Below are 72,089 nucleotides of genomic sequence, written 5' to 3'. Positions count from 1 at the left end.
GAATCTATACATTTCTCATACTGTTGGCAGATAGGAAATTGCTGCTTTACTATACGAAATCCTCTTAAGATATTGAAACATTCTTCAACAGAGACAAAAAGCACAGAAGCAAATTAAAGATGAAAAGGCTGAAAATATATATTGGCTGAGGAAGTCAGGAGGAAATATTAAAAAATATCATTCAGTTCCTCTGACCATTACATATTTAAAAAGACGCCTTGACAGAGGATCTTTTCAGAGTTTTATGGGAGATGCACTTTGAATACATTCTCAGCAAACTCGTCCCATGCCTAAACATTCATTCCACTACAGTATACAACATGCCTTGCATTTTCATGCAATGTGTGCATTTCCAAAAATGATTAGTACTGTTGACAGCACAGTTTATTAGAATTAAACCCACACATCGATGAGCCTCAGAAACTGTTAGTAGAAAATAATATCATTCAATAAATGTGCTAATTATCAGTCAGAGTAAGCTCATTATAAAGAAGGCTTTGCCTAAGTTGCCAGGAGCCACACAAGAAGCAGCAATGTGGGTAAACTACAATCAGTTGCATAGCCCAGTGGTGGCATGTGTTTTATGATGGTTGCAACTGATCGAGCTGCCCTGTGGGACATTGTGAGGGTTCGCGGGATCCTCTTAAGGTTGCTGGATATCATGGCCTGCCTGTACACTGGTACTGTGAGTGCTGTGCAGAATGGAGGCAGAACCTCTGTATTTTTCCCAGTTGATTCTGGGGTTCATCAGGGGTGTGTTCTTTCTCCTACTCTGTTCAGTGCTTGTTTGGACTGGGTGTTGGACAAGGTCGTGTGGTCCAGCAGCTGTGGGGCATCTGTTGGTGAAGAAAGATTCTTGACTTTGCTGACGATGCTGTGATCTTCACAGAGTCAATGGAGGCTCTGATCAGGGCGCTAAAGAGACTGAGTGAGGACTCTGAGTGTCTGGGCTTGCGAGTGTCCTGGATAAAAACCAAGATCCAGGCCTTTAATGACTTCTTGGGCAGAGCCATCAGCAGTGTGTCTGTCTGCGGAGAGAGTGTCAACCTTGTTGAGACGTTTACTTACCTTGGCAGACTTATCAGAAAGCATTGATCTCAACTACAGCATGTCCCATTTTTTCATGTCATGAAATGTTTGTTTATCATTGACTGAAAGCCAAATGGTGATTTCTGGTATTCTGTATTGGCAGCATTTCATTTGAAGTGTTTCACATTGAACCATTTTATTAATTGCTGTGTGAATATAATTTTTCAATGGGATGACCTTTACTAGATCAAAATGGACAAGCAGCGCAACAGGAGTAGTGTAAAAGTTGCTTGTTCAGTTCAGGAGACAAAGGATACTTATAAGGATATTCATGCCAGAACTACTGGTGCACATTCTGAAACTTATAAATCTTCTGATATTATTTTACAAAAATAGTACTGGCCTGTGTGACGATGCAGGTTCTACTCCATGCTCCAGTCTTGCATCTGGGAGCCCTTGAACCCGACACTATCGGTAATGTTACCGATGAGCTTGGCAGTGAGGCATAACAAATGGAGCAAGGGGATGGTGTAAAAAGGTGTCAAGTGCTTTTATTATAAAACCAACAAAACATTCAAAAACAAAGCAAGTGTTAAAATAAATAGTGCAGTGTATCACAAAAGTAATTAATTAAAAAATCCAATAAAAAAGATGTGAAGTGGAGGTTAAAAAAATAAATAAATCCTTTAAAACGAGGTTAAAACAATACTGACAGCAATCCTTTAAAATCACAAAGCTTGGTGTCTTCTTTACCTGGTGGCTCCCCTGCTTCTCCCTTCTGGGCCCCACAATACGAGAGTCGTCCTACCAGCAGCTGACCATCTCTCTCCGCTCATCTGGTCTGGAGGCTTCCCGATCCCTGGCTTCGGTTCCGCACTCTCCAGACCGAGACTTGGGTTCCCCAAAGGCCAGGACGCTCACATTGGGGAATCCATCACCCAAGCCTCCCGACTCCAGCTGCCTTCTCGGCCTTACATGGCCAGCCATCCTTCATCACCGGCCACTCCAACCCCTTGTTCACTCAGCTGGAGCGACCGCTTCCTTCTGCCCCACTGAGTGTCGGCCAACCACCCCTGCTAGGGCTCACTGTCCAGCTGCCTGCCTGCCAACACTCGCTCGCTTGCTCACACAGGCTCTCTCTCTCCTTCTTGCTGCTTCCTGCTCTCCTGCAACCTCTGGCTATTTTCTTTTCTTTCTTTCCTTGTTTTTCCTCTAACCGCCTCGCTCTTCTATTTATGAGGAGGATGTGGCAGCTGAGGCATTCAGCAGCCCCCGGAAACAATTATGGATGAGGACGGTTTCTCACCTGTGCACTTAGGTGAGAAACGCCCCCATCACAAATTCCCCAGGAACCGCTTCAGCCACACAACCACACTCCCTCGCTAAGCCGCAAGTGTGGTGATTATTTATTTTAAAAGTGGCCTCTTGACATGAGCTGTGGACCCGCTACATCACAGCCTGGTTTTTATGTTGACATTAAAATGGCTAAGTTTTCTGGCAATTATAATCATAATCTTTAATTAAAAGACTATAATTGTCAAAACAGATTCAATAAAATGTTTAACATCTGGGTTGCTGTTTGTCTATGAACTCTTTAATTGACTTGTTATACAAACGTTCATCAGTAGATATTTGACAAATTAAATTAATATTTCAAAGCCTCAAATATTTCTGATAGATAGATAGATAGATAGATAGATAGATAGATAGATAGATAGATAGATAGATAGATAGATTTTACCTCTCCAGTGTTCATTTTGTAATCAGAGTCAGAGGGCACAAAATTCTACGAAACTGCTCCAGCCATAGAAGGGGGTGCCCCCGCAAGTGGATGAGGCATAAGTTTGATACAACTTAAAGTATTTTATTCAAATGGCTTTATCTATCTATCTATCTATCTATCTATCTATCTATCTATCTATCTATCTATCTATCTATCTATCTATCTATCTATCTATCTATCTATCTATCTATCTATCTATCTATCTATCTATCTAATCACTCATATGGCAGTGATGAAATTTGAGTTCAACAAAAATGCCTTTCATGCCAAAAACGCCTTTGCCATGGAATTTTTTTTCCTTTTTTTTCCCCAAGAATAACTACCTGTGTAAATATTTAAGAGCAAACTATCATATAGTGTGACAATGGATTACTACATTTATTTTAACAATTTGTTTTGTAAATGTCTTTGTATAGAGTTATTGGGTGTCATTTCTTTTTTGATGAACTCCCGTTAAATAATTTATTGTTAACAGAACATATAGTAAGTATGCCAAAACTACTGAAAGTACAACTAACGAGTAGAATTTTTCAATACCATTTTCACAAAGTTTACTGTCTGCCATCTTTCACAGACACCCTGGTAAAGCTGCAATAATGTGTAATACACCTGCAGCCTTAGAACACAGACATCATGACATCGCTGCATGTGAGGAAATGGCAGGGAGTCAGCTGTGTGTGCATGTTTACTGACAGACAGGGCTGCATTTTGCACTGAACATTTATTAAATCAAAAGAGAAATGGGGTGCAAAAATGCGCAAAGACTAGAAGATCGAAGACAATGACACCTTGGTGCATGTTACACCGAATGAGAAGGGACACTGAATTCCATGAGGCACAGATATCTTCATAACACCTGTTCATATATATATTCATTGGTTTGGATACATATAACTCTGTTCGGATAGACTTGTTTAGATATCTATATGCCGGTTCAGATATATATACATTGACGTAGATGTATATATATGCTGGGTCAGATATATATAGTTTTAGGTATATATACACTGGTTCGGATATATATAAATCTGTTCAGATACACCAGTTTAGATCTTCTGTACTTGTATGTCAGTGCATGCATGTATGAATGCTTACGCTTTTGTCCTTTCAAATAAAGAGACTCTTACTCCTTTCTGAGGGTGTAGATTCCCCCTTTAATGAAATGCCAATAAAAATATCAGAAATCACCATACTGCTTTCTATCAATGATGAACTAACATTTTATGTGCTAAAAAATGATCACCCCGACAGATATTCTTAATCAGTAGTGTGTCTGACAGACGGCTTGTGAGTTTGAGTGTATGTATGTGCACATGTTTTTGTCAGTTTTGCTATAAAAAGAGTTAAACATCAGTTATTTGTGAAGCATGGAGATTCTGATCATTCTGATCCCTGATTACTGATTAACATTCCACAACTCCAATGTTTTCCTTCATAAAGATGATCGTCCTTTCAGCAAACAGGACTCTTACCCTTCCTGACGGAGATCACCCCTTAATGAAAAGCTGCCAATTTGGAATACTAGTAATCACCGTGCGGCTTTCGGTCAATGGTAAAAAAGCATTTCATAAGGTGAAAAAATGGGATGCACTGCTTTTTGATAACTCAGCTTTTGAGAAGACTGTCGTGTGAGGCACAAAGAGGGAGCGAGTGAGGTGGGTGCAACGAGCTGGAGAGGGATGGAGTGGGGCGAGGACCCAGGTCCTATCTATTTTTCCTGAACGGCCCTTTGTAGTTTTACCATTTTGTAACAAACAAGTCAAGTCAAGGCAAGTTGGGGAGCATGCACTGGTACAGTGCGCTGCCGCACCCACTACATACTGAAACAACTCAGGATCCCGGTTTGCAGCTCCCCAAGCAGACACACGGTCCAGTCCCACCCTTCCGAAATGACCCTCTATCTGCCACAGCCAGGTGTTACGTGGGAGACCCCTTGGTATGGTCCTGCCCCTCGGGTCCCCAACAATGAGGATCTTACAAGTTGGACCACCCTCTGGGAAACGTGCCACATGGCCATAGTGCTGTAACTGACGCTCCCTCACAATGCAGGTAATGTGTCTCATTCGGGACTCCATGAGCAACCGCTCATTTGACACAAAGTCAAACCAACGGTACCCAAGGATTTTCCGGAAAGACACAGTACCAAAGGAGTCCAGTCTTCATCTCAGGTCACTGGATAGCATCCATGTCTCGCAACCATATAGCAAGACAGGAAGCACCAGGACTCTAAAGACTTGGACCTTTGTCCTTTTGCATAGACATCAGGAGCACCACACACTCCTTTCCAGCGACCTCATGACCCCCCATGCTCTCCCAATCCGTCTACTGATTTCATAGGAAGAATCATCAGAGACATGAATGTCACTGCCAAGGTAAGTAAACCTCTTGACAACATCGACACTCTCTCCGCAGACAGATACACTGCTGATGGCTGTGCCCAAGAGGTCATTAAAGGCCTGGATCTTGGTTTTTATCCAGGACACTCGCAGGCCCAGACACTCAGACTCCTCACTCAGTCTCTCAGAGCCTCCTTTGACTCCGTGAAGATCACAGCATCGTCAGCAAAGTCAAGATCTGTGAAACTTTCTTCACCAACAGATGCCCCACAGCCGCTGGACCACACGACCTTTCCCAACACCCAGTCCATACAAGCACTGAACAGAGTAGGAGCAAAAACACACCTGTAACAAACATAAAAGATAAATTTAAACAACACTGTAAATAAGATTGTGCAGCATTAGATATAGTATAAAATATTCTTATTAACAAAAAATACAGAGATGAGTGACATGATCACAGGTGGTGCAGTGGTAGTGCTGCTGCTTTGCAGTAAGGAGACTGTGGAAGATTGTGGGTTTTCTTCCCGGTTCCTCCCTGTGTGGAGAGCGCTTTGAGTACTGAGAAAAGCGCTATATAAATGTAATGAATTATTATTATTATTATTTGATTTAAATGTGTTAGGATTTCTTGGCATTTTCAATGTATAGTGTAAGTGAAAAATGTATTTGAAACTGTCTGTTTATTTAACTTAGACATTTGTACCAGCATTCAAATTACAAAATGAGATCATATATAACATTTAACTTTATATTTTGTTCACTGATAAGAGTTTATATATAAGAAGTCATATTTCTTTTTAACCAGGTATTAGCCATGACTCTTAATGATTGACTATTTTGGGACTTTACATAATACTTAATAGCAGAGGTGGGTTCCTGGACCGTGCCATTTACCTGTACACTGATTTGTTTGAAATGCTTCATAGTCAGTATATGTAAAAGAACCTAGCGATTGAAGGATGTTTTATGCTAGATATAACAGGTGTTTATGAGGACTCCACCTGCAGGTTAAATAAATAAAGGGCATCCATGTTTGTAGTTTATATATAACAATGACTTAAGACTTTTCTTTTTTTTTTGCTAAGTATTTTCTGCAACAATAGTTTAGCTTTTAATATCTTAATATTTTGTGATAAACATATCAGATTAATTTAAGCAACAGTAAAGCTATCTAATGCATCAACATTCAATATGCTAAAAAAAATAGCACCATCGGACCCTTTCTCCGAGATTTTGTTTCTCATTGATTATGAGTTTCGTACAAATTCTCAATCAAAAACTCTACTCTACTCTAAGCTTTATCGTTAGCCTGGTAAGGAGCAGGCTATGAGATGACATTTAGTTGCCTCAGATACCATGCGCGACTTGCCCTAATCCTCTTTGGTGTAACCAAAACAAGCTGAAATAAACTTGGTTTGACTATTTAGTTGAGGCTTACTTGATAAGTGTGCATCCACCCATAATGGAGAAAAACTCCAAACCCAACCCAACATATAAGGATATTTTTTATATTCTTTGTCCTCTTTTTTGCTCTAGAAATATGGTACCCCTTGGCAGAAAGGACTATACTAACTGTGCATTGGTAAAAAAAAAATTTAAATACAACATTTTTAAAATATGTTGTAACAGAACGGCTTGACTATGCTATAGATAGATAGATAGATAGATAGATAGATAGATAGATAGATAGATAGATAGATAGATAGATAGATAGATAGATAGATAGATAGATAGATACTTTATTAATCCCAATGGGAAATTCACAGAAACCAGGTGCAAAGCAGTGTATTAAAATAGGTCTCAACTCAATATTGAACAACATTTGAATAGAACTTGGTGATCTACAGTGTGTTGACTTTGACTCTTTTGTTATTGATAAATAGACAGGGATTGACTTTCCTTGAATTTAAACTGAAGACATTTAAACATTAATTTTTAAACTCTTTGTTTTTGGAATCTTTCTGGAGATCACTTTAGTTCTATAGTCTGATTGAAGTCCAGTGTGTCCTATTTTTCTTTGCTTCATGTTTTTTATAGATTAGGTTCAAAAATATATTTATTAGTCTGTTGTGGACTCTTATTGAAAGGGCTAAACAATATATTGTCAGAAGCATGCAATGTTTACCAGCATTCCAGCATTTTTCTTGACTGGTTAAAAGCATTCACAATCTGTCAACACTTTGAAAAACAGCTGCATGTAGATGAAAGTCCCTCTAGTTTACATTAATTTCTAAAGAGCATATAATGCAGTAGCCAGGCTCTGTCACTACCGATTTTATTTCTGAGGATGATTAGAAGCCTGCAGTCTGTAATCAGAAGGAAGGAAACATTATAACGAGTTACATTATTGTTACATGTTGTCATATTTCATACAATTTGCCTAAGTATCTGAAATGACGTACATTTTAGAAATACCCTTTCTGTGCTTATGAAAATTAAAGGCAGCTATCATTTAGAGAAACCTTGTTTTACCAACCATTATATTATACTGAATGCTCATTTACATCATCTCTTGACCAAAGTAAGAAAAGTACATAAACTAAATAATAAATTGAAAGCTTCAATTCAAAGTTCATCTCTTCTCTGCTCACCATTTATTGCCTACAATACTGCAACCACTACTCAGGTCTGCAATCACTAATTTGTGAATAAGATAAGCCCCCCACTTTGGTGAAAAGGAGAAAAACAATCTTCCAATGTTTTCAGAAAAGAGGCAAAAGAACCATCAATAATGTGAATTTGCTGACCCCCATAATTACAAACTACTTTCGGTAATCAAAAGCTTTTAGGAGTACTGAAGCCCACAGTAAAAGTAGGCCAAAGAGTCAACATAATCAGTCCATGGCAGATGCTATCCTCAGGTCCCTAAACTGGAAACTGTATGAAGAATGTCAATGCCAAAAATATTAAGTCCAACAAAAATCCAAAACAGAGCATAAGTGAAGTCAATTTGCGTAATGGTGCTCCTTATAACATCCATCCATTTTCCAACCTGCTGAATCCAAACACAGGGTCACGGGGGTCTGCTGGAGCCAATCCCAGCCAACACAGGGCAAAAGGCAGGAAACAATCCCGGGCAGGGCGCCAATCCACCGCAGGACACACACACACTAGGGCCAATTTAGAATCGCCAATCCACCAAACCTGCATGTCTTTGGAAGGAAACCCACACAGACACAGGGAGAACCCAAGAAGCGAACCCAAGTCCCCCAACTGCGCGGCAGCAGCGCTACCCACTGCGCCACCCTCCTTAAAACAAATAAAAGAAAAAACACATTCATATATCTTTACTAAATATCTGTAGATGAGATTGGGCCAAATTTCATTACAATATGAATATAATAAAACGAGTTTTTTCTTTCATGGTTCTCCATTGTCAAATTTGCAGATGACAACAAAATTGAAGGGATGGCAGACACTGAGGAGTCAGCAAAAGGCGTTCAATAAGAACTGGACACCCTTCAGATCTGGGCGAACACATGGAAAATGCAGTTTGACGTAGAAAAGTGCAAAGTGCTACACGTGGGCAAAAGGAACAGCAATTATAAATACAAGATGGGAGACTCTGTCAAACAGGAATCAACCTCTGAAAAGAATTTAGGGGTATATTTTCATCAACTAAGCAATGCACAGAAACAATTAAAAAGGTAAATAAAATATTAGGTTATATCATAAAAACTGTTGAATTTAAGTCAAGGGATGTTGTACTCAATCTATATAATGCACTAGTAAGACCACATCAGGAGTATTGTGTGCAATTCTGGTCACCTTGGTACAAGAGAGACAAAGCAACATTTTGAAGCTGTGCAGAGAAGAGCAACCAAGTGTATCCCAGGACTCAAGGACATGTCCTATTCTGACAGACTCAGAGAACTAAACCTGTTCAGTCTCAAGCAGAGGAAACTGCGTGGGAACCTAATCCAGGTATTTAAAATCCTTAAAGGCATTGATAAAGCAGATCCAGCAATATTCTTTTGACTTCAGGGTGAATCATGTATTTGATGACATCAGTGGAAATTAAATGAAAGTGCATTTAAAACTGAAGCCAGGAGGGACTTCTTTACACAAACAGTTGTGGGACTCTGGAACAAACTACCGAGACATGTAGTTGAGGCAGAAACCTTGACAACCTTTTAGGAAAATCTGGATGAGATATTGGGACAACTTAGCAATTAGATACACAAACAGGCTTGATAGACTGAATGGTCTCCTCTCGTTTGTCAAATTTCTTATGTTCTTAAGTATGACCAGGACTGATTCCATACTGGTCCTGAATTTGATATTTAACTTTTGCCTTATGTCTTCTATACAGCACTATGTCTAAAACTTTCCAGGAATGACTAAAAACTTTAATCTGTATAGGGCTTAAACTCAGCATATGTGGTTTCTTTAAAAAATGGTAAGTATTACCCCAGTCTGCTGTTATAAAGGAATTTATGGACAACTAAAGAGATATGTTAACCTTAACACTGCCAAACTCTCTCGTTCCTTTTCTGTTGTAGCTTTATTCACAGAAAATGGTTGTAATTTCATCCTAAGGCTTCTAGTATTTCATCCTGAGAGTGTCAAACAGAATCAGATATTTCTTCAGGTGCTCTTCCCAGTTTTGATACAAATTTAATGGACAAAGAGCATTACTAAGATAGATTGGGTGATACAGTATGTCACAACACCTCTCAGTATTGTTACAAGGTTTGAAAGAAGATGTTCAAAGATAACAATCATCATCCATGAGCTCCCCTCTCATAACCAAACGTTTATTTCAACATGGCCTATACAGCTAGAACCTTCCTGGTTTTACAGTGTACACAAGCCACTTTCCCCAAGACAGACACTGGCCACCCTTTGTATTATTTAGATCCTTGTAGAACCCTCAATAGTAAATTCTTGAATTGGGTAAATTAATCATTTGATGAGTAGCAAAAGTAACATATTTTGTGATTTGTTTCATAATATAAAGAGTAATAACAGTTAAACTCATAGTTATTTGTGTATTGAAGCTTGCTGTAAATGTTATTTTATTTTTGTTTCAGTTTATAGGATAGCACGGTAACACATTGATAAGTGCTGCTTTCTTAAAACTAGGCTAGTTGCTGACTCAAAATTAGTTTTGGAGGGCATATGTATGTTTTTCCCTGTAAGGAAATGGCACACTATACATACTGAATTTCTGCTTTGCTTCTGATTTTGTCATTAACAGCTTGCTGCTTTGCAGTAAATGGATTGGGAAAATGTCAACATGAAGTTTAAAGGGCTAAACTATCCATTATCCAACCCGCTATATTTTAACTACAGGGTCACAGGGGTCTGCTGGAGCCAATCCCAGCCAACACAGGGTGCAAGGCAGGAAACAAACCTCAGGCAGGGCGCCAGCCCACACACACAGGACAATTTAGGATTGCCAATGCACCTAACCTGCATGTCTTTGGACTGTGGGAGGAAACCACAGCAAACCTACACAGACACAGGGAGAACATGCAAACTCCACACAGGGAGGACCCAGGAAGCAAACCCAGGCCTCCTTACTGCAAGGCAGCAGCGCTACCACTGCACCACCCAGGGCTAAACTAATTGCAAGTTTATTTTATTTTTATTAACACAAATAATACCATATCCTAACTTGCTAGGGATAAAAATACGTTGTCAATTGCCATCTTAAAATGTTACAAATGACTCGCTTTCATGCTAAAATTCTCAATAATGCAGCAAACTTAAATGGAAGTTTTCTGTAGCATCTTAATCGATGCAACTTGATTATTCTTTTTAAGAAGGTGATGCACAGAGGGTGCAAAGTATAAAAGCCATATCCCTGTCTAGGAAAAATATATTAAGTGTTTGCCATCACAAATGTATAAGAAACGTGTAAAACTGGGAGTTTTGAAGTGGACATATTTCATAATATTTCATTTAGGGAATTTGTTTTACAACTAGTGTATTACTGGCCGTTGTCACACACGTGTGCATGGGGGGCAGCTAAAGGGCTGGAATGAGGGCAACTCATACCAGGGATGTGGCAGAGTGCACTGATTCTTTTTCTCAAGCTTTCCTGCAAACCATTCATGGGAAATTCCGCCTGGCCCTGTTGACATCACTTCCAGGTCAGAACCAATGGATGAAGACCCTTCTGGTCCCGGCCCCTTTGACGTCACTTCCTATACTGACCTTTAAAAACCTCCACCTTTTCCCTATTCCCTCAGTACTGTTTTGGACTCTGATCTGTGCACACCAGTGCTATCACTTGTTTTTACAATTTTGCAGCCAGGATACACAATATACGGGTGGCTGCCCCAAACCTTGCTATGGCTCTTGTTTGAGTTTGTGATATCGTATTGTAATCCACAGAAGGTGACTTATTTGTTATAAAATTTATAAATAAAGGGTGTAAACCAAATGGGAGCATACCACAAATGTAAAGAGAAATTTCATAAATCTTTTTAAACCTTACATGGGCTATGATATAAACCCCAGTATTGACACAACCCCGCCTAAATAATGCACCCAGAAATAAAACACTTTAAAATTAGTAATAAACAAAAAAAAAAACTTATAACTAAACACAATCACATTGCATCTAGTGCAGATATCAGTGATGTGTCAAAGGCTGTGGCAGGCTTGTAGTACTAAAGAGACTGTGACTTGAATAACTGCATTTTGTCACACACACAAATAAGACATAGTGAGGCATTTGTGACAAACAGTATCAAACATTTTAAAAATAATGACCATCCCTGACACCCCATACTAATTATCACTATTGAAATGACATGCTTTCATGACTGCACAAACACACAGTCATTTTTCATATAGCCCAGATAATTAATAATCTTAAATGTGATTAATGGGAAAAATACACCATTCTTTTCTCTCCTTGATGCTTAAAGAAAATATGACTACCCATCGTGCAAAACAAGCTATAGTGCAGATCAGCAAACATGAGGCATTGTAGAAAACAGATATGCATGTATGTATTACTCTTTGAATTTCATTCAACCTTGCATAAAGGTTTACCACAGCAGAGAGAATGACAAGGTCACCATTTATAATGATTTGATTTTGAGAGTGACTGCTGCTGTAGCTTGAATTTGCCATTCTTGCAGTTTGAGCAAAATATGTACAGTATATGCTAGCATTCAACGAGCTGGCACACATAAATCATAGTGAAACACAACAATATAGAAATTACAATATCAAATGCTAATCCACTGGCACATAAAACACTTGCCCAGATACTCTTAGATGAGGGATGGCTTTGAAAACTGAAGATTTCTCGAGGATTAGCTACAGATAGCTAGATTGTTGGGTCTTTAGCCTGTGTGGAAGAGAATCTGGTCATTACTATTAATTCAAGTATTGCAAGACAGGGAAGGCTGAAAAAGGGTGATAAAATTTCTGAATAGATAGTCTGCTAGAAGAAATAATGAATAGCTCAACATACATACTGTCACCAGCAGGAAGAGGTATTAAGAATATTTAAGGAAACCGGGGACTAAGGAAAATACAATAGTTCCCCTTGTATATTGGTGGCAGCAGGGAGTTTTTGTATGCTGTGAGTTTCTACCTGCTTTCTGTTATGGTGGACAGGGAAGTTGAGAGTTACTCAGCTTTTTAAAGGGAGAGATTGGATCCAGGATTGTACAGACATTTGGGGCTAACTAGAAGCAGGATCAAGAGAATAATTCCAAGAGCCTGGCCCATGAAGTTATTCCTCAATATGTTCAAATTTAATTCATGGCTGGAACATTATTGATCACTGTGGTATTCACCTTGGACAGCTGACTAGAATCAGCAGCCAGGGTTCATCTAACAGTAGGAACATACAGTAGACTAGGATGTTGAGAAAGTGACGTAAGGAAGATGACAAAGAAGTACTTGTCTGTGGATATTTAGTTTGAAGTGGAAGAGACACCAAAGTGTCAGAACAGGGAAATGTATTTGTTTTGGAAGGCTCAGAGAGACATTGAGTTGTTTTGGTTTGTATTTCTTTTGTACTTGTGTTCTTTATTTTTTACGATAAGCCTATTTTATTTGTTTGTTTCCTTCTATTGCAATCATCCTGAGTCTGGAGATAGCTCAACTGCACAAAAAATTGGCCACAATTCGAAAATAAAATCCTAAAAGAACCTTGGATTTGCAATGTTAATAACTAACAACTTAGCCCTAAACTACAGTATGTTTACTACATTTCATTAAATTCATTCATGACCTTTATTTAGGTCTTCAAGCTATTTGCTATTTTGTATATCTTTTGCTATTTAAATCTGTGTTTTATTTTATTTTTCAGTTTTCTGGTATTTGCACCTATTTCTGGTATTCTGCACCTTCACCTTTTGCAACTACTGGAGCAGTGAGAGCCCATAAAAAAGGTTTTAATTTTTTGCAGATGTGGCCAGAAATTATGTCAGGCACTTCATCTGTGCCAGCATCTCCATTGCTGAAGTTACTCATATGTACTATTGATAACACCAACTGCAGTGCACAGATTTACTATGCTTCAAAGGCTAGTATTATGGTGAATGTACCCACATCATGAGTTGAAAGCCTATAGTCTTCATATTAGATTGCAATCGGTCCATATTATCTGTCGTTTATGCTGTAGACTGGTTATGCTGGCACAGGGAAGATACTGTATACTCTGTTGACAAAAATGTTGTTTTTGTCTTCTTTCCTGTGAATTATATTAATTATAATGTAGTCTAACTTCCCCATTGTTTTTTATATTTAGACACTTTAGGAATCTAATCGGATAAAGCCTATAGTTCAATATACCAAATATACATGTATGTTTCTATGTACATGCTGCATGCTATTCCTGTGCTCAGTACTGTGCTTTTGTGCACATTTCTGGTCCTTTATTTGAACTATTTTTGTATATATATAAAAGGGATACCTAGTTGACAATCTGTTGTCAGAAGCAGTAAATTTACCAGGACATCACAGAGCAAGACTAGGTACCCACAGAAAACCCTCCAGAGAAGAGGAAATGCCACACTAATAGGAATAGAGCACCTGCTAAGGTAGGGATTCCATAAACCTGTGATATGTGGCCTTTAACAGTGAAAGGCAAAGACAACAAAATGAACGTGATGACCTGGGTAGAAGGCATGCATTGCTTTCCCTTGAGTTGAAAGGACTGTCAAGGTAGTGTTTAAATCCACCTCACAACTACATACAGAGTGAATCAAGAAAGAAGTTTATGGCAAAAGATCAGCTGGAACAAAGATGAGAAGCAAAGACTGAGGAATAGAGAATAAAAGAGATAGAGAGAAATAAGAGGTGAGAACCTAGGAACTTTTAGTAGGGAAAAGGTTAGCAAGTGAGTGAACCACCAGACTTATAGACAGGAATTAACAACGATTCAGGCAAGTACAGATTGCAGGTTTGATGTTTAATCTCTGTTCATTTTGAACTCTACTTTGTCTTTGTGCTCATTCCTCTCTTGAATATTTGTCAACGAAGACACCTTTTTTATCTTCTTGGTCTTGAGTATTATTCTAAGGTTTTGAGAAGGGTCCACATCCCTCACAATTGGTGCAGCACTACAGGTATATTTAATAAAATGCAGTATATAAAACAGAGCTGAACTGAATGTAAATGAGCTTAGTGTACTGTATGTACAATGTAATAAATCCAATTAAAGAAAGAAAAAGCTATAGTTCTTTTTCTTCTTTTAAAGTACAAGTCCACTTATAAGTAAAGGGTGCTAGAATTGTCAAACTAAAAAATACATTTCATAAGGCTAAGTATTATTTTCCTTCCTAATAAAGCCTACTTTTGTTGTTGTTACACTGTACATTTTGCTGTTCTAAGAGGCTGGCTAGATACTAAACAATTTTCTACAATCACTGAATAATGAATTTTAGTCATTAGTTAATTACATAGGTAGTGTTTCTCCATTTTTTCTGAAATTACCTTTGCAGGCAGTGGCACGTGCCCTTGTCATCATCAACCTCAATTTACCTGTTGTTCGTAAATTAATTGCCAGACTTTATTTCATACCTCACATGTAGCAAGCACAGAAAAACTTAAATACTAAGTTAAATTTACCAAAGTCTTGATATCTATGTTTTTTTTAATTTATTATGTTAAACAATTATTTGTTCATGCTACAAATAAAACCAACAAATTCGTTTTCTGAAAGAAGCTATTTATGTAAAATTGTAATTATTTTTTTATTTTTTTAATTTTATTAATTTTATTGTAATCATTCATACAAATCGATCAATTTTTACAACAAATAGGATTGAAAAACAAGTCGACCCCCACCCCTAAGAGAGGGAGCATGGCCAATTGGGTAAAACTTAAGGCTTGTAAACATACCTAAATTGATGAGTTTAATAGGCCAGTAGAGATGAATGGAGAAGAAAATGAAATGTGGAGATAATTACTTCCTCTGTGCTTTAAGAGCTTATTCTAAAATTTTATTGATTATATCCTGCCAGGTTTTAAAAAAATTCTGTACAGATCCTCTAACTGAATATTTGATTTTTTCCAACATCAGTTACCCACTGACTTAAAAGAGGAGAGTTAGGATTCTTCCAGTTTAGCAAAATCAGTCTGGGTGCCAAAAGTGTAGTGAATGCAATCACACTTTGTGTGTCCTTCCCCAATTTAAACCCATCTGGAAGAACACCAAACACAGCTGTTAATGGGTTAGGAGGGATTGTGACACCAAGGCTGTCTGAAAGGCACTTAAAAATTTTGGTCCAAAATGATGTTAATTTGGTACAGGCCCAAAACATGTGACCCAGTAAGGCTGGGACTTGATTGCAGCATTCGCAGGTTGAATCTTGCCCTGGAAACATTTTGGACAGTTTTAGGCGAGACAGATGTGCTCGATATATAATTTTGAGTTGAATAATTGCATGCTTTGCACAAATGGAGCTCGAGTGAATTCTCTGCATTGCTACTTTCCACTCCCTTTCTGATATATTGATTAAGAAATCTTTTTCCCATTGTCCTCTTGGATCTTTGAAAGGGAGGGACTGTAAAATAATTGTATATATTGCAGAGATGGTGCCTAAGTCCCTGAAATTGAGTAATATTTTTTCCAGCATGGACGAGGGCGCAAGATGAGGAAAATCGGGCAGGTTCTGTTTAACAAAGTTCCTAATTTGAAGATAGTGAAAGAAATGTGTAGCTGGAAAGTTAAATTTGGAATGTAATTGTTCGTAGGATGCAAAGATGTTGTCTATATAAAGATCTCTGAGCAATTTAATCCCAAATTTTTTCCAGATATTAAAAACTGCATATGTTTGTGAGGGTTGAAAGAGGTGGTTCTCTTGCAGAGGTGCCACAGATAAAAGCTTCTCCATTTTAAAATGCTTTCTATATTGGTTCCATATTCTGAGTGAGTGAAGCACAACTGGGTTATTAGTATATTGCCGATACCTTGCATTTATTGGGGCATAAAGCAGGGAATATAAAGAAGTACTGCAGGCTTTTACTTCTATTGCGGACCAAGCCTGTGTATGTTCATCTGTTTGTGTCCAGGTTTTTATAGCTTGTATGTTTGCTGCCCAGTAATAAAACTGAAAGTTAGGTAGAGAAATGCCACCTTCTGCCTTAGGTCTTTGTAGGGTCGTTCTTTGGATACGTGAATGTTTTGAGTTCCAAATAAATTAGATTATTGTTGAATCTAATTGCTTAAAAAATGATTTATTGATGTATATTGGAATGTTTTGAAATAACGTTAATATTTCCAATTGTAATTATTTTGATCATGTTATTTGCTTATATGTATTTAAATTATCATAAAGCATAACAATGGAGATGTTTGTGGGCTTTACAATGAAAATCAATTAGATTTAATTTTAACTTTACTTACAAAGAATTATTTAATACAAACAAAAAATGTTATTTTTTCATAATATATTATGTATCATTCTTTGTTGTGTAAAATTTGCATTTAAGCAATTCCATGTTTCAGAAAACTAAGTTGCAGATTAACTTAGCTCAGTACCTATTAAGAATGTATATTTTGTGCCATAGTTTTCTTCTCATATACTCTAATATACTGTATATACTCAATTACTGTTTTATAAAACTGATTCTAATATTGATATTTTGGGCATATACAATTTTTCTTGGGGTTAGGGTACTGCAGTAACTTCTTCTGTAATTCTGTATGTTGTTTTGATGTTCAAGATGAATGTGTATTTGTGTATATGCTGGTAAGGGCATAGGAAGTAGTATGCCTCTAGTGAGTTAATTCTCAAGAGAAGCATTATAATCCGTTACTGAAACCAACAAACAGTGAGGCAATGGCAGATTTCCATAAGGAGCATCTGTAAATATCTGGCACAAATGCTTCCATCATGCACAGGAAAGCCTATTACCTGTTTTGAAAAAATAACAAAATCTGTCACTGTCAAAATATCTCCATCAACTGACCATAATTTATATCCTCTGATGTAGATGTTAAGCTTGTCCCTTGGGTTGTATAAGCCACAGGCATGCAAGTGTTGGATCTTTACTTGACAGCTGACATATTTCTGTTACTAACACTCACACCAATGTACTGAATGCAGAAAAGAAAGATACAATGTGCTGAACACACTGGCATGCAATCACATATAGAAGAGATGTTTTTAATGTTTAGCTTATTTCAAAGACAAAGTGAATGTACACAAAGCTGAAGCAGACTTCACACTGATTGCAGGTTATGATGTCTTCCATGTAGAACTGTGCTTTTTGATGAAATTTCAGCATTGTAAATGATAAAGCATCACAAGAACCACAAAGACAAATGAGAAATGTGGAAAAGGGCATACAATCAGGTGTACAAGAAGGCTGGTGTTCAAAATCCTTTGCTAATTTCCAATTAGTAAGTCATTAGAATTGTTCTGAGTAAGTATCCAATTTTAATTTTAGCCAACTTAAGAGATGAGGGTATCTTTGAGTGTAGTTCTAATGAAAACTCACGAAGGTTGGTGCAATATAGATTAGATTACATTCATAAATTTGTCAGTGTTAACTCTTTAAGTGTTATATTTAACACTGTCTCAGATAACATTTGGTCTTGCCCTACAGAGTGTTAAAAGTACTCTTTGTATAGTGTTAAATATTCCATGACAAAAAAAAGGAATCTCTTTTGTTAAAGTTGTTACATGCAAACTAAACAATCAATCATGACAAGCACAGATTACTCACTTTTATATTTTCAACAATATTTAATGCCTCGTAAGTCATACATACGATGTGATAGACATGACGGTTGCCTGCTCAAAGGCCGTCATACCTAAGTGGGTGGAGTTTAACATTGCAGTGGGCGGGGATTAACATTGAACTTGACCACACAATTTAACTCCAGCTTTTAACATCAGCACTGAGAGGTATTTTACTCTTTCAAGTGTTAATATTGTACAGTCAATGTTAAAAAAGTTAACACTATGATTTTAACATTGCCATTTTTGCTGTGCATGCATGACAGATGATGAGGTATAGTCCACACAATCTGTCATTGTTTAATGTGCAATAAAATAAAATTTTGTTTGAAGAAAAATGTGAGATCCACAGTTTAGGGTATGTTAGTTTGTTATGTTAATGTTGATGATAGTGGCCAAGGTATGTTAATAGAACATAATTCACTTACATAAAGACAAGCTTCTGGAGATGCAATGTTGATCTTAGTTGTTTTTTATTAGTGTTTATAGATAGATGGACTTGTAAATATATAGCACTTAATTAATTCCCAAAGAGAAATTCATCTGCTCCAGAAACAACTTAGAACAACGTGCAAAACAGTAGAAAAAAAATCTGCATTTACATAAATGTAAGATCCAGTACTGCATTTACATTTTAATAGTAATATCCCTATGTCAACGTGTCTGTTCTAACTGGATAGGACAGTGATGGGTACAGTTGTGAGAGGTATACAGTCTGATGGCTATTTGCAAAAAAGAGCCCAGTAGCATAGCTTAGCAGAGCATGATGGAATGTACCAGTGGCTTAAGATGTGCCAGGAGATATCATGGAGAAGATGAATAGCACTAGCTATAGGAACATAATGTAAATGACAGAGTCAACATCATATCTTTATTCTCAGCCATATATGAGAGACTGAATGTGGTCAGACAGATTAAACCAGAGCAAAAAAGGAACATATTTCGGTCATGCCATGCTATATTAGTTTTACTTAGAAAATAACTGCTTTAGTGTATTAGTTAATTAATGAGCATTTTAAATTTGAATACAAGGTAATGATGCTATAACATATTTCAGCATTTACAAAGCTTTATGTCAGTCCTCAGTCCATCATTGTTTTTGTTTTTGTGTTACAAAAAAATCTACTATAAATAATTTAAAAGAGACTGAAACCTGTCTGCTGTTGATAGTAATCATTTCTCTTTTTTCAGCATGTGTGTGTTTGGTATAAAGCCAGCAGCCATACTACATGCACTTCAGAAAAGGTCATTCACCTAAAGCGAAGCATGTTTGGGCCCAGCCAGTACTTGGGTGGGGAGACCAGCCGGGAACACTTACCCTGTGGTCTGTGTATGGATTCCAGTGCAGTGACAGGGACACTGCGCTGTAAATATGGCAACTTCTTTCGGATGAGACACAAAACCGAGATCCTGACTCTCTGTGTCCATTTAAGATCCCTGGGCAGAGTAGGATTTATCCCTATGCCCTGGCTAAATTGTCCATTGTGGCCCCCTAATCACCCACTGTCTCTAACTGACTTTCTCTCTCACCCCTTCACCACCTAATAGTTAATGTGTGGTGACCATACTTGTGTAATAATGGTTGCCATTGCATCATACAGGTGGGTGCTACATTTCTGTGGTTCCCTAGAGTCTAAATGCTTTCAGAAGTGGAAAAAGTGCTATATAAATTATTATTATTATCTCTCTATTATAAAAAAAAATCCTGGGAGAGAAAGACTAGGGAGACGAGACATGATCTTCACGTGAAGATCATGGAAGACACTTAAAAGACCTGCGAGACGAAAGAGATTAGCCATGGAGCGTCTCACAGGGACCTTAAACATGAGACTTTGTGCCAAGAGATTGACCCAGGACTGTCTCACGGGGACGCAGAATATGAGATTTTTGCAAGACACACCCTACTTACAACCTATATCAAATAAGACCACGGGCAGCAAAACACTCAGTCATGTCAAGGCTTTGAGCACACACAGATCCAGGGCTCTCAACGCATATAAAGCGTATAAGGACAAAACGTTATATATAAAAAGAGACTGAAAAGCATTGGAGAGAAAAAAATACAAAAAAGAAAAAGAATAATCGAGGTGCAAATTCAGAAAATAAGGAAAGTAATAATTAGCCTGGAACAAGTGGAATTGAAAAAAAGCACATCCAATCGGGCTCAGAATTAAAAGACAAAAGAGTAAAAGACAAAGTAGAACTTCATAAAGATGTTCGAAACGTTGGCGCTATACACACGCAGAGCAGGTTAGAGATTATGAAAGCTGTGGAATTCGAAAGGGTAAAAAAAAACAATGGTGCGATACACATGCAGAGAAAGTTAAAGAATATAAAAGCAGTAAAATTCAAAAGTATTGTAGCATCCCAGGCAGGTTGAAGCCTTTTTTTTTTTTGAGTGACTGTTAGGTTTGATTGAGGGAGGGCAGAGTACAGCACGGAAGACTGACAACAGGGTATTGATTGATGGGGTTGGGGGGGCGGGACGAGAGGAGGGGTTGGAGCGGGTGCTAGAAGGTTGTGTTTGGGGTTACGAAGTCGGCGTTCTTTTTCATGATTGTTCAAGTAAAACTTTTGTGAGACATTACTACGTCTGACTGGTTTTTTTTTACTTCTCTTTTCGAGTCGGACGCGGAGATCGCTACAGTATCAAAAAAAGATAGTAAAGATCGCATTAGCACAAACAAAAGGAAATTATTACTCAAAAAAGGGGAAATAATCATCAAGGACCAGGTGTAATTGAAAAAATAGCAGGACAAAGCAAGGTCAGAAATAAATGACAAAGAGTATAAAACAAAGTAAAACGTCATAAAGAGGTTAAAAAACAAGGGGGCCAAACACATGCAGAGCAGGTTATAGATAATGAAAACAGTAGAATTCAAAAGACTCAAAAAAAACGTAGGTGCAAAACACATGCAGAGCAAGATACAGAATATGAAAGTAGAAAAAAACGAAAAGTGTCAAAACAAAAAGTAAACATTGCATTAGCGCAAACAAAGAGAAATTATTACTCGGAAAAATAACGAAAAGGCGAATAGAGATCGAATATATGGACATAGGTGATATGTCTGAAGTATGTAAATATTGTAAGGCTTTGAAGTTTAAGTCAGAGAATTTCAAAAACGGGGTTTACCGTTTGCAAAAAAAATTATTAACTGCTGATGGTGTAGATCAGTTTGTCTCTGCTGAAATTCCAAAAAGAGAAACCTATCCTGAATTATGGTACAAAGTCATTAAATACATGCCTCACTGATCTCATTTAAAAGATTCAGCATGTTGGGACTCTAAAGATTCCAAATATTGTTTTTAAAGAAGTTCTGAAATAAAAGTGAAACTAATGAAATAGCAACAATTCAAAGAAAAAAAAATCTTAAAAGTGTGTATCTGGAAAACCAAACAAGAGGGTTGGTGAGCGAAGCAAGCAGGGGGTGAAGCCCCCTAGTTATAAAAAAAGTTAAAAAGTAATTAACATGCTTCATGGATTTTTATTGTAATTATTACCATTTCTAGAATGGATTTAACAATATATAGGCTGGAGTAGTGGCTCTGAAGTTAAAGATCTGTGCTGGTGTCCAGAAGGTTGCCAGTTCAAATCCCAAGTATTGGTAAAAGGGATCCTACTCTGCTGGGCCCTTGAGGAAGGCCCTTAACATTCAATTGCTCCAAAGGTGCTGTACAATCACCAACCCTGCGCAATGACCCCAAGGGGTATGTGAAAGCTAACAAATTCCTAATACAAGAAATTGAATAAGGTGAAATAAAGAACAAAAAAATGTATACTGTTAAAATGGTATAAACAGTCAAATGTTATGCTATTATAAACTCTTCTATACCCACTGACCTTAACTGGTCAATAGCAACCAATTGTCTTGTTTTCATAGAGAACCCTAAAAATTCTATAACCAACAATTCCTAACTCCATACTGTACTTTTATATTTTTCTTCTTACAAAATTTAGTATGGCAGTTGTATACATTTTTAGAATATATTTCGACATATGCATAAACCTTCGTTTTTTCATTACATAAGGCAGTAAATCTTCATTTTCATACACATGAATATACAATGCCATTTCAATGTTCCCCATCAGTATTTATTTTTTTAAAGATGATACATTTTTATGTAATGTATACTAATATTGCCCTAAAGCTTAGAAAATGCAATATGCATGCCATTCGTCATGAAACAGAGAAAAATTAACATTCATTTTCTGGAATTAATAAAATCCTGGAAGGCAAACTTAGAGTCAGTGTCATAAGTGACAAACATTATGAATATATTGTATTAAGTATGAAAGCCTGTAAAAATATAAGACTTTTAAATTATAGAATATCATCTAAATGCATTTTCTAGTAAATAAAACCTTAGGATACAATCCTAAGCTTGTGAATTATGGGTCTTTCACACTTGGGAGATAAGACATACAACATGCCTTCACCAGCTTACAACCCTCTATTAATTAAATGTTTCAGTTTGATTATCATTCAAGATAGAAATTATCTCTTAAGACAAGGAGTTATTTATTGAACAGTGCTGAATTTTTAGGTGAAATTGGTTATATCATTTTCAGTGTTTTAAATAAGTGACATAGAAATAATCTATATACAGTATAATATACAGTACATTCTCATGTATTTTTAATGTGTTCAAACTTTGTTATTTTTGTTCTTATTTTTATTCTATATAAATAGCATGTAACATTAGATGGCTAGAATATTGCATTAATAATAGGGGAAGGTTTTTTTTTGATAGATCTGTGTGTACAAAGAAACTTGCACAAGCCAAAGATGTATTGGGAAAGCCATCCTTACATATGTGCATACCAATTAAAAATGTATATTCCTTTCATAGAATAGTCTAAGATGTATATTTTCTGAAGAAGAATCTTTTAAAATAATAGATAAAAATGATTTAAGTTTAAATTCAGGTATGCATATTACAATGAATTTTTTACTTCCATATCAATCACAAACTAGTGACAGTTGTATAATACTGACCACAAACAAACAAAAGGAAATAAATACAGTAACATAGATTGAATGCAACACACAGTATACAGTACATATACACATTCTATTGTTATGATTCAAAGGATTCAAACACACATTAAGAATCCAAGTTTTCAAACATTGCAATTGCAGCAGTGCTGCTCAGACTATTAGGAGACGTGGGCAGCTGCTTAGAATGTCATTTTCTGGTGATGGTGGGGCACCAATTTAGCAAGCCAATTTAGCTTTACCATGGAGAGTGAGCATCACAATCTATATGCCCCTTGTGCCATTAAGAACGCACACCTTATACTCTACTGGCACAGAATAGCCACATGATGGGATGGGGAAGGTGTTAAGACCACCGTTAGGCTAGGTTGGCGTGTCCTACCCCACCCACCCAAAAATATATTGGAAGTGAAGTGGATGAAGATTCGTATAGGATTGTTTCAAAATAAAAAGACAAAAGCCAAAAGGTGCTCAATACTTCAAAAGGTAAAAGCGAGAAAACAAGAAGCAGATTAAACACAGAGGTACAAACATTGTCATTGCGGAAGTTGTGTTTGTTTTATCACCACAGTATGATGTTGTCACTATCAATATTATAGCACAAATGTATCCCAAATACACTTGCTACTCTTGATAATGGATGTGCAAAGTTAGCCTACAGCCTGTTAACTAACTGCTTGTACTTAGCTACGTGTATATTCTGTTCTTGATATGCATAACGGGTCTATCTAGACATTACAGACGTCACCAAGGTATGTAGTGCTCAGAAAGGGTTTAAGGGAAAGATTGCACATTCAGCCTGAAGTTACTGTTATGTCATAATACTTATCTAAATAATCCTACTATCTATGGCCACAATAAGTCAACAGGGGATGTGCCTCAGAGTTTGATTGTGTTTATATCCCTGATCATTTAATAGCTATAATCAGTGACTTGGGTCAGTATTATTATAATAAAAGTGTATTTAGGTGTATTTTATAGCACTGTCATTTCAGGTGCATTTTTACAATATCTAGAGCAAGAAAGTCCAGGAAGGTGAAATTGTAAATAGAAAAGTTCTCAATGTCATGTCAGTCCTTAAATTTATTATTTATTATTGTGTTATGTTTAAGTGATATCATGTATAATGTATATAACAGTAGAGATAATTGTGTTCTCTATTCTTATATTCAAATATTTTAAATTTTGTACTTGCCTCAAAGCCCCTTTTTTACAAGTCTTTTTCTTCTTATTATTATATTACTGTACCTACCTTGCTTACACTTTCAGCATGTTTAGTTTACCATTACTTTGGTCTATTGTGTTAAATGAACGCATCTGGGTTTTTACCACCATTGTTTGTGCATTTATTTTGTCATGGTGTTTTTTTAATGAATGCATCTTTGGTATGGCTTTGGTTTTGGCATAAGCTGTTCTTTGGCCTCAGAAGCATACTGGACATCCTTATTATAGTACTATATTGGAAATCTACAGTAAAAATCAATTATTAATTTTAAATAAGTAGAAAATTCTTTCTAATATTATCAAGAAGATTGGAATTATTCTTAGTGCCCAATGAGGCTGATTAGATCCTAATCCACATGTTTAATGCTTAGTTATGAAACAAACACACAAGAGAACCATGTACGCAAAAGACCCTTTTCTGTCACCTGGGCAGTTAGAATACTGTATTAGACATGACAAACTAGCTAACCATTCTGGAGTATTTCTCAGGGTTTTTTCCACAAGGGTTGGGGCACTGGGAGCATAACTGAACAACATTTTTTTTCTATAGCACATTTCCATATAAATTATGTGCTATACAACATGTTAAAGATGTAGTTACATGCAAAGAAAAACAAATTAAATTTAGGTAAGAATAACAATGAATAAATAGTACACAAAAGCTAAATAAATAAGGTATACATGCATAAGAAAGATATATATAGATAAGAGAAATAGACTCCTTAAAATATGGAATTTTTAAAAATGTTTTTAAATAAAAGTTTGATGATAGGATCAGATGGCCAGGGTGGACAGAAAAAGTAATCTGCTTGGTTTCCAGGCCAAAAGACCACTCAGCCCCCAATGGGCATTACGCCTAACATAAATGTTCATAAAATAGTTCTTTATTGGTTATTTTTAGACTTCATCTTAGATGATCCAACACAGTGGGTTTTGTGACAAATTGAGGTATCCACTTTCATTCAGACATCACAGAACTGCACAGAACTTTGATCAAGTGATGGTGGTGGTGAACTGATGAACCCTTTATAGACAGGCTAGGTGTGCTTCACCAGGGACATTTCATAAGACAATGGACCTCAGTTTTAATGCCATCAGATAATCGGAAGTATCAGAACTACGATGTAACTATGTACTTTTCTGTATGCAACATTTGTGGGTTTGTTACAAAAGCTAACATTAACATGCAGTGTGGTGTAGTGGTTAATGTTTTGAAACTAGGGCTTCCAACCCTGAGGTTGTGGTTCCAAATTCTGGTACTGACACTGTGAGACCATGAGCAAGTGAAGATTTACTAGCTCTGAACTCTTTGATAGATGCTGAAGTTTCAGCAAATATATTGCTTAAAGGGACTGCAAAGTACTGATAGAAATCCAAATATAACACCATAACTAATTGGACTGAATTTGTGATTTTTTTAAGATCCTTTAAATCAGATGATTATAACACTAAAGGGGAAATATGTTTGGTGGACAGAATACAGAGTCCATCTGAAAACATAAGAATTTTTGCTTTCCAATATCAAATATATTCATGAGGTGGAAACCAGGACTGATTAGAAAAAAGCTAGTTAACTTACTTATATGACATACTAATCCAAAAATAGCTTGTAACAAAAATGAGAATGAGAGAAAAATTAGAAATGTGCGTACTGTTTATCTGTTGGTTAGACCGAAACTCTTAATAAACCCAACTAAAAAGAAAAGATATTTTGGAAGAATTTAATTTAATGTAGTTAAAGCTAAATTGTACTAGCCTTACGGGCTCTAGTTTGACATTCAGTTGCTATTCAAACGTCATGTTACTAACAATATAGAAACATTGTCATCTGAAAATGTAGCAGTATAAATCAACTGAACAGAAATAAAAGAATTGTCTAATCTTAAATAATATTCTTTATTGTTATTTGTAGTATTCCTCAGCTCTGACATGAATTTAGCAGGTTTGAGTGTTATGTTATTGAAGAATGACTTCATATATACTCTGTTTTGTACACAGTAATTTTAGTCCTGTAGTCTTCAGCATGGAAAACTGTTCCTAACCTACATGAGAGAATTTTTTCAGTATGTGAGGTCAACATTAAGTTTGCTTTTGTCTAAAAACAAAGCCACAGTTCTTAGGTTGAGTTATTTATGTTCTAAATTTCCTTGTTAGAGTATGTTTTGGTAACTATGCAATAGGCAAAACATGGATTTTACAAATACATATCATTGAGAAACATAAAGGGAGACAAGGATAAAATATGGGTAGTGAAGTTGAGATGGTGTAAGGTAAAAATATATCACAGAATGTGATGAAGTTGGGGTCAAACATGTAAAAATCAAATAGTTGACAAATATTAAAGAAACCAGATACAATGTTTTTTGCTGGTATAGGCCCTTGCTGTTCTGTCTCTCTGATGGGAATAAAGTAGGAATAATGAAACATTGTTGTAAAAAATATAAAAAAGAAGAAAAATATTAATTACATAAAACTGTTTAAAAAGTGAAACAAAAACAGGCCATTGCCATGTGTTTGTTTAAAGTTTGCCTTCTTTTTCAAAGAGTTGCAGTACCTGAAAGTTAAATATCTGACTGTATAATCCAGATCTTTGGAAATGATTCTCTGATTCTAATACTTTATATTTCTGAAATTAAAGATTTCAAGAAAGGCTTGTTCAAAAGTACAATTTTATTAATATTTTATTGAAGCCACATATCCTCATTCTCGTAGACAGTCATTGCTCCACTGTGGAGTAAGAGAATTATGAGTAAAAATGAATTATATTATAGAAGGCACTTTGAGTGTATAGGTTTTTTATAGGCAGAGTATTTGTCCAGTTATAAAACAGGAATTGAGACAAACTGAATTTTGCTTTGGTTCATTATGCATACTTACACTTGCTTCATTCACATCAGTCAAACAAAATGCAAACAAATGTAAAGTAATAAAGAACACAGAATAAACTAAGAAAAACAACAGTGGTCTAGTCCTTGAAAACTAAACAAACTGCACACATGTTTCTCCTGGTGTATTTCAAAGAATTAAACTTGACTGTATTTTACTTACCCCTCTTCTTGAACGATCTACACATTCACTTTTGGTTTTTGTTGGCCTATTGATTTCTTCAGGCACTGTTTTTATCCAGCATTTGCTGCTTGCTATCAGCGGTTATAAATTTTTAAAGAAATCTGCAGGAAAACAACAAAGAAGGGCTGGAAAGCCAAACATTTTCTTCTTTATTGTAGGCTTAATGGAAAAGTACTGTGAGTGATGGAAAAAAAATATAAGTATGGGACACTTTAAACAGGCCATTAAATATTTGCAAAAGATTATGTTATTCTAGTTCAGGATTGATAGTTGTTTGATTTACCCATCTTACATGTCAACATGTCTAATGGAGCCTGCCCCATGTAACCCTGATAAGTCACAGTGTAGGTAGAAAGTAAACAAATATAAAATATAGAAGGATCAAGGGTAGAAATCGGGATAGGACTTTGGCATCTGAATTTTTGAGGGATTGTCTTCTCTTTCACTGAAGACAGAATATGGGCACATTAAATGGGTACTTTGAAACTCTACTCTCTATAAGATCAAACTGGAATTTCCTCTATTCAGAGAATGGCTTGCTTGCCCTTTCTGTTAACCCCAAGTCAAACTAAAATGAGATATGTATTTCACCTTGTGAGCAGGAGGGCTGATCACACCCCTCCCTTACTTGCTGGGCTTGCTTGCAGCTAATCTGTCGCGCGATATGCTTCTCGCGCGGTATTTCGCATACCTAAAAGCCTGAACAGCACGTATCGGTTTTTGAATTGTTTGCTTTTCTCTCTCTCTCTCTCTCTCTCCCAGACATTCTCTGCTCCTGACGCACACTCCTTTGAAGAGGAAGATATGTTTGCATTCTTTTAATTGTGAGATGGAACTGTCATCTCTGTTCAGCTGAACTTGTAGGGACTCTGGGAAGAGTCTATAAAGCCAAAATCAATTTATTATGAGAGGGGTAGCAGGGATGTTTATTATATATAGTTTACATTAAAGATAATTTACCATAAGTAAATAGAGTTTAAGAATTTAAAGTTAAAGTGTCTATAACAATGTATTCAAATGTATGTTTGTTAAAAAAAGGGGAGATGTTTCAGAGGTTACACTTATGGTATTATGGTATTAAAATTAAGGAGATATGTGCCTGGCAGCTGCTCTGTAATGTAGATAGTGTTAGATACATAACACAAAATTTGTCTTGCTTAGATTATCATGGTGCAAAATAAGATTTCAATATTTCCTACTTTGCTATCCTACTTATAGAAATGGGCATGTAAAATTAACTGACATTTGTGGATGTAAAATTAGCTGACATTTCAGTTATTGAAGCATGGTATAAGATGGGGAATGCTGTAAATAAATTGTACAGAACAACTGCTGTTTCAGTTACACAGCTTAGTAAAATTAAGCATCCTTTTAATTCTGCAAAAAAAAAGTTTTATATTATTAAAAGCCTTTATATTTACAATGATATGGAGAACTACATGAGGAAAGAGAATATTTATAAACCACTATAACCAAACTTTTCAGACTATGGTTTAAGATTGCTAAACATGGTATTCTAGAGCTATGGGTCTAATGCAATCAAATGTAATTAAAATGTTAAGCTAACATCAAAATCATAATAATAATAATACTACAATTTAAATCAGTGCTTGGAAATGTATAGCTGAAACACTGGATATAGTTTAATTTTTTTAACAAATATTATTTGATAACTTTTAGCACTGCAAATAAAATCTCTTGCATTTCTTTAAATGTTCAAAAGTTTCTTGAACCATGGAGAATAGTCAGAATATGCCTATGCATAGATGTGTTAACAAGCAGTTAAGATATACCATATCTTGTAGGGGAAACCCTTCTGGAAAGAGCTTGCCAGGGTAAGAAGTCTTTAGAAGAGTAAAATGTTCCAGCAAGCTAGTAGTAGAAAGTTTTGCTCAAATCTTTCAGCTTGGAAAGCAGTCATAGAGGGAATGAAACTTGGGGGGCAAAGCTACCTTAGACCTCTCAGAAACTGCCTTAGCTCTTTAATGGCCAGTCAAGGTTCAAGGATGAAATAATGTAAGAGTTTCTTCCTGAAAGTAAAACAATGAGTCTCCTGAGTGTAGGATCAGGAGGTGAGCTGAAATAAAAGCCTACTGGACAAGTGGCCTGAGCCAGAAAAGCAGAAATAATTACAGAAGTGGGAGTCAGAAATTGCAATATGTGGCTTTACAAGGTGAGCAACTAGAGAAACCATGATTCTTAAACAAAATAAAGTTGGGGTCAGACCTGTATTTTATAGTTAACTGTCTGCCTTTGTCCATGATCCTTTCTCTGTCAAATTGTAGTATTATAATCCTATTACAGTCAATGCAAATCAAGAAAAAAAATGTTATTTTCCAGGATATAAAAGTGAAACATGTTGGTGAGGACAACAGAGACAGAGGGATAGAGAGACATACCATTTGCAACAGGAACAGGAACGAATATCTGCACTCCACAAAAATAAAATGCCAAGTGATTAAATCTTGGCAAATTTTTGCTCTGTGTTATTTATTATATTTTGTGCGTCCATATACATATATATGTCTATAATCAGTGAATCTATAGTCCATATATAATATGTAAAGCTTAACGTACATTATTTTTGTTTGTCCTCTATGGAATTTCACACCATTGAACACCTCTCTGCCAAATTTTGCACCATAGGCTACTGTATATCAGTGTTTTTCAACCAGTGTGACATAGCTCAGTGGATCGATGTGAGAGCTGTCACAAAAGCCACAAAGAGCCATAGCAAGATTTGGGGCAGCCACCCGTGTATTTGGTTTCCTGGCTGCAAATCGAGATTAATGATAGCACTGCTGTGCACAAAACCGTGTCCAAAACAGAACTGAGGGAATAGGGAAAAGGTGGAGGCTTTTAAAAGGGAAGACAGGAAGTGAGGTCAAAGGGGTCAGGCTCATGAAGGTCTTCAGCCATAGGCTCGAGCCGTCAAGAGGGCCAGGTGGAATCTCCCATGAATGGTCTGCAGGAAAGGGAGAAAAAGAGTCAGTGCACTCTGCCACATCCCGGTATGATTCGGAATTGCCCTTACTCAAGCCCTTTAGCTGCCTCCCATGCGCAACTGGGTCTGAACCTAAGAGGGACAAGCTCTGCAGGTGGTCAAGACTTGTCTGAGGAGGACAGGACTACCAGGAGGAGCTGGCATAAAAGCAGCTCCATGATTGCTATGTTAGAACACTTCAGACAGTCTCCTGGCCGCTACAGTCCACCTGCATGGGTGTGTGGTTGCCAGCGAGCCTCACAAAAATGGTGGATAGTGGGCATATTAGTTGCCTCTGAGGCAGAGGTAGGCAAAGAGATGAAGCAGCTTGGAGATGCCACCAAAGTTCTCACTAAGTGCCATGTCTGCGAACACTGATCTCGATGCAGCCTTTTATACATTCTTCTTCAGCAGTCCCTGCCCTTTGGACAGTTGAGTATGAGATATATATGTGTTTGTGGTTAGCAAAACAGTGTTGCGAATTGGAATGTTTATGTGGTTATACTACAGAAAAAAGTTGAGAAAACACTAAGCTACATTTTGTTCCAATAATTTTCCTCTTGGGAAGCTTTACTTAGTAACTTTACCTTTGTTTCACTAGGAAAGCGCACCTGGAGACTGTTATGTATCTTGCCTTTGTTAAGTAGCAATGTTAATACCCCAATTTACATAAAGAAATGCTGTGTGCTTTGCCTTGTGGGAAAAAGGAAGTGTTGGTATCACACGTGTTATTTAGTAAAAAGTACACTTTGAGTTAACGGGTGTCTCTGTAGTTATTATTTGTTGGAGTTGGAAGGAACACAACAAAGACATTTTCGAGATTTGAGACAATTATGCAAAGTTGTTCCCCCCGGTGTGTTTTTCAGTGAAAGTTTGGTTCAGGGACAACATTTTTCACCCTAAGGGATATTTTAAGTGACCACACCTGCACTTTATTGCACTCTGGGCAGTGCCAGGTATGTACCCCTACTAGTTTCTTAATAAAGTGTATTATCATGCTGTCTAAAACAGGTATGAACTTAAGTCAATCATATTTTGAAATGATGATTTAAAATAGCTGAACCGGACATAATCTAGAATTAAAATTAATCTAGAAGCCATCAAAAATGATAAATTTTCCCAAAAACATGTTCTGAGGCATTTTACTAGAACCCCCCTTTATAGTATAGCTTGTGATATATTTGCAAGTGATTCAGCTAATGTTATATCAGATATTGCCCAGTGAGGAAATTGGCTCTCCTTCAAACAATGAAGTCCTATAAAGTTGAATATTACACAATGGGCATGCTGCCAGTAAAAGCAACATATTTACTGTATTTCATAAAGTGTCTAGCCATCTGCACAAGTGACTGGAGAAACAGCTTTCAAATAATTTTAGGAAGCACATTTGAGTTGTTAAAATCAAATACTTTACAAAGCCTGTTACAGAACATTTCACATCTCTTGATCACAGCCACTCTGTTCGTATTCTTTCACAGGGCTTTAAGGAGATCTTTCAAAGAAAAACAGAAACAGAAGATGCTAAGGTCATTCTCAGGCTTAGATCATACCTTTCTTCAACAGTAAATGGTCAACTAACCTTTTAATCTCTCCTTTGTCTTCTCTAATGACTGCTGATCTTTCACTCTGTTCATCTGTTCTGGCTTTGGTCTCTGCCTCCTCTCCTATATATGTAGCCTGATTTTTACTTTTTAGTCACGAACCTTAGAAGGTTATACAAACAAAATGTTCTTTTAATTTTCTTCTTCGTTTTTTTTTTAGTTTGGAATAAACTTTACCTATTTTTTGGCTTTCAGTCCAAACTTTCTAGCCCAGTTCTGGAAAGGATCATTCAATTGCAAAATGATGAAAATTGAATCAACATATCAGAAAACATTTCTCCATACTGTATTTGACAATGCATTAACTTGAAATCTGACCTAGCTCCCTCATGTTGTGAATGCTAGGGGTTGCTGTTGCTCCTTTAACCCCAACAGACAGATGCTCGGGACACAAAGTAAAAGCACCCAGAACACTTTTAATAGTTTTCTTCTTTAAATAGTGCCTTTCAAGCACCACAGCCACCATAAACAATTAAATAAACAATTCTCTCCTCCACACCTCCCAGCAAGCGTTGTCTTCTACCTCACAACTCTGGCTTGCTTGCTGGATCTTCAGCAGTCCTTTAAATAGTCCTTGACCCTGAAGTCAGACAGAGAATCTGATCTTTAATTAGCCTGGAAGTACTTCAGGGATCTTGTCCTTGTGACTTAGGAGCACTTTCAGGCTATGGATGAGGCATGGCTCCTCCGGTCCTCTCACAGCTCCTCCTGGCAGCATCCACGGTACCCAACAGGGCTGAGAAACCGAATTCCAAGTCCCAGGATGCTCTGCGGGAATCCGGGGCACTGTTACACTCCAGGAGAGCTGCCATCTAGCATTTTGGGGGAGGCAGTGTCCTTGAAAATCTGCCTTCCCCCATCCTTCCGGGTTGAGCTGCCAGCTGTCTCTTATGATGTATGAACAGAAAAGAAAGAAATGGGAAAAAGCTTAGTAATGGAAAATCAAAAGCAATCACAATGGATTGAAAAGAAAATTAGAAGGTATTATGAAGCAACATTATCAGCAGTAGCTTCACCAAGAGCATGTTATGCAATGCTAAAATAATGAATCCTCAGCCTTAATTAAATGCTTTGACAAATGAGCGTTCTCCAAATATCTGTAGGTACATTGCTCCAGAGTTAAGCTGCCCTATACTTAATTACAACCCATCAAAAGAACATCTGTTGTTTTCTAAATTTAAACATAAATAATTGCCTCTCATCCACCCAGTGTTTCATATAAATAAAAACTTAATTAATGATGTAGTTAGGGACTTAATATTTGGTTTAAATAATAAATACAACTGACATGTCATTATCATATGAATGAACATTAACATGTGTTTTAGAATTACATCTCCTAGTGGCAACATACAGTATATTGGGAAGAGAAACGGTTTCAACACTTAAACCTGGGGGATGCCATTTTAACTGTAGACACCAATGAGGCAGAGCTATCTTCAGACTTCCACACATATTGTAAATGATTTGAAAAGTCTAAAGTAAATCAACTAACAATGGTGCATGATAGGCCATCTAAATTTCCAAACCAGTTTTGTAAAATCCTATGATTAGCAAATACTCGTACAACATTTAAGTGTTAAAGCATAAAAATAACTGTGTAATTTCCTGTTGGAAAAGATGAGTGTGCCATTAATAACATAATTTAAAGCAGTTTTTGTGTTGTGACCTGGAAAAAAACTAAGTTCATATTTATCATGAAGGCTGCATTATTATGATAAGTTCCAAGTTATATTGTTGCAATTTCCTCTGAAAAGCTGGAAAGAAAAGAAACTAAATTAAAAGTTGTAAATTAAAAGTAGTTCTTAAAAATATTTGGATCTGGCTTTCCTTAACACAGGTCTAACAATGGTTCTTTTGAGGGACAATGACATTTGAAAATTGTATACAGTAAAATAATACAGTTAATACAGTAATAATAATAACAAATTATAACTTTTTCAAGTTTTTCAAGTGATAACATATCCCTCATATTTCATAGCTTAAAACTATTCATATGTCTCCATATGAATAATATGTATTTCAGTGGATCAAAAATATTTGCTGAAATCATTAGGGAAACATATCTGGCACCTTTATGATGTTTATGCTTTTGCTATCAATGTAAGGCAAAATAAAGGAGAGTATGTAGTTTGTTTTTTTTGGGAATAATAATGGGAAAATTAATAATGTAAAATAATGTAAAATAAATGGGGAATAATAAACCATTCTTATCATACTTAGTACAAGTTTACTCTTTTTTTATTAAATTTTGTGTTAATGTAAGTTTCTCAGTGTTGTTAGTAGCAGCATATGATCATGTGAATGTACTGTTTCAAAGGGAGAGAAGCTTAAATAAGTGTTCAAGTTACTAGGAAGGTACTTATAAAGAAAAAATTGAAACAGTGTAGTTTAGATGTAAATTGCCTGAAGGCAGATAGAGAGAAATCAAAGGCTGTTTCCCTAATTTGACTCAGGCAGCAGCAGTAATGTGCTATGGAGGGAATGGATGTTCTATTAGCTTTTTCAAGACAGAGCAGCTAAGCAAACCTTCACTTAGCTGAACTCATTGCCTTGCTTTCTGTTTGTCACTTGCAACTTGTTCTGTCAATACCAGTTGGTGTGCTGAAATTCACCTTAATTTCACCATGTAACTCAGACTCTAATTAGTCACAGATTTTGTTATCCATGATCTTTTATTTGGGAGCATACACTTTAATCAAAGTAATTTTTGTATGCTTGCTATTTATCTGTACACATAAAATTTCATTGCAAATTGGCTCCCATGAAAAAACTGATTGTGCAGGTTGTTTATGAATTATCAGTCCCACGCCTTTCTCGTGCTTCCAACCATGAGAATATAGAACTGTACACACCTCTCAGTTTATACGCCCTCTCTTGTTAATCATAAATCTATTAATCCCATGGATTTGTAATTTTCAGACTTGTTCAACACCCTGATGTTCAAGGATCATACTGCATTTGTGTTATTGTTTTAGTCATTAGGATTTGACTCTTCTTGATGGTGGGTTCCTTGTTGGTTTAATTAATGTAATGGTTTCATTATTATTGTAAAGTTTGTGTAAAGGCTATGTCATAGAAAATGTAAGGTGACCTGTGTATATTTAGCCTTCCCAGTAGGATGTGTGAAGGCAGTGAGATCTTGATTGGAATGCGAATGTATATAATAGACTTTTAGAAAGAAGTGGATTATTGTTTTTCCACTTATTTGTTTTATTGGAGAGCTGACAGCGAAAGAAAGAGATCATACATTGAAGAACTGAATAAAAAGCAGTGACTAGCTAGAGGAGGAACACCTGCATGCTAATTATGGAGGTTTTGTAAGGAGGAGTTTGGAATCTCACTAGAGAGCAGTCCGCCTGATATAATTAATTTAGGGAGGTCATTTCAAAGTCTGGGCACTATACAGCTGAAGGCCCTGACACCCATAGAGAGCAGGTAAGTGTGGGGCATGACAAGATTGCTAGAATCAGAGAACCTTTGTGGGCAAACAGGAGCATAGTGATGGAGAAGGTCAATGATGTAGTCCAGTGTAAGTCCATGTAAAGCTTTGTTGGTTAACAGAATTTTAAATTCAATCCTGCAATACACAGGAAACCAGTGGAGGCGAAGCAGGATGGGTGTTATGTGCTCGCTGTTGCTACTTTGTGTTAGGACTCTTGCAGCAGAATTTTGAATCAACCAGAGCTGTGATATAACATTAGAAGCAGCACCTGCGGGATGTGATAAAAGCATGGACAATGTCACACACGTTCGCTTAGAATGCAGTCAACAAGCCCTGAGGTGAGTGATATAACACAAGTTAAGGGGTTGATTTGGGGTACTGATGCCTCTCTCTCTGTCTCTACAGAACAAAAGAAGACAAACTGTAAATACACACACTCACCAACAAGACTTCCAGTCTCTGAAAATGGCTCCCTTCAGACAACTCCATCTGTGATGACGTAACTTTCCGGTCCATCTATGATGACATCACTTCTGGCCCCTCAAGATGATGTCACTTTAAGGTCCATCTGTGATGACGTCACTTTCCGGTCCATCTATGATGATGTCGCTTCTGGTTTCATTGTCCTTTCCTCACAACTCATTTCCTGCAGCCATTTTGTATATAAACGATCATTCCACCTCTGTATTCTGTCAAATATTTTGCTTTTTTCATGAAATATTGACCCAATTTTTGCTGCTTTTCTTCGGATTTTACATGGGGCAATTCCCCAACCCTTTTTGCAGTTTTCTGCGTGATTTATTCTTATTACAAATTTCTCAGCATTAGAAAGGAGAGGAAGGAGTGAGGGAAACCATATAGATACAGAAGAGTGCTATATATGTGCACTGTGTCATATTTGAATTACAGGGTTCGATTATGCAGCCATGTGCTGTAGGTCTGCTTCTATGTGATGAGTTTCATTGCTTTGGTCTGAGGAGTGTGGAAAAAAAAGTAATTAAAAAAAGGGAGCTTTTGTGTGTCTCTCTCAGACATAATATTTGGTGACAAGAATGACTGAGTTTTCTCTTTCACCACAACCTCCCTCTCTACTTTCACCCAGTGACCCACCAATTCAGTGGACTTGTTGGCTACAGTCCTTTGAAGTCTATCTCACTTCCTTGGGGCTTGAAAATGTTTTGGCCACACACAAAAAGGCGCTACTTGTGCACTGCTTAGGATTAGAAGGGTAACGAGTGCTTGGAACTTTGGGACCGGCTGACATTTAAGGTGCTACGGTTGCACTTTAAAATGCTCACTTCTCTGCCCAACAAAGTGCTCTACTATGGAGATTTATTTTCAGAGGCATTGTCAGCTTCCTGGTCTGTGAATCAGAATTTCATAAATTTAAGGGGATTAGCTAGCCTGTGAAAGTTTGTGGCACTACAGGATGAGATGATTCACAACCAACTAATCAAATGCACTAGCAACGATAAAGTTCACGAAAGGTTTTTATTTGAAAAGGATTATCTGACATTACCAAATGCAGTTGGAATTGCATTCAGCGTGGAATCTGTAGCTGTTTGTGAAGTGGAGCTTTTGAAATGCTCTACTTCCATATCAGACAGTTACTCGCAGCACTCACAGACTGACGAGCATCTGAAGTCAGCGCAATAGAAGAAGAACAGACAGTGCAGCTTGTGCAACACAAGCATTCAGAACAACCTCAGCAGCACTGCAGAAACTGTAGATCACAATTATACACGACCAGAGCTCAAAGCTGCCCAGCATGCGGCAAGACCTGTCGCAGCTGTGGTAAACAGAACCACTTTGCTAAGTTATGTCCACTAAGTTATGTTCACTCAGTGCACAGGGACAGACTGCAACTGTAATTCACAATGTGATTTCAGGACCGGCAGCTTTCAAGTCATGCATAGTCAGTTTAAACGGTGTGAACATTCCCCTCATGTTGGACACTGGTGCTACTATGTCCCTCTTAAATATATGCACATATAAACAGTTTTGTCAGTTCTATGGCATAGTCTCCACCTATCATCACCAGTGGTTATGGGGAATCTCTGGGCATTTGAGAGATGTCACTTTTACCTGTATAGTCGACACTTCACACTAAGAACAGACCATCAGGCTCTCATTACCCTGCTGTCGACATCTGGCACTGGACACCGCCCATTAAGGTTACACCATTAGTTTGACAGTCTTCTTCAGTGTCACTTTACTCTCCAGTTCACTCTTCGGGATGTGAAAATGTTATTGTACACCTTCTGTCTCACTCAGTTTCAGCTTCAGCTTAGCCTCCTGACTCTGACCAAATAGAGCATGATATTGTCCAGATGCCCCTTCAGACCACTATATCTTGTGAAGATATGACTCAGTACCATCCCAGGTATGCCACTTTATCAGGAATAGTTGGCCCAGCACAGTACCTGAGGATCTGTTACCCTTTGCTAGAGTGGAAGAAGAACTTTCCTGCTGCAATTGTTCTTGTGTGACACAAGGATTTCATACTGTGGTGCCAAATGCGCTTTGTGCACATGTGTTGTCAATAGCCACTTAGGTATAGTGAAACTAAAACAAAGATGTTGTGACTTGGTGTGGTGGCCTAGCATAGTCAGGAACATGGAGACTCTGGTTAGATATTGTGTGACCTATCTGGTAAGTGGCAAGACGGGTCACCAGGCTCCTCTCCCACTGCCGCTCATTGCCTGGCCTATCCAACCCTGGGAACATATACAGATAGACATCTTGGGAGAAATCTATGGTTTCCCTCACCATCAGCGGTGTTTGGTTGTTATGTATGACTTACACTTGAAATGTTCAGAGGTTACTGCCACTGGCACAGTCAATCATTAATCATTGGAATCATTAACATTCTAGAATCACTCTTTTCTCGCTGGGGCCTCCGTAAGACCATTACTATGGATATGGGCCTCAGTTCACCAGTAACCAATTTTTCTCATTTCTGGAATCAAAAGGCATTCAGCATGTTCGTACTACATATTACCATCCACAGGACAATGGAGGAGTGGAACATTTCAGTCAGACATACAGTGATCCCTCGCTATATCGCGCTTCGCCTTTCGCGGCTTCACTCTATCGCAGATTTTATATGTAAGCATATTTAAATATACAGTATATCGCAGATTTTTTGCTGGTTCGCGGATTTCTGCAGACAATGGGTCTTTTAATTTCTGGTACATGCTTCCTCAGTTGGTTTGCCCAGTTGATTTCATACAAGGGACGCTATTGGCAGATGGCTGAGAAGCTACCCAACTTACTTTCTCTCTCTCTCTCTTGCGCTGACTTTTTCTGATCCTGACGTAGGGGGATTGAGCAGGGGGGCTGTTCGCACACCTAGACGATACGGACGCTTGTCAAAAAATGCTGAAAGATTATCTTCACGTTGGCTACCTTCTGTGCAGCTGCTTCGTGAAGCGACGTGCTGCACGGTGCTTCGCATACTTAAAAGCACGAAGGGCACGTATTGATTTTTTTATCTGTCTCTCTCTCTCTCTGCTTCTGACGGAGGGGGTGTGAGCTGCCGCCTTCAACAGCTTTGTGCCGCGGTGCTTCGCATACTTAAAAGCCAAACAGCCCTATTGATTTGTTTGCTCCTTTGAAGAGGAAGATATGTTTGCATTCTTTTAATTGTGAGACTGAACTGTCATCTCTGTCTTGTCATGGAGCACAGTTTAAACTTTTGAAAAAGAGACAAATGTTTGTTTGCAGTGTTTGAATAACATTCCTGTCTCTCTACAACCTCCTGTGTTTCTGCGCAAATCTGTGACCCAAGCATGACAATATAAAAATAACCATATAAACATATGGTTTCTACTTCACGGATTTTCTTATTTCGCGGGTGGCTCTGGAACGCAACCCCCTCAATGGAGGAGGGATTACTGTATATTATTTACCCTACACAACTCCAGGCATCTCATACCCAGATAAACACACTTGCGCTCTGAGAATTTTGCGACTTACTCAGCTCTGTCGGTGGGGAGATGGGATAGCAGGCTGCTTCCTGCTTGTGCTAATAGCAAAAAAAAAAAAGAAGCTGATGAGGAGAGGTACGAAGGAATGGGGGTGGCCTGGGATTAGAGTTTTTTCATAGGCTTCTGGGATTCTAGTGTTAATTAGCAGAATTTAAAACTGCACAGCTTTTGGCTGCAGTTAGTGTATCCCTGTAAGCTCTTTGATGGTTAGAGAAAGCCTGGATGTGTACTGTAAAGCCAGTCTTATGTGACATTCTCTCAAGCTGTCAGTCAACTGCTTTCATAGACTGTAACTCTGAATCGTGCCAGGGAGCTAAGCACCTAAAGGAAACCTCCTTATGCTTTAAGGAGAGAGGGATTAGGAGCACGAACTGAGACAGCGCATTGCCGCACCCACCACAAGACAAACCAACTCAGGATCCCAGATTAGGACTTAAGTGCAGCCATGCAATGAATGACACCTCAGCACCATATTAGTTCAGATGGAATGGAACCAGTGTGAGTTTTTTATGGTGGGTGGAGTGACAATTGTGCCACCAACCCCCAGGTTTTTCCCTGCAGGTTAGAGGTCCTACATGCAGGGCTGGATGCAGATTAACGTCATACCCAGGATAGAGCAATTCAAGGTTAAAGGCCTTGCCCAAGGGCCCAGTGAAGTAGAGTCACTTTTGGCGTTTACAGGAACTGAACCGACAACCTTCTGAATACCAGTGCCAATCCCTAGCCTCAGAGCCACCCAATCCACCTCATGCTTTAAAGCAGGGGTTGCCAACTCCAGTCCTGGAGGACCACTGTGGCTGCAGGCTTTCATTCTAACCCTTTCCTTAATGAGTGACCTGTTTTTGCTGCTATTCATTTTAAAAGACCTGCTCATGAAGACTCAGACCCCTTAACTGTTTCTTTTTCCTTAATTAGCAGCCAAACAATAATGAGATACAAAATGAGCCAAAACAACTGGTGTTCATCATACAGTATCTGAAAATAAAGAAAGATGAAGGTCTCAGGGATGTTAATCTGCTCAGGTCCACTAAACATTTTAACAGTGCTCTTAGAAAGAGAAAATCAACAATTTCAGAAATGTCTGTTATTGCACAATGAGAGCAGCAACAAGCCACAGAATTAAAGAGCGGGTTTAATTAATGACAAGACTGAGCACCTCAATAAGCAACTGGTTGGAGTGAAATTTGTTGGAGTTTGAGTCCCTGATTTAGTTGGTCTTCCATTGGCTCACTCACTTCACATTTCATTTCTGTTTGGGTGCCATTTAAGGAAAGAAATGAAGCAACTCTGAGGAATGATGAAGAAATTCAGGGGAACAAATCTTAAAGAAGCAATTCAATTAAAATGAATTCACAAGAAGTTAAATAGCAGCACAAACGGGGCACTCATTCTAAAAAAAGTTACAATGAAAACCTGCAGCCACGATGGTCTTCCAGGACTGGAGTTGGTGACCCCTGCTTTAAAGGAGCCGTTTTATCTAGTGCTGAAAGAAGGGCTGTGTTAAAGTTAACAACAACATTATCTAGCGTTGATGGAAAAGGGGAAAACAGAAAAAGGTCAGAAATTAAACTAGCAAGGATGCAGGGACAAATATTTTTAAAGAAATTTGATGTTTACAGGTAAGAGGAGGGAAAGGTAATGAGACAGTGAAAAGTACTGCTTTAGATAGATAGATAGATAGATAGATAGATAGATAGATAGATAGATAGATAGATAGATAGATAGATAGATAGATAGATAGATAGATAGATAGATAGATAGATAGATAGATAGATAGATAGATACTTTATTAATCCCCAAGGGGAAATTCACATACTCCAGCAGCAGCATACTGATAAAAACAATATTAATTAAAGAGTGATAAAAATGCAGTGCAAGTCAAAAAATGCAAGGTGGAGAGTGCGAGGCAGGTATAACAGTCAATAACATTGTATAATGTTAACGTTTACCCCCGTGGAATTGAAGAGTCGCATAGTGTGGGAGAGGAACAATCTCCTCACTCAGTCAATGGAGCACGACAGTGACAGCAGTCTGTCGCTGAAGCTGTTCCTTTGTCTGGAGATGATACTGTTCAGTGGATGCAGTAGATTCTCCGTGATTGACAGGAGCCTGCTCAGCGCCCGTCGCTCTGCCACAGATGTCAAACTGTCCAGCTCCGTGCCTACAATAGAGCCTGCCTTCCTCACCAGTTTGTCCAGGCGTGTGTGGCATCCCTCTTCTTTATGCTGCCTCCCCAGCACACCACCGCATAGAAGAGGGCACTGATAAAACATCTGCAGCATCTTATTGCAGATGTTGAAGGACGCCAGCCTTCTAAGGAAGAATAGTCGGCTTTGTCCTCTCTTGCACAGAGCATCAGTATTGGCAGTCCAGTCCAGTTTATTATCCAGCTGCACTCTCAGGTATTTATAGGCCTATACCCTCTGCACACAGTCACCCCTGATAATCACGGGGTCCGTGAGGGGCCTGGGACTCCTAAAATCATTCACCAGCTCTTTGGTTTTGCAGGTGTTCAGTTGTTTATGAGTCCCAAATCACTGCTATAAGTGTTGCTGACAGATAAGCAAGGTCAAGTCCAATATATGACCACCAGAGGAACTAGGAAAATCATGTTGCATCAAGTCAAAACAGTCCAGAAAAATAGGAATTTATTTCTCAGCTTACATGTAGTAATGTCAATATGGATGTTGAAATAACCACGAATATAGTCAGATCAGATAAAAAAAACGCATTGTATTTTGGGGACGATAGAGAACATTGAGTAAGACAGGACCTGATTTTGCTATTAGCTTAAGAACCAGACACTCAAATGACAATGGGCAGTCAAGTTGGATTCTTTTGATATTTAGCTCTGCTCTAACAATTATTGTGACTCCTCTGCCTTGTCTTAAGCATGTCTTAAGCGAGTAATGAACTGTAATGTACCGCTGTAATGAACTCTGATAGCACCAGCACTTTGCCATTAAGAGATCTTGAGTTAAACAATGCAATATTAGCTGACAAGCATTCATTGTGCACAGATCCATAATCAGAGTTTGTTTTAACAAACTGCAGATTTGGTACATTGATACTCCTATTTCCAAAACCATGAATAGGGTGGCATAGTCCAGAACAAATGCTGCTGTTAAACTTTTCATTCGCAGCCCGGCAGTAGTGAACAACACGATCCGCGATGTAAATATTTTGGGTGTCACACAATGCCAGTGTCTTTTTGGACATTCCAGTTGGACCATTTGTTCTGGACAAGCTGTTTAATATAAGGAGTTTGTCACAAGAGTATTTAGCACAGTACAGAGCAATACTTATCTGATATTACCAGAGAAGCAGCACAGCACAGTGGAGAAGGTGAGATGGGCAGGGTGGGGTGGTGTAGATGAGTGGTGATATCAAGCAGTAGAAGAAGCATAGTAGGAGATATTACAAGATGCACATGAAGATACCAGAATTCAGAGGTTCCAATATACAGCCACATGCATTTAACACTGGGCATTACAGGCATGATTACCCCAGAGCCACAAGCCAGGTGGGTATAAAATCAGATCATTTCTCAATCATCAAGCATGTATAGAAGGAATCAAGAGCAATCCAGTATATCCATTATAGTCAAGAAGACAGACCATCCTTGGCTCCTAGATTGCCACGGTGTAAAGAATTCTTCATTAGACAAGTCCCATGAACCACAGAAAGATTTAGTTGTCCCCTAGGCTGCAAACCCAGTCAAGGCAAAGTCCATAAAATCTATAAAATTAAATCCAAATCAGAACAGTACAGTCAGGTGCCTCCATGAACTATACTTACAATAAAAAAGTCAAAGAAGTGTAAGGAAGTGCCAATTTAATGCAAATTTTAACGAAAAGTTTTGTTAACTATGAGAAGCAGCTGCAATATGCTTGCGCCAGCATCTCTTCCACTGTCTTGTGTATCTTGGAATTAGCTGGACTATTATCTTCCTTTCCAATTCAACCTCAGTCTTTTCGTAGAGTGATTTTCTTCATAAAACAGTAACAATATGGAAAGTAATTCTATCATTCTATAACTTTTTTGTCTTCTTCTCTATGTAATATTTATTGCATGTTGTAGGGGATTTATGGGAGGAAGCAAGCATGCCTGAAGTTGGGATTTATGTGATATATAGTGTGCATATCTGATTGTTCTTTATTTTTCTCTTTTTATAATATACTTTTCATGTACTCTCTAAGTGTTTCACAGTTTATTGTTAGGAGAAGTAGAATCTAAGTAGTTTAAGAGAGGCTTGATACTGACTTTCCTGTGTTGCACTAAATAAATTGTAAGTACTGCATGTAGGTAGTGAGGTGAATGTGGGGTTCCGGGGCTGTTTTAGGGTGCTTGTGGGTTGCACTATTATCTCTCAAGTTTGTGAACTCTGCCACTTAGGGGCGTTCAATAATTTATCTACCTCAGTAGGAAAGAAAAGAAATTAAAAAAAAATTTCTTTCATTATTTAATATAGTCCCATGAGAGCGCCATACACTTCATCCACTTTTCCTGCAATAACTTTAACTCCTTTGAAAAAACAATATTCCGTTTGAACTTCAAACCACACAATCCTCGAAAGAGTGGAGCTTGATTGGAAATATTAATATCCCAATATAAAATAATTTCACACTTAATAGGCATATCTTCATGATGATACAGAAGAAAAGCACTGATTTATCTTTAGGAAATTAATAATGCATCCTTATATAGAATATTGTTTTTTTTTTTATTTTTATTTGTAAGGGCAGACAAGAATACGATCAATGTATCAAAAGAGAGAAATTACTACAAAAGGGAGCCTTCACCCCGGATGTGATAACAAACAATCAGCAATTAAGATTCATCTTGACACCCTTCCCAAGTATGTGAGCTGAGTTTCCACCAGAAAAAAAGGGGAAAACATAACTTAAGTGGTGTTAACTGAATTAAACAATACATCATAAAAAGAACAGATAAGATGGTTGTTGCCTTTAATCTGTTTAAGAATAAAATCAGCGAGTGTTACTTATGTCTAGATGGGACTCTCTTTTTTTCCATTTTGAAATAGTAAGGGAGGAAGCATTGTAGCTGCGTTTTCCCAAAGTTTCTAAAGTTCTGCAGCTCAAACTCAAAAAATGGGATTCAGCAAAGGCCTGACGCGCAGAAATGATTCCACAGACAAAATATCTTCGTTTTTAAAAGTTTAGTTAAATTTTAAAAGTAAAACAGTTCACACAAAAATAAAGAAAGAAAAATTAAAATATCAAAAAAAATAAAAAAAATTATAATAAGAAAAATTTAGTTCTAAGCTTAATCTTGTTACATCTTAAATCATTACTAGTCACTTATAATTTCTGAACCATTTCAAAAAGGTCAGAAAACTGTATGCTTATCCCATTTCTAAACTTAAAATGGATTTATCAAATCCCTCTTTACTGGGACCTGTTCTAAACACAACTAAACTTAATATCACACTGTTTCTCAATTATAGCAAGAAGATTCTCTTACTAACTTATAGGGGGAAAAAAGACTATACCATTGTCTATGACTATAGAAGAAATTATGTTCTATTCAAATAAAGCAAACATTAATATGAGTTTAACTCAAAATTTTAACTTTCTAAAACTGGCTCTTACAAGCATTATTTATCTTTACAACTAATATCTCTAAATGAAGAAGTGTGATCATATTTGCTTTCAGGATGCTAAAGGAAACCAAATCAGTGGTTTCCATCAGGAAATAAGAATCAATGTAGCAGCTACTGTCCTCAAGGCTAAGAGCCTTTTTTTCAAAATAGGTCATGGGTGAAGGTGTAATATTAGCCTCAAGTGGTAATTTTACAGAAGAATGTAGGTATAGGAAAACAAAAGTTTAAAACATTTACAAAAACATACAAATAAGTTCCTTGTGGACTGAGCAAAGGTGACAGGGTGGCTAGGATTTAGAATCATTTAGACTCATTCACCATCACCTGCATGGTGTAGAGTAAAGATAATGAACACATTTAAATTGGGTGTGTTCTGATGATGGATTTCTAGATCTGATGTGTATGTTTGGAAGATACTAACCTATGAAATCGAGGTGGATGGAGATATAACTGATATGAATCCATATCAGAACATATATGAATCCCACCAGAACTGGGCAGGCCTTAGCATAAAGGCCTTGAGATACAGCTCAAAGACACGCAGGTTTTATGTAATAGCTATGGCTCATGTGCATTTTCCTTTATATTGTTGTTTTTGTTCTCTTTGGATTTTTATTTTTCATGTATTTGTGTAATTCCTGTTAGGATTGTTTATAGGTTAGTATTTATATATTATCTTTAAGTGTTCTTTCATTCCTTGTGCTTTGTGGATGGAAACCTACCAGGATCACTGCTCAAGGAAAACCCTCAGTATTTATATTAAAAGGGTGAGAGTGGATACTTAAGTGGATCATTGAGTTTGTTGGAGGTATTATTGTAAGTATTATTTTTCTTTTGATTTCTGGTTTATTGGATTCTTCACCTCTGTTATTGAATTACCACATTTGGACTTTGTATTGGGACTTGCTCACCTTGGATTGTCTTTTATGCAAAATTATTTTTGCCCTTTTTTCTAATTTTTTGCTTTCTTATAATAAGTCTAAAGACTTAATTAGACTTGTCTTACCAAGCCTGAGGTTTAATGGTTCCTCTCATTTGTAAGTCATGTTTTTGTACATTTTTGAACTTTTAAAGCCTGGTCTGCCTTTTTAGGTGTTTTCAGGGTGCAGTTTGCTTATGAATTTACATCTGAGCTGGTTAGTGAAGGTGCTAGTGTGTTTTGTGTAACTTTCAGAAGGCCTCACACACTTTCACCTTGTTTGTATTGCCTTACCACAACAGCAGGGATATACTTCCATCTGAGATGGTATGGTTTAACATTTTGTATTTAATAGAGTGTCTTCATTATTCCATAAAAATGTGGGGACTATGGTGCTAATGTTAGACCAAAAATTCATAGAAGTTAATATGCATCCAGCTCTGCAAGAAGGTCCTCCAACTTACACGGAAAACTTGGGGGTTGGTGGTTGAATTGGCACTCCAATCACCTTTGATTTACAGTATATTCAGCTACTGTCAATGTATGTTTAGCCATGGCTAAAGATGAAAAAAATATTTATTCACAATGAAATCGCTTGGATTTTCTACATCCAGGGCTCACCTTCCTGTTATTACTGCTCAACAGGGAACTATTCCCAAACCAACTATCACCTCTGCAGGAAAAGTGATTGTTTAAATTTAGTATAACAATAGCAAGTGCAGAATTCTCATAGTAACAGTTCAGTATATTTTACAAAATCTACAGGCAACTAGTTTGGTAACACAGTTTGGTCTGCCGTAAAGTTTGCAATACATTGTACAGAATGAACATTTCTCCACTCTTTTTTTCTATTTAAAGTCTAGTTGAGCTATAGTATCTGGAAGTTTATTTGGTATGCTCCATTACATTTCCCGCTGTGGACTAGCAGGGTAAATCTGGAGCATTGTAAGCTCACCTGGAAGGATCTGTGGGAGATGGAAGGAAGCCAAATCAGCTTCATCATCAAAGTCAACTATGATATTCTTCCCACAGCCATGAACCTACAGTATCAGTGGGTTGGAGAATATCCATCATCTTCTCTCAGCCAAACCCCAACAATGTTAAAGAACATCTTCACCGGCTGTAAAACCAGTCTGTCCCAAAGTTGATACACCTGCAGGAATAACCAGGTTCTACAATAACTGGCGATTAACCTGGAAGAACGAAGATCCACCACCAATGCCCTCCCTCCTCCGATCACCAGATTCACAAACACCATCCCATTTGTAAGAACAGAACAAGCTCCAGTGAAACTATCGACAAGAAAGAAACCAAACAATTTGTTTCAGAATGCTTTTTCTCTTGGATACAAACAGCTCTTGGTGAACAACTTGCTAATGGTTTCACAGTCGTGGAAAAAGAACTCTTTTGTAAAAACAGGTAAGAAGATTGATGTGACATTACGACTTCTCAGACAGTTAAGATTTTATAGCAAAAATTAAAGATATGAAGCCTCGGGAGAACGTGACAGGAAACCGTGAAGACAAAAAAAATTCAACCAACCACGTGAATTTTTGAAGATTTATGCCATTGGTACAATCGTGCAAGAAATTATCTGTAATAGGGTCCTACAATGTGTGGATACTGTATTTGCATGCAGCTTTGATTTCAGATGCTGTTTTCTAATTAATTCTTTCAAGTGCTTAACGTTAATTAGCTAGTTAGGCGGAAGAGTTCATCCTCCACCAAAACACTTTGGAAGACCCTCTAAGAGGTAAGAAACGGTGCCGGAAAAATAGAAAAATACAACACACACCATTAGGCAGGTGGGATTTAACTTCCGTATCTGCACCCTTCAAATTCCTTTCATTGGATGGAACAAGTAACACTTTAACAACTGAAAACAGAATAAGAGAAAGAAGAAGGAGGAATAGAGGAAACCGGCATAAAATCAGAGATTTTCATTGTAATTTTGTTAGATGTCTATACTCTTTCTTCTGGAAGAGAGAGTTAGAGATTGAGAGACACACATGGAAAAAGAAACAGAGATAGGGATAGGGGAGGAAGAAAATGTCATTGGAATTTGCTGCCAACTTGCCCAGGATTTTGGCAAATGTCCTCAAAGTAAACGTACTGTGAAAGGGCAGTTTGGACCAAGACATCCCAGATGGGACTCGAACCCACAATCCCTGGCTTAGGAGGCCAATGCCTTATCCATTAGGCCACTGGGACAAAATGTGGTATGCTGGAATTGCACATTTCTTGTTGCTTCTAATTTGATCTGAGTGGAACAAAAACAGAAGAGAACCGTTTAGCTCATGTAGGAGCGTTTCTTTCCTGTAATACTTTCAACAATGCAGTGGGTTTCTCTACAGTTGCTTCTGCTACAAAATTCAGTGGCAATGACTGCTAAGGAAATGCGAAAATTAGCTGAGGGACACACTCCCATCAAGACGGCATAGCAGAGGACGGTTTCGATCCATCGACCTCTGGGCCCCGCACGCTTCCGCTGCGCCACTCTGCTAACTCCCAAACAATTTGTTTCAGAATGCTATTTCTCTTGGATACAAGCAGCTCTTGGTGAACAACTTGCTAATGGTTTCACAGTCGTGGATAAAGAACTCTTTTGTAAAAACAGGTAAGAAGATTGATGTGACATTAGGACTTCTCAGACAGTTAAGATTTCACAGCAAAAATTAAAGATATGAAGACTCGGGAGAAAGTGACAGGAAACCGTGAAAAGAAAGAAAATTCAACCAACCACGTGAATTTTTGAAGATTTATGCCATTGGTACAATCATGCAAGAAATTATCCGTAATAGAGTCCTACAATGTGTGGATACTGTATTTGCATGCAGCTTTGATTTCAGATGCTGTTTTCTAATTAATTCTTTCAAGTGCTTAACGTGAATTAGTTTGTTAGGCGGAAGAGATCATCCTCCACCAAAACCGTTTGGAAGACACTCCAAGAGGTAAGAAACGGTGCCGGAAAAATAGAAAAATAGAACACACACCATTTAGCAGGTGGGATTTAACTTCCGTATCTGCACCCTTCAAATTCCTTCCATTGGAGAGAACAAGTAAAGGTTTAACAGCTGAAAACAGAATAAGAGAAAGACCAGCATAAAATCAGAGATTTTCATTGTAATTTTCTTAGATGTCTATACTCTTTCTTCTGGAAGAGAGAGTTAGAGATTGAGAGACACATATGGAAAAAGAAACAGAGATAGGGATAGGGGAGGAAGAAAATGTCATTGGAATTTTCTGCCAACTTGCCCAGGATTTTGGCAAATGTTCTCCAACTAAATGTACTGTGAAAGGGCAGTTTCGACCAAGACATTCCAGATGAAACTCGAACCCACAATCCCTGGCTTTGAAGGCCAATGCCTTATCCATTAGACCACTGGGACGAAATGTGGCTTGCTGGAATTGTACATTTCTTGTTGCTTCTAATTAGATCTGAGTGGTAAAAAAAGAGAAGAGAACCATTTAGCGTATGTAGGAGCGTTTCTTTCACGTAATACATTCAAAAATGCAGTGGGTTTCTCTACAGTTGCTTCTGCTACAAAATTCAATGGCAATGACTGCTAAGGAAATGTGAAAATTAGCTGAAGGAAACTCTGCTATCAAGACGGCATAGCAGAGGATGGTTTCGATCAATCGACCTCTGGGTTATTGCCCAGCACGCTTCCGCTGCGCCACTCTGCTAACTCCCAAACGATTTGTTTCGGAATGCTATTTCTCTTGGATACAAGCAGCTCTTGTTGAACAACTTGCTAATGGTTTCACAGTCGTGGATAAAGAACTCTTTTGTAAAAACAGGTAAGAAGATTGATGTGACATTAGGACTTCTCAGACAGTTAAGATTTCACAGCAAAAATTAAAGATATGAAGCCTCGGAAGAACGTGACAGGAAACCCTGAAGAGAAAGAAAATTCAACCAACCACGTGAATTTTTGAAGATTTATGCCATTGGTACAATCGTGCAAGAAATTATCCGTAATAGGGTCCTATAATGTGTGGATACTGTATTTGCATGCAGCTTTGATTTCAGATGCTGTTTTCTAATTAATTCTTTCAAGTGCTTAACGTGAATTAGTTTGTTAGGTGGAAGAGTTCATCCTCCACCAAAACCGTTTGGAAAACCCTCCAAGAGGTAAGAAACGGTGCTGGAAAAATAGAAAAATAGAACACACACCATTTAGCAGGTGGGATTTAACTTCCGTATCTGCACCCTTCAAATTCTTTACATTGGATGGAACAAGTAAAGGTTTAACAACTGAAAACAGAATAAGAGAAAGACCAGCATAAAATCAGAGATTTTCATTGGAATTTTGTTGGATGTCTATACTCTTTCTTCTGGAAGAGAGAGTTAGAGATTGAGAGACACACATGGAAAAAGAAACAGAGATAGGGATAGGGGAGGAAGAAAATGTCATTGGAATTTTCTACCAACTTACCCAGGATTTTGGCAAATGTCCTCAAAGTAAACGTACTGTGAAAGGGCAGTTTTGACCAAGACATCCCAGATGGGACTCGAACCCACAATCCCTGGCTTAGGAGGCCAATGCCTTATCCATTAGGCCACTGGGAAAAAATGTGGTATGCTGGAATTGTACATTTCTAGTTGCTTCTAATTAGATCTGAGTGGAACAAAAAGAGAAGAGAACCGTTTAGCTCATGTAGGAGCGTTTCTTTCCTGTAATACTTTCAACAATGCAGTGGGTTTCTCTACAGTTGCTTCTGCTACAAAATTCAGTGGCAATGACTGCTACGGAAATGCGAAAATTAGCTGAGGGACACCCTGCCATCAAGACGGCATAGCAGAGGATGGTTTCGACCCATTGACCTCTGGGCCCAGCACGCTTCCGCTGCGCAACCCTGCTAACTCCCAAACAGCTTGTTTCAGAATGTCATTTCACTTGGATACAAGCAGCTCTTGGTGAACAACTTGCTAATGTTTCACAGTCGTGGATAAAGAACTCTTTTGTAAAAACAGGTAAGAAGATTGATGTGACATTAGGACTTCTCAGACCGTTAAGATTTCACAGCAAAAATTAAAGATATGAAGCCTCGGGAGAACGTGACAGGAAACCGTGAAGAGAAAGAAAATTCAACCAACCATGTGAATTTTTGAAGATTTATGCCATTGGTACAATCGTGCAAGAAATTATCCGTAATAGGGTCCTACAATGTGTGGATACTGTATTTGCATGCAGCTTTGATTTCAGATGCTGTTTTCTAATTAATTCTTTCAAGTGCTTAACGTGAATTAGCTTGTTAGGCGGAAGAGTTTATCCTCCACCAAAACACTTTGGAAGACCCTCTAAGAGGTAAGAAACGGTGCCGGAAAAATAGAAAAATAGAACACACACCATTAGGCAGGTGGGATTTAACTTCCGTATCTGCACCCTTCAAATTCCTTTCATTGGATGGAACAAGTAACGCTTTAACAACTGAAAACAGAATAAGAGAAAGAAGAAGGAGGAATAGAGGAAACCGGCATAAAATCAGAGATTTTCATTGTAATTTTGTTAGATGTCTATACTCTTTCTTCTGGAAGAGAGAGTTAGAGATTGAGAGACACACATGGAAAAAGAAACAGAGATAGGGATAGGGGAGGAATAAAATGTCATTGGAATTTGCTGCCAACTTGCCCAGGATTTTGGCAAATGTCCTCAAAGTAAACGTACTGTGAAAGGGCAGTTTTGACCAAGACATCCCAGATGGGACTCGAACCCACAATCCCTGGCTTAGGAGGCCAATGCCTTATCCATTAGGCCACTGGGACAAAATGTGGTATGCTGGAATTGCACATTTCTTGTTGCTTCTAACTTGATCTGAGTGGAACAAAAACAGAAGAGAACCGTTTAGCTCATGTAGGAGCGTTTCTTTCCTGTAATACTTTCAACAATGCAGTGGGTTTCTCTACAGTTGCTTCTGCTACAAAATTCAGTGGCAATGACTGCTAAGGAAATGCGAAAATTAGCTGAGGGACACCCTGCCATCAAGACGGAATAGCAGAGGATGGTTTCGACCCATCGACCTCTGGGCCCAGCACGCTTCCGCTGCGCAACTCTGCTAACTCCCAAACAGCTTGTTTCAGAATGTCATTTCACTTGGATACAAGCAGCTCTTGGTGAACAACTTGCTAATGGTTTCACAGTCGTGGATAAAGAACTCCTTTGTAAAAACAGGTAAGAAGATTGATGTGACATTAGGACTTCTCAGACAGTTAAGATTTCACAGCAAAAATTAAAGATATGAAGCCTCGGGAGAACGTGACAGGAAACCGTGAAGAGAAAGAAAATTCAACCAACCACGTGAATTTTTGAAGATTTATGCCATTGGTACAATCGTGCAAGAAATTATCCGTAATAGGGTCCTACAATGTGTGGATACTGTATTTGCATGCAGCTTTGATTTCAGATGCTGTTTTCTAATTAATTCTTTCAAGTGCTTAACGTGAATTAGTTTGTTAGGTGGAAGAGTTCATCCTCCACCAAAACCGTTTGGAAGACCCTCCAAGAGGTAAGAAACGGTGCCGGAAAAATAGAAAAATAGAACATACACCATTTAGCAGGTGGGATTTAACTTCCGTATCTGCACCCTTCAAATTCCTTCCATTGCATGGAACAAGTAAAGGTTTAACAGCTGACAACAGAATAAGAGAAAGACCAGCATAAAATCAGAGATTTTCATTGGAATTTTGCTGGATGTCTATACTCTTTCTTCTGGAAGAGAGAGTTAGAGATTGAGAGACACACATGGAAAAAGAAACAGAGATAGGGATAGGGGAGGAAGAAAATGTCATTGGAATTTTCTACCAACTTGCCCAGGATTTTGGCAAATGTCCTCAATGTAAACCTACTGTGAAAGGGCAGTTTTGACCAAGACATCCCAGAATGGACTCAAACCCACAATCCCTGGCTTAGGAGGCCAATGCCTTATCCATTAGGCCACTTGGACAAAATGTGGTATGCTGGAATTGTACATTTCTTGTTGCTTCTAATTAGATCTGAGTGGAACAAAAAGAGAAGAGAACCGTTTACCTCATGTAGGAGCGTTTCTTTCCTGTAATACTTTCAACAATGCAGTGGGTTTCTCTACAGTTGCTTCTGCTACAAAATTCAGTGGCAATGACTGCTAAGGAAATGCGAAAATTAGCTGAGGGACACCCTGCCATCAAGAAAGCATAGCAGAGGATAGTTTCGACCCATCGACCTCTGGGCCCAGCACGCTTCCGCTGCGCCACTCTGCTAACTCCCAAACAGCTTGTTTCAGAATGTCATTTCACTTGGATACAAGCAGCTCTTGGTGAACAACTTGCTAATGGTTTCACAGTCGTGGATAAAGAACTCTTTTGTAAAAACAGGTAAGAAGATTGATGTGACATTAGGACTTCTCAGACAGTTAAGATTTCACAGCAAAAATTAAAGATATGAAGCCTCGGGAGAACATGACAGGAAACCGTGAAGAGAAAGAAAATTCAACCAACCACGTGAATTTTTGAAGATTTATGCCATTGGTACAATCATGAAAGAAATTATCCGTAATAGAGTCCTGCAATATGTGGATACTGTATTTTCATGCAGCTTTGAATTCAGATGCTGTTTTCTAATTAATTCTTTCAAGTGCTTAACGTGAATTAGCTTGTTAGGCGGAAGAGTTCATCCTCCACCAACACACTTTGGAAGACCCTGCAAGAGGTAAGAAACGGTGCCGGAAAAATAGAAAAATAGAACACACACCATTAGGCAGGTGGGATTTAACTTCCGTATCTGCACCCTTCAAATTCCTTTCATTGGATGGAACAAGTAACGCTTTAACAACTGAAAACAGAATAAGAGAATGAAGAAGGACAAATAGAGGAAACCGGCATAAAATCAGAGATTTTCATTGTAATTTTGTTAGATGTCTATACTCTTTATTCTGGAAGAGAGACTTAGAGATTGAGAGAAACACATGGAAAAAGAAACAGAGATAGGGATATGGGAGGAAGAAAATGTCATTGAAATTTTCTGCCAACTTGCCGAGGATTTTGGCAAATGTCCTCAAAGTAAACATACTGTGAAAGGGCAGTTTTGACCAAGACATCCCAGATGGGACTCGAACCCACAATCCCTGGCTTCGAAGGCCAATGCCTTATCCATTAGGCCACTGGGACAAAATGTGGCTTGCTGGAATTGTACATTTCTTGTTGCTTCTAATTAGATCTGAGTGGTAAAAAAAGATGAGAACACCATTTAGCATATGTAGGAGCGTTTCTTTCATGTAATACATTCAACAATGCAGTTGGTTTCTCTACAGTTGCTTCTGCTACAAAATTCAGTGGCAATGACTGCTAAGGAAATGCGAAAATTAGCTGAAGGACACCCTGCTATCAAGACGGCATAGCAGAGGATGGTTTCGATCCATCGACCTCTGGGTTAGGGACCCAGCACGCATCCGCTGCGCCACTCTGCTAACTCCCAAACAATTTGTTTCAGAATGCTATTTCTCTTGGATACAAGCAGCTCTTGGTGAACAACTTGCTAATGGTTTCACAGTCGTGGATAAAGAACTCCTTTGTAAAAACAGGTAAGAAGATTGATGTGACATTAGGACTTCTCAGACAGTTAAGATTTCACAGCAAAAATTAAAGATATGAAGCCTCGGGAGAACGTGACAGGAAACCGTGAAGAGAAAGAAAATTCAACCAACGACGTGAATTTTTGAAGATTTATGCCATTGGTACAATCGTGCAAGAAATTATCCGTAATAGGGTCCTACAATGTGTGGATACTGTATTTGCATGCAGCTTTGATTTCAGATGCTGTTTTCTAATTAATTCTTTCAAGTGCTTAACGTGAATTAGTTTGTTAGGTGGAAGAGTTCATCCTCCACCAAAACCGTTTGGAAGACCCTCCAAGAGGTAAGAAACGGTGCCGGAAAAATAGAAAAATAGAACATACACCATTTAGCAGGTGGGATTTAACTTCCGTATCTGCACCCTTCAAATTCCTTCCATTGCATGGAACAAGTAAAGGTTTAACAGCTGACAACAGAATAAGAGAAAGACCAGCATAAAATCAGAGATTTTCATTGGAATTTTGCTGGATGTCTATACTCTTTCTTCTGGAAGAGAGAGTTAGAGATTGAGAGACACACATGGAAAAAGAAACAGAGATAGGGATAGGGGAGGAAGAAAATGTCATTGGAATTTTCTACCAACTTGCCCAGGATTTTGGCAAATGTCCTCAATGTAAACGTACTGTGAAAGGGCAGTTTTGACCAAGACATCCCAGAATGGACTCAAACCCACAATCCCTGGCTTAGGAGGCCAATGCCTTATCCATTAGGCCACTTGGACAAAATGTGGTATGCTGGAATTGTACATTTCTTGTTGCTTCTAATTAGATCTGAGTGGAACAAAAAGAGAAGAGAACCGTTTACCTCATGTAGGAGCGTTTCTTTCCTGTAATACTTTCAACAATGTAGTGGGTTTCTCTACAGTTGCTTCTGCTACAAAATTCAATGGCAATGACTGCTAAGGAAATGCGAAAATTAGCTGAGGGACACCCTGCCATCAAGACGGTATAGCAGAGGATGGTTTCGACCCATCGACCTCTGGGCCCAGCACGCTTCCGCTGCGCCACTCTGCTAACTCCCAAACAGCTTGTTTCAGAATGTCATTTCACTTGGATACAAGCAGCTCTTGGTGAACAACTTGCTAATGGTTTCACAGTCGTGGATAAAGAACTCTTTTGTAAAAACAGGTAAGAAGATTGATGTGACATTAGGACTTCTCAGACAGTTAAGATTTCACAGCAAAAATTAAAGATATGAAGCCTCGGGAGAACGTGACAGGAAACCGTGAAGAGAAAGAAAATTCAACCAACCACGTGAATTTTTGAAGATTTATGCCATTGGTACAATCATGCAAGAAATTATCCGTAATAGAGTCCTGCAATGTGTGGATACTGTATTTTCATGCAGCTTTGAATTCAGATGCTGTTTTCTAATTAATTCTTTCAAGTGCTTAACGTGAATTAGCTTGTTAGGCGGAAGAGTTCATCCTCCACCAACACACTTTGGAAGACCCTCCAAGAGGTAAGAAACGGTGCCGGAAAAATAGAAAAATAGAACACACACCATTAGGCAGGTGGGATTTAACTTCCGTATCTGCACCCTTCAAATTCCTTTCATTGGATGGAACAAGTAACGCTTTAACAACTGAAAACAGAATAAGAGAATGAAGAAGGAGAAATAGAGAAAACAGGCATAATATCAGAGATTTTCATTGTAATTTTGTTAGATGTCTGTACTCTTTATTCTGGAAGAGAGAATTAGAGATTGAGAGAAACACATGGAAAAAGAAACAGAGATAGGGATATGGGAGGAAGAAAATGTCATTGAAATTTTCTGCCAACTTGCCGAGGATTTTGGCAAATGTCCTCAAAGTAAACATACTGCGAAAGGGCAGTTTTGACCAAGACATTCCAGATGAGATTCGAACCCACAATCCCAGACTTCGAAGGCCAATGCCTTATCCATTAGGTCACTGGGACAAAATGTGGCTTGCTGGAATTGTACATTTCTTGTTGCTTCTAATTAGATCTGAGTGGTAAAAAAAGATGAGAACACCATTTAGCATATGTAGGAGCGTTTCTTTCATGTAATACATTCAACAATGCAGTTGGTTTCTCTACAGTTGCTTCTGCTACAAAATTCAGTGGCAATGACTGCTAAGGAAATGCGAAAATTAGCTGAAGGACACCCTGCTATCAAGACGGCATAGCAGAGGATGGTTTCGATCCATCGACCTCTGGGTTATGGGCCCAGCACGCCATTCTGCTAACTCCCAAACAATTTGTTTCAGAATGCTATTTCTCTTGGATACAAGCAGCTCTTGGTGAACAACTTGCTAATGGTTTCACAGTCGTGGATAAAGAACTCTTTTGTAAAAACAGGTAAGAAGATTGATGTGACATTAGGACTTCTCAGACAGTTAAGATTTCACAGCAAAAATTAAAGATATGAAGCCTCGGGAGAACGTGACAGGAAACCGTGAAGAGAAAGAAAATTCAACCAACCACGTGAATTTTTGAAGATTTATGCCATTGGTACAATCGTGCAAGAAATTATCCGTAATAGGGTCCTATAATGTGTGGATACTGTATTTGCATGCAGCTTTGATTTCAGATGCTGTTTTCTAATTAATTCTTTCAAGTGCTTAACGTGAATTAGTTTGTTAGGTGGAAGAGTTCATCCTCCACCAAAACCGTTTGGAAAACCCTCCAAGAGGTAAGAAACGGTGCCGGAAAAATAGAAAAATAGAACACACACCATTTAGCAGGTGGGATTTAACTTCCGTATCTGCACCTTTCAAATTCTTTCCATTGGATGGAACAAGTAAAGGTTTAACAGCTGACAACAGAATAAGAGAAAGACCAGCATAAAATCAGAGATTTTCATTGGAATTTTGTTGGATGTCTATACTCTTTCTTCTGGAAGAGAGAGTTAGAGATTGAGAGACACACATGGAAATAGAAACAGAGATAGGGATAGGGGAGGAAGAAAATGTTACTGGAATTTTCTGCCAACTTGCCCAGGATTTTGGCAAATGTCCTCAAAGTAAACGTACTGTGAAAGGGCAGTTTTGACCAAGACATCCCAGCTAGAACTCGAACCCACAATCCCTGGCTTCGAAGGCCAATGCCTTATCCATTAGGCCACTGGGACAAAATGTGGTAGGCTGGAATTGTACATTTCTTGTTGCTTCTAATTAGATCTGAGTGGAACAAAAAGAGAAGAGAACCGTTTAGCTCATGTAGGAGCGTTTCTTTCCTGTAATACTTTCAACAATGCAGTGGGTTTCTCTACAGTTGCTTCTGCTACAAAATTCAGTGGCAATGACTGCTAAGGAAATGCGAACATTAGCTGAGGGACACCCTGCCATCAAGACGGCATAGCAGAGGATGGTTTCGACCCATCGACCTCTGGGCCCAGCACGCTTCCGCTGCGCCACTCTGCTAACTCCCAAACAGCTTGTTTCAGAATGTCATTTCACTTGGATACAAGCAGCTCTTGGTGAACAACTTGCTAATGGTTTCACAGTCGTGGATAAAGAACTCTTTTGTAAAAACAGGTAAGAAGATTGATGTGACATTAGGACTTCTCAGACAGTTAAGATTTCACAGCAAAAATTAAAGATATGAAGCCTCGGGAGAACGTGACAGGAAACCGTGAAGAGAAAGAAAATTCAACCAACCACGTGAATTTTTGAAGATTTATGCCATTGGTACAATCATGCAAGAAATTATCCGTAATAGAGTCCTACAATGTGTGGATACTGTATTTGCATGCAGCTTTGATTTCAGATGCTGTTTTCTAATTAATTCTTTCAAGTGCTTAACGTGAATTAGCTTGTTAGGCGGAAGAGTTCATCCTCCACCAACACACTTTGGAAGACCCTCCAAGACGTAAGAAACGGTGCCGGAAAAATAGAAAAATAGAACACACACCATTAGGCAGGTGGGATTTAACTTCCGTATCTGCACCCTTCAAATTCCTTTCATTGGATGGAACAAGTAACGCTTTAACAACTGAAAACAGAATAAGAGAATGAAGAAGGAGAAATAGAGGAAACCGGCATAAAATCAGAGATTTTCATTGTAATTTTGTTAGATGTCTATACTCTTTATTCTGGAAGAGAGACTTAGAGATTGAGAGAAACACATGGAAAAAGAAACAGAGATAGGGATATGGGAGGAAGAAAATGTCATTGAAATTTTCTGCCAACTTGCCGAGGATTTTGGCAAATGTTCTCCAACTAAATGTACTGTGAAAGGGCAGTTTCGACCAAGACATCCCAGATGGGACTCGAACCCACAATCCCTGGCTTCGAAGGCCAATGCCTTATCCATTAGGCCACTGGGACAAAATGTGGCTTGCTGGAATTGTACATTTCTTGTTGCTTCTAATTAGATCTGAGTGGTAAAAAATGAAAAGAGAACCATTTAGCGTATATAGGACCGTTTCTTTCATGTAATACATTCAACAATGCAGTGGGTTTCTCTACAGTTGCTTCTGCTACAAAATTCAGTGGCAATGACTGCTAAGGAAATGCGAAAATTAGCTGAGGGACACCCTGCCATCAAGACAGCATAGCAGAGGATAGTTTCGACCCATCGACCTCTGGGCCCAGCACGCTTCCGCTGCGCCACTCTGCTAACTCCCAAACAGCTTGTTTCAGAATGTCATTTCACTTGGATACAAGCAGATCTTGGTGAACAACTTGCTAATGGTTTCACAGTCGTGGATAAAGAACTCTTTTGTAAAAACAGGTCAGAAGATTGATGTGACATTAGGACTTCTCAGACAGTTAAGATTTCACAGCAAAAATTAAAGATATGAAGCCTCGGGAGAACGTGACAGGAAACCGTGAAGAGAAAGAAAATTCAACCAACCACGTGAATTTTTGAAGATTTATGCCATTGGTACAATCGTGCAAGAAATTATCCGTAATAGGGTCCTATAATGTGTGGATACTGTATTTGCATGCAGCTTTGATTTCAGATGCTGTTTTCTAATTAATTCTTTCAAGTGCTTAACGTGAATTAGTTTGTTAGGTGGAAGAGTTCATCCTCCACCAAAACCGTTTGGAAGACCCTCCAAGAGGTAAGAAACGGTGCCGGAAAAATAGAAAAATAGAACACACACCATTTAGCAGGTGGGATTTAACTTCCGTATCTGCACCCTTCAAATTCTTTCCATTGGATGGAACAAGTAAAGGTTTAACAGCTGAAAACAGAATAAGAGAAAGACCAGCATAAAATCAGAGATTTTCATTGGAATTTTGTTGGATGTCTATACTCTTTCTTCTGGAAGAGAGAGTTAGAGATTGAGAGACACACATGGAAAAAGAAACAGAGATAGGGATAGTGGAGGAAGAAAATGTCATTGGAATTTTCTACCAACTTGCCCAGGATTTTGGCAAATGTCCTCAAAGTAAACGTACTGTGAAAGGGCAGTTTTGACCAAGACATCCCAGAATGGACTCAAACCCACAAGCCCTGGCTTAGGAGGCCAATGCCTTATCCATTAGGCCACTGGGAAAAAATGTGGTATGCTGGAATTGTACATTTCTTGTTGCTTCTAATTAGATCTGAGTGGAACAAAAAGAGAAGAGAACCGTTTAGCTCATGTAGGAGCGTTTCTTTCCTGTAATACTTTCAACAATGCAGTGGGTTTCTCTACAGTTGCTTCTGCTACCAAATTCAGTGGCAATGACTGCTAAGGAAATGCGAACATTAGCTGAGGGACACCCTGCCATCAAGACGGCATAGCAGAGGATGGTTTCGACCCATCGACCTCTGGGCCCAGCACGCTTCCGCTGCGCCACTCTGCTAACTCCCAAACAGCTTGTTTCAGAATGTCATTTCACTTGGATACAAGCAGCTCTTGGTGAACAACTTGCTAATGGTTTCACAGTCGTGGATAAAGAACTCTTTTGTAAAAACAGGTAAGAAGATTGATGTGACATTAGGACTTCTCAGACAGTTAAGATTTCACAGCAAAAATTAAAGATATGAAGCTTCGGGAGAATGTGACAGGAAACTGTGAAGAGAAAGAAAATTCAACCAACCACGTGAATTTTTGAAGATTTATGCCATTGGTACAATCATGCAAGAAATTATCCGTAATAGGGTCCTACAATGTGTGGATACTGTATTTGCATGCAGCTTTGATTTCAGATGCTGTTTTCTAATTAATTCTTTCAAGTGCTTAACGTGAATTAGCTTGTTAGGCGGAAGAGTTCATCCTCCACCAACACACTTTGGAAGACCCTCCAAGAGGTAAGAAACGGTGCCGGAAAAATAGAAAAATAGAACACACACCATTAGGCAGGTGGGATTTAACTTCCGTATCTGCACCCTTCAAATTCCTTTCATTGGATGGAACAAGTAACGCTTTAACAACTGAAAACAGAATAAGAGAATGAAGAAGGAGAAATAGAGGAAACCGGCATAAAATCAGAGATTTTCATTGTAATTTTGTTAGATGTCTATACTCTTTATTCTGGAAGAGAGAGTTAGAGATTGAGAGAAACACATGGAAAAAGAAACAGAGATAGGGATATGGGAGGAAGAAAATGTCATTGAAATTTTCTGCCAACTTGCCCAGGATTTTGTAAAAATATTCTCCAACTAAATGTACTGTGAAAGGGCAGTTTCGACCAAGACATCCCAGATGGGACTCGAACCCACAATCCCTGGATTCGAAGGCCAATGCCTTATCCATTAGGCCACTGGGACAAAATGTGGCTTGCTGGAATTGTACATTTCTTGTTGCTTCTAATTAGATCTGAGTGGTAAAAAATGAAAAGAGAACCATTTAGCGTATATAGGACCGTTTCTTTCATGTAATACATTCAACAATGCAGTGGGTTTCTCTACAGTTGCTTCTGCTACAAAATTCAGTGGCAATGACTGCTAAGGAAATGCGAAAATTAGCTGAGGGACACCCTGCCATCAAGACAGCATAGCAGAGGATAGTTTCAACCCATCGACCTCTGGGCCCAGCATGCTTCCGCTGCGCCACTCTGCTAACTCCCAAACAGCTTGTTTCAGAATGTCATTTCACTTGGATACAAGCAGCTCTTGGTGAACAACTTGCTAATGGTTTCACAGTCGTGGATAAAGAACTCTTTTGTAAAAACAGGTAAGAAGATTGATGTGACATTAGGACTTCTCAGACAGTTAAGATTTCACAGCAAAAATTAAAGATATGAAGCCTCGGGAGAACGTGACAGGAAACCGTGAAGAGAAAGAAAATTCAACCAACCACGTGAATTTTTGAAGATTTATGCCATTGGTACAATCGTGCAAGAAATTATCCGTAATAGGGTCCTATAATGTGTGGATACTGTATTTGCATGCAGCTTTGATTTCAGATGCTGTTTTCTAATTAATTCTTTCAAGTGCTTAACGTGAATTAGTTTGTTAGGTGGAAGAGTTCATCCTCCACCAAAACCGTTTGGAAGACCCTCCAAGAGGTAAGAAACGGTGCCGGAAAAATAGAAAAATAGAACACACACCATTTAGCAGGTGGGATTTAACTTCCGTATCTGCACCTTTCAAATTCTTTCCATTGGATGGAACAAGTAAAGGTTTAACAGCTGAAAACAGAATAAGAGAAAGACCAGCATAAAATCAGAGATTTTCATTGGAATTTTGTTGGATGTCTATACTCTTTCTTCTGGAAGAGAGAGTTAGAGATTGAGAGACACACATGGAAAAAGAAACAGAGATAGGGATAGGGGAGGAAGAAAATGTCATTGGAATTTTCTACCAACTTGCCCAGGATTTTGGCAAATGTCCTCAAAGTAAACGTACTGTGAAAGGGCAGTTTTGACCAAGACATCCCAGAATGGACTCAAACCCACAATCCCTGGCTTAGGAGGCCAATGCCTTATCCATTAGGCCACTGGGACAAAATGTTGTATGCTGGAATTGTACATTTCTTGTTGCTTCTAATTAGATCTGAGTGGAACAAAAAGAGAAGAGAACCGTTTAGCTCATGTAGGAGCGTTTCTTTCCTGTAATACTTTCAACAATGCAGTGGGTTTCTCTACAGTTGCTTCTGCTACCAAATTCAGTGGCAATGAATGCTAAGGAAATGCGAACATTAGCTGAGGGACACCCTGCCATCAAGACGGCATAGCAGAGGATGGTTTCGACCCATCGACCTCTGGGCCCAGCACGCTTCCGCTGCGCCACTCTGCTAACTCCCAAACAGCTTGTTTCAGAATGTCATTTCACTTGGATACAAGCAGCTCTTGGTGAACAACTTGCTAATGGTTTCACAGTCGTGGATAAAGAACTCTTTTGTAAAAACAGGTAAGAAGATTGATGTGACATTAGGACTTCTCAGACAGTTAAGATTTCACAGCAAAAATTAAAGATATGAAGCCTCGGGAGAACGTGACAGGAAACTGTGAAGAGAAAGAAAATTCAACCAACCACGTGAATTTTTGAAGATTTATGCCATTGGTACAATCATGCAAGAAATTATCCGTAATAGGGTCCTACAATGTGTGGATACTGTATTTGCATGCAGCTTTGATTTCAGATGCTGTTTTCTAATTAATTCTTTCAAGTGCTTAACGTGAATTAGCTTGTTAGGCGGAAGAGTTCATCCTCCGCCAACACACTTTGGAAGACCCTCCAAGACGTAAGAAACGGTGCCGGAAAAATAGAAAAATAGAACACACACCATTAGGCAGGTGGGATTTAACTTCCGTATCTGTACCCTTCAAATTCCTTTCATTGGATGGAACAAGTAACGCTTTAACAACTGAAAACAGAATAAGAGAATGAAGAAGGAGAAATAGAGGAAACCGGCATAAAATCAGAGATTTTCATTGTAATTTTGTTAGATGTCTATACTCTTTATTCTGGAAGAGAGAGTTAGAGATTGAGAGAAACACATGGAAAAAGAAACAGAGATAGGGATATGGGAGGAAGAAAATGTCATTGAAATTTTCTGCCAACTTGCCCAGGATTTTGGCAAATGTTCTCCAACTAAATGTACTGTGAAAGGGCAGTTTCGACCAAGACATCCCAGATGGGACTCGAACCCACAATCCCTGGATTCGAAGGCCAATGCCTTATCCATTAGGCCACTGGGACAAAATGTGGCTTGCTGGAATTGTACATTTCTTGTTGCTTCTAATTAGATCTGAGTGGTAAAAAATGAAAAGAGAACCATTTAGCGTATATAGGACCGTTTCTTTCATGTAATACATTCAACAATGCAGTGGGTTTCTCTACAGTTGCTTCTGCTACAAAATTCAGTGGCAATGACTGATAAGGAAATGCGAAAATTAGCTGAGGGACACCCTGCCATCAAGACGGCATAGCAGAGGATGGTTTCGATCCATCGACCTCTGGGCCCAGCACGCTTCCGCTGCGCCACTCTGCTAACTCCCAAACAATTTGTTTCAGAATGCTATTTCTCTTGGATACAAGCAGCTCTTGGTGAACAACTTGCTAATGGTTTCACAGTCGTGGATAAAGAACTCTTTTGTAAAAACAGGTAAGAAGATTGATGTGACATTAGGACTTCTCAGACAGTTAAGATTTCACAGCAAAAATTAAAGATATGAAGCCTCGGGAGAACGTGACAGGAAACCGTGAAGAGAAAGAAAATTCAACCAACCACGTGAATTTTTGAAGATTTATGCCATTGGTACAATCGTGCAAGAAATTATCCGTAATAGGGTCCTATAATGTGTGGATACTGTATTTGCATGCAGCTTTGATTTCAGATGCTGTTTTCTAATTAATTCTTTCAAGTGCTTAACGTGAATTAGTTTGTTAGGTGGAAGAGTTCATCCTCCACCAAAACCGTTTGGAAGACCCTCCAAGAGGTAAGAAACGGTGCCGGAAAAATAGAAAAATAGAACAGACACCATTTAGCAGGTGGGATTTAACTTCCGTATCTGCACCTTTCAAATTCTTTCCATTGGATGGAAAAAGTAAAGGTTTAACAGCTGAAAACAGAATAAGAGAAAGACCAGCATAAAATCAGAGATTTTCATTGGAATTTTGTTGGATGTCTATACTCTTTCTTCTGGAAGAGAGAGTTAGAGATTGAGAGACACACATGGAAAAAGAAACAGAGATAGGGATAGAGGAGGAAGAAAATGTCATTGGAATTTTCTACCAACTTGCCCAGGATTTTGGCAAATGTCCTCAAAGTAAACGTACTGTGAAAGGGCAGTTTTGACCAAGACATCCCAGAATGGACTCAAACCCACAATCCCTGGCTTAGGAGGCCAATGCCTTATCCATTAGGCCACTGGGACAAAATGTGGTATGCTGGAATTGTACATTTCTTGTTGCTTCTAATTAGATCTGAGTGGAACAAAAAGAGAAGAGAACCGTTTAGCTCATGTAGGAGCGTTTCTTTCCTGTAATACTTTCAACAATGCAGTGGGTTTCTCTACAGTTGCTTCTGCTACAAAATTCAATGGCAATGACTGCTAAGGAAATGCGAAAATTAGCTGAGGGACACCCTGCCATCAAGACGGCATAGCAGAGGATGGTTTCGACCCATCGACCTCTGGGCCCAGCACGCTTCCGCTGCGCCACTCTGCTAACTCCCAAACAGCTTGTTTCAGAATGTCATTTCACTTGGATACAAGCAGCTCTTGGTGAACAACTTGCTAATGGTTTCACAGTCGTGGATAAAGAACTCTTTTGTAAAAACAGGTAAGAAGATTGATGTGACATTAGGACTTCTCAGACAGTTAAGATTTCACAGCAAAAATTAAAGATATGAAGCCTCGGGAGAACGTGACAGGAAACTGTGAAGAGAAAGAAAATTCAACCAACCACGTGAATTTTTGAAGATTTATGCCATTGGTACAATCATGCAAGAAATTATCCGTAATAGGGTCCTACAATGTGTGGATACTGTATTTGCATGCAGCTTTGATTTCAGATGCTGTTTTCTAATTAATTCTTTCAAGTGCTTAACGTGAATTAGCTTGTTAGGCGGAAGAGTTCATCCTCCGCCAACACACTTTGGAAGACCCTCCAAGACGTAAGAAACGGTGCCGGAAAAATAGAAAAATAGAACACACACCATTAGGCAGGTGGGATTTAACTTCCGTATCTGCACCCTTCAAATTCCTTTCATTGGATGGAACAAGTAACGCTTTAACAACTGAAAACAGAATAAGAGAATGAAGAAGGAGAAATAGAGGAAACCGGCATAAAATCAGAGATTTTCATTGTAATTTTGTTAGATGTCTATACTCTTTATTCTGGAAGAGAGAGTTAGAGATTGAGAGAAACACATGGAAAAAGAAACAGAGATAGGGATATGGGAGGAAGAAAATGTCATTGAAATTTTCTGCCAACTTGCCGAGGATTTTGGCAAATGTTCTCCAACTAAATGTACTGTGAAAGGGCAGTTTCGACCAAGACATCCCAGATGGGACTCGAACCCACAATCCCTGGCTTCGAAGGCCAATGCCTTATCCATTAGGCCACTGGGACAAAATGTGGCTTGCTGGAATTGTACATTTCTTGTTGCTTCTAATTAGATCTGAGTGGTAAAAAATGAAAAGAGAACCATTTAGCGTATATAGGACCGTTTCTTTCATGTAATACATTCAACAATGCAGTGGGTTTCTCTACAGTTGCTTCTGCTACAAAATTCAGTGGCAATGACTGCTAAGGAAATGCGAAAATTAGCTGAGGGACACCCTGCCATCAAGACAGCATAGCAGAGGATAGTTTCGACCCATCGACCTCTGGGCCCAGCACGCTTCCGCTGCGCCACTCTGCTAACTCCCAAACAGCTTGTTTCAGAATGTCATTTCACTTGGATACAAGCAGCTCTTGGTGAACAACTTGCTAATGGTTTCACAGTCGTGGATAAAGAACTCTTTTGTAAAAACAGGTCAGAAGATTGATGTGACATTAGGACTTCTCAGACAGTTAAGATTTCACAGCAAAAATTAAAGATATGAAGCCTCGGGAGAACGTGACAGGAAACCGTGAAGAGAAAGAAAATTCAACCAACCACGTGAATTTTTGAAGATTTATGCCATTGGTACAATCGTGCAAGAAATTATCCGTAATAGGGTCCTACAATGTGTGGATACTGTATTTGCATGCAGCTTTGATTTCAGATGCTGTTTTCTAATTAATTCTTTCAAGTGCTTAACGTGAATTAGTTTGTTAGGTGGAAGAGTTCATCCTCCACCAAAACCGTTTGGAAAACCCTCCAAGAGGTAAGAAACGGTGCCGGAAAAATAGAAAAATAGAACACACACCATTTAGCAGGTGGGATTTAACTTCCGTATCTGCACCTTTCAAATTCTTTCCATTGGATGGAACAAGTAAAGGTTTAACAGCTGACAACAGAATAAGAGAAAGACCAGCATAAAATCAGAGATTTTCATTGGAATTTTGTTGGATGTCTATACTCTTTCTTCTGGAAGAGAGAGTTAGAGATTGAGAGACACACATGGAAAAAGAAACAGAGATAGGGATAGGGGAGGAAGAAAATGTCATTGGAATTTTCTACCAACTTGCCCAGGATTTTGGCAAATGTCCTCAAAGTAAACGTACTGTGAAAGGGCAGTTTTGACCAAGACATCCCAGAATGGACTCAAACCCACAATCCCTGGCTTAGGAGGCCAATGCCTTATCCATTAGGCCACTGGGACAAAATGTGGTATGCTGGAATTGTACATTTCTTGTTGCTTCTAATTAGATCTGAGTGGAACAAAAAGAGAAGAGAACCGTTTAGCTCATGTAGGAGCGTTTCTTTCCTGTAATACTTTCAACAATGCAGTGGGTTTCTCTACAGTTGCTTCTGCTACAAAATTCAGTGGCAATGACTGCTAAGGAAATGCGAAAATTAGCTGAGGGACACCCTGCCATCAAGACGGCATAGCAGAGGATGGTTTCGACCCATCGACCTCTGGGCCCAGCACGCTTCCGCTGCGCCACTCTGCTAACTCCCAAACAGCTTGTTTCAGAATGTCATTTCACTTGGATACAAGCAGCTCTTGGTGAACAACTTGCTAATGGTTTCACAGTCGTGGATAAAGAACTCTTTTGTAAAAACAGGTAAGAAGATTGATGTGACATTAGGACTTCTCAGACAGTTAAGATTTCACAGCAAAAATTAAAGATATGAAGCCTCGGGAGAACGTGACAGGAAACCGTGAAGAGAAAGAAAATTCAACCAACCACGTGAATTTTTGAAGATTTATGCCATTGGTACAATCATGCAAGAAATTATCCGTAATAGAGTCCTGCAATGTGTGGATACTGTATTTGCATGCAGCTTTGATTTCAGATGCTGTTTTCTACTTAGTTCTTTCAAGTGCTTAACGTGAATTAGCTTGTTAGGCGGAAGAGTTCATCCTCCACCAACACACTTTGGAAGACCCTGCAAGAGGTAAGAAACGGTGCCGGAAAAATAGAAAAATAGAACACACACCATTAGGCAGGTGGGATTTAACTTCCGTATCTGCACCCTTCAAATTCCTTTCATTGGATGGAACAAGTAACGCTTTAACAACTGAAAACAGAATAAGAGAATGAAGAAGGAGAAATAGAGGAAACCGGCATAAAATCAGAGATTTTCATTGTAATTTTGTTAGATGTCTATACTCTTTATTCTGGAAGAGAGAGTTAGAGATTGAGAGAAACACATGGAAAAAGAAACAGAGATAGGGATATGGGAGGAAGAAAATGTCATTGAAATTTTCTGCCAACTTGCCGAGGATTTTGGCAAATGTTCTCCAACTAAATGTACTGTGAAAGGGCAGTTTCGACCAAAACATCCCAGATGGGACTCGAACCCACAATCCCTGGCTTCGAAGGCCAATGCCTTATCCATTAGGCCACTGGGACAAAATGTGGCTTGCTGGAATTGTACATTTCTTGTTGCTTCTAATTAGATCTGAGTGGTAAAAAATGAAAAGAGAACCATTTAGCTTATGTAGGAGCGTTTCTTTCCTGTAATACATTCAACAATGCAGTGGGTTTCTCTACAGTTGCTTCTGCTACAAAATTCAGTGGCAATGACTGCTAAGGAAATGCGAAAATTAGCTGAGGGACACCCTGCCATCAAGACAGCATAGCAGAGGATAGTTTCGATCCATCGACCTCTGGGGCCCAGCACGCTTCCGCTGCGCCACTCTGCTAACTCACAAACAGCTTGTTTCAGAATGTCATTTCACTTGGATACAAGCAGCTCTTGGTGAACAACTTGCTAATGGTTTCACAGTCGTGGATAAAGAACTCTTTTGTAAAAACAGGTAAGAAGATTGATGTGACATTAGGACTTCTCAGACAGTTAAGATTTCACAGCAAAAATTAAAGATATGAAGCCTCGGGAGAACGTGACAGGAAACCGTGAAGAGAAAGAAAATTCAACCAACCACGTGAATTTTTGAAGATTTATGCCATTGGTACAATCGTGCAAGAAATTATCCGTAATAGGGTCCTATAATGTGTGGATACTGTATTTGCATGCAGCTTTGATTTCAGATGCTGTTTTCTAATTAATTCTTTCAAGTGCTTAACGTGAATTAGTTTGTTAGGTGGAAGAGTTCATCCTCCACCAAAACCGTTTGGAAAACCCTCCAAGAGGTAAGAAACGGTGCCGGAAAAATAGAAAAATAGAACACACACCATTTAGCAGGTGGGATTTAACTTCCGTATCTGCACCCTTCAAATTCTTTCCATTGGATGGAACAAGTAAAGGTTTAACAGCTGAAAACAGAATAAGAGAAAGACCAGCATAAAATCAGAGATTTTCATTGGAATTTTGTTGGATGTCTATACTCTTTCTTCTGGAAGAGAGAGTTAGAGATTGAGAGACACACATGGAAAAAGAAACAGAGATAGGGATAGGGGAGGAAGAAAATGTCATTGGAATTTTCTACCAACTTGCCCAGGATTTTGGCAAATGTCCTCAAAGTAAACGTACTGTGAAAGGGCAGTTTTGACCAAGACATCCCAGAAGGGACTCAAACCCACAATCCCTGGCTTAGGAGGCCAATGCCTTATCCATTAGGCCACTGGGACAAAATGTGGTATGCTGGAATTGTACATTTCTTGTTGCTTCTAATTAGATCTGAGTGGAACAAAAAGAGAAGAGAACCGTTTAGCTCATGTAGGAGCGTTTCTTTCCTGTAATACTTTCAACAATGCAGTGGGTTTCTCTACAGTTGCTTCTGCTACAAAATTCAATGGCAATGACTGCTAAGGAAATGCGAAAATTAGCTGAGGGACACCCTGCCATCAAGACGGCATAGCAGAGGATGGTTTCGACCCATCGACCTCTGGGCCCAGCACGCTTCCGCTGCGCCACTCTGCTAACTCCCAAACAGCTTGTTTCAGAATGTCATTTCACTTGGATACAAGCAGCTCTTGGTGAACAACTTGCTAATGGTTTCACAGTCGTGGATAAAGAACTTTTTTGTAAAAACAGGTAAGAAGATTGATGTGACATTAGGACTTCTCAGACAGTTAAGATTTCACAGCAAAATTTAAAGATATGAAGCCTCGGGAGAACGTGACAGGAAACCGTGAAGAGAAAGAAAATTCAACCAACCACTTGAATTTTTGAAGATTTATGCCATTGGTACAATCATGCAAGAAATTATCCGTAATAGGGTCCTATAATGTGTGGATACTGTATTTGCATGCAGCTTTGATTTCAGATGCTGTTTTCTACTTAGTTCTTTCAAGTGCTTAACGTGAATTAGCTTGTTAGGCGGAAGAGTTCATCCTCCACCAACACACTTTGGAAGACCCTCCAAGAGGTAAGAAACGGTGCCGGAAAAATAGAAAAATAGAACACACACCATTAGGCAGGTGGGATTTAACTTCCGTATCTGCACCCTTCAAATTCCTTCCATTGGATGGAACAAGTAAAGGTTTAACAGCTGAAAACAGAATAAGAGAAGAAGAAGGAGAAATAGAGGAAACCAGCACAAAATCAGAGATTTTCATTGTAATTTTGTTAGATGTCTATTCTCTTTATTCTGGAAGAGTGAGTTAGACATTGAGAGACACACATGGAAAAAGAAACAGAGATAGGGATAGGGGGAGGAAGAAAATGTCATTGAAATTTTCTGCCAACTTTCCCAGGATTTTGGCAAATGTCCTCAAAGTAAACGTACTGTGAAAGGGCAGTTTTGACCAAGACATCCCATGATGGGACTCGAACCCACAATCCCTGGCTTAGTAGGCCAATGCCTTATCCATTAGGCCACTGGGACAAAATGTGGCTTGCTGGAATTGTTCATTTCTTTTTGCTTCTAATTAGATCTGAGTGGTAGAAAAAAGAAGAGAACCGTTTAGCTCATGTAGGAGCGTTTCTTTCCTGTAATACTTTCAACAATGCAGTGGGTTTCTCTACAGTTGCTTCTGCTACAAAATTCAGTGGCAATGACTGCTAAGGAAATGCGAAAATTAGCTGAGGGACACCCTGCCATCAAGACAGCATAGCAGAGGATGGTTTCGATCCATCGACCTCTGGGTTATGGGCCCAGCACGCTTCCGCTGCGCCACTCTGCTAACTCCCAAACAGCTTGTTTCAGAATGTCATTTCACTGGGATACAAGCAGCTCTTGGTGAACAACTTGCTAATGGTTTCACAGTCGTGGATAAAGAACTCTTTTGTAAAAACAGGTAAGAAGATTGATGTGACATTAGGACTTCTCAGACAGTTAAGATTTCACAGCAAAATTAAAGATATGAAGCCTCGGGAGAACGTGACAGGAAACCGTGAAGAGAAAGAAAATTCAACCAACCACGTGAATTTTTGAAGATTTATGCCATTGGTACAATCGTGCAAGAAATTATCCGTAATAGGGTCCTACAATGTGTGGATACTGTATTTGCATGCAGCTTTGATTTCAGATGCTGTTTTCTAATTAATTCTTTCAAGTGCTTAACGTGAATTAGTTTGTTAGGTGGAAGAGTTCATCCTCCACCAAAACCGTTTGGAAGACCCTCCAAGAGGTAAGAAACGGTGCCGGAAAAATAGAAAAATAGAACACACACCATTTAGCAGGTGGGATTTAACTTCCGTATCTGCACCCTTCAAATTCCTTCCATTGGATGGAACAAGTAAAGGTTTAACAGCTGATAACAGAATAAGAGAAAGACCAGCATAAAATCAGAGATTTTCATTGGAATTTTGTTGGATGTCTATACTCTTTCTTCTGGAAGAGAGAGTTAGAGATTGAGAGACACACATGGAAAAAGAAACAGAGATAGGGATAGGGGAGGAAGAAAATGTCATTGGAATTTTCTACCAACTTGCCCAGGATTTTGGCAAATGTCCTCAAAGTAAACGTACTGTGAAAGGGCAGTTTTGACCAAGACATCCCAGATGGGACTCGAACCCACAATCCC

The 72,089-nt window shown here is 38.5% G+C and overlaps 10 non-coding genes across 10 annotated transcripts; all 10 read right to left on the bottom strand.

Moving 5' to 3' along the window:
• Positions 1-48,302: 48,302 nt before the first annotated feature.
• Positions 48,303-48,375, bottom strand: trnar-ccu (transfer RNA arginine (anticodon CCU)). The gene has a single exon. It is a non-coding gene; the product is annotated as a tRNA-Arg (tRNA).
• Positions 48,376-50,664: 2,289 nt separating this feature from the next.
• Positions 50,665-50,737, bottom strand: trnar-ccu (transfer RNA arginine (anticodon CCU)). The gene has a single exon. It is a non-coding gene; the product is annotated as a tRNA-Arg (tRNA).
• Positions 50,738-51,861: 1,124 nt separating this feature from the next.
• On the bottom strand, positions 51,862-51,934 carry trnar-ccu (transfer RNA arginine (anticodon CCU)). The gene has a single exon. It is a non-coding gene; the product is annotated as a tRNA-Arg (tRNA).
• A 2,303-nt stretch (positions 51,935-54,237) lies between these two features.
• trnar-ccu (transfer RNA arginine (anticodon CCU)) lies at positions 54,238-54,310 on the bottom strand. Its single transcript has one exon. It is a non-coding gene; the product is annotated as a tRNA-Arg (tRNA).
• A 4,682-nt stretch (positions 54,311-58,992) lies between these two features.
• Positions 58,993-59,065, bottom strand: trnar-ucg (transfer RNA arginine (anticodon UCG)). The gene has a single exon. It is a non-coding gene; the product is annotated as a tRNA-Arg (tRNA).
• Positions 59,066-61,369: 2,304 nt separating this feature from the next.
• Positions 61,370-61,442, bottom strand: trnar-ccu (transfer RNA arginine (anticodon CCU)). Its single transcript has one exon. It is a non-coding gene; the product is annotated as a tRNA-Arg (tRNA).
• Positions 61,443-63,745: 2,303 nt separating this feature from the next.
• Positions 63,746-63,818, bottom strand: trnar-ucg (transfer RNA arginine (anticodon UCG)). The gene has a single exon. It is a non-coding gene; the product is annotated as a tRNA-Arg (tRNA).
• Positions 63,819-66,121: 2,303 nt separating this feature from the next.
• On the bottom strand, positions 66,122-66,194 carry trnar-ucg (transfer RNA arginine (anticodon UCG)). Its single transcript has one exon. It is a non-coding gene; the product is annotated as a tRNA-Arg (tRNA).
• Positions 66,195-68,497: 2,303 nt separating this feature from the next.
• Positions 68,498-68,570, bottom strand: trnar-ccu (transfer RNA arginine (anticodon CCU)). The gene has a single exon. It is a non-coding gene; the product is annotated as a tRNA-Arg (tRNA).
• Positions 68,571-70,874: 2,304 nt separating this feature from the next.
• Positions 70,875-70,948, bottom strand: trnas-acu (transfer RNA serine (anticodon ACU)). Its single transcript has one exon. It is a non-coding gene; the product is annotated as a tRNA-Ser (tRNA).
• Positions 70,949-72,089: the final 1,141 nt, after the last annotated feature.

This window comes from Erpetoichthys calabaricus, unplaced genomic scaffold, assembly GCF_900747795.2.
Source record: "Erpetoichthys calabaricus unplaced genomic scaffold, fErpCal1.3, whole genome shotgun sequence".
NCBI classification, from domain to species: domain Eukaryota; kingdom Metazoa; phylum Chordata; class Cladistia; order Polypteriformes; family Polypteridae; genus Erpetoichthys; species Erpetoichthys calabaricus.
This window is presented reverse-complemented; position numbering and strand designations above follow the sequence as displayed.